Here is a 56,478-nt window from a genome sequence, read left to right as displayed (position 1 = left end):
TTCAAAATGATGACATGACCATAGAAAACAGTAAATACAGTACAATGCACACGTAGCTATAGATGAGACAGAAAAAATGGCTAATGTCCATAGAAATTAATCAATCAAAATGCCAAATCATTAAAAGTTAAATTTTGGCAAAACTGAGTAATTTGATCACCTATTACGAATGAACTCTTGTTAGCCAAAGATTTTTTTCTATGTTCAACTCTTCACATATCCTATCCTAGATAGTACCTTTAGTTTTTATCTTGAGATTCTCACTTTAGACATTTCCTAAATAACACCACAATATCACAACTTCTGTAACCCTAGCAAAAATGGACCACGCTTAACCTCCATCCAGTATTTTCCTATGAAATATTTAAAATACATCTTTATAGAGTCAAAGATGACTATATAGTCCTATTGAACAATGAAATTTAATTCCTATGAAACTTTCATAGTCTTTGATATTTTGAAAAGTATTCAAAGGATACAAAATATTAAGTGTTAGACAATAAATGTTTTCAGATCTTTTAAGATAAACTCCTTGAATAAAAAAAAAACAAAACCCTAAGTTCATTCATCTTTATATGCCCATAGACTAAATGTATAGTGTTTTTATATAAAAGTACTCAACAGGCATTGATAAATTGAAGGTATTAATTTGCAACAAATGATCAGGATTTTTAGAAGTTTTGAAAAACAAACAGAGCAGTTAAAATAAATTACTAATGCAAGAATGATACAGAGAATGTAAGTCTTTGTATAGAAAAATTTAAAACTCCCACAATACTGCAAGTTTCCAGAATCAAGTATGCAGTGCAATGATGAATATTGAATTTTATGTTGATGGTTACCTCTAGGCAGGGTATAGGGGTAATAGAATCATGGAGGTATATAAAAGTCCTCAAAACAGCTTATTGAAATCTAAAGCAAATGTTATAATGTTAATTTTGATAAAACAGGATGTATATGGGTGCTCATCATTTTGTTTTCTTGTCTGCATATTTACATTTTTTTAAAGAAATGAGAACACCAGAACTTTGCAGAATCAGCAGTGTGTATAAATGCATCAGCAGCATTTACCAGCTAATCATCTATTTTATAAAACATCATTCATTTGAAGATCTCTGATCTAAAGATCAGGGATCTCTGCATCTCATAATTTCAATATACAGTTGTGACACTTAGATTTACAATTGAGTACAATTTTTCCTCCACTGGTATTTAATTCCATGACTCACCACCCTATAGCCTGAAAGGAACCCAAATGGCAGTGTTAATCCAAAATTTTTCAAAGTATATTCTCATTTACAATTGTCATAGATTGTAAATTGTCATAGATTATAAATGAGAAACTTTGAAAAATTTTGGATTAAACTAACACATGCCATTGGGTTCCTTTCAGGCTAGAGGGTGGTGAGTCACAGAATGTAGTACATGGAAGATGTTGAATTGAGGCTAGTTTAAAGAATAAAATTAAGAATCCTTTCATCTTAAAATACATTATTTCAGTAATGACAACATAGTTAAAGTTTTTAAAGTTAACCTCCTCTCAAGTTTTCCAGTATGAAACTCAAACTATAAATCTAAATTTAATTGGAAGAATACAACATCTCTTTTCCTGCTGTGGAGTTACAATGTATGATGACTATAAATGAGAATGTACTCAGGTCAAGCAAGATAGAAAAAAATGTAATCTACTATAATGCCTCCTTTATTCATAACGCACAATAGAACATTAAAAGCCAGAGACATTCCATAGGATAACCCCATGTTTCCCAAGGTCACTTCAACCCAGGATCCTTTCTTTCTAACATTTATATCTTCTTTCTAGAATTTGTGTTCTGAGGAGAATATTTTATATATCATATCCATTCGGGAATAATTCAGTTTCTGAAAATCCCATGTTGAAATGGTCCTTTTTCATTTTTTCAGAGCACACATACTATATTTACAGCTCCCAATGTTTGTCAGCTTGTTTCTTTTACTTACTCATTAGTGCTACTTTTTTTTAACCTTAGAAGATCTATTCAAAAAGGTATTGGCAAGGTCACATAACCCAACAGTTAATATGATATCATTTTAAAGGTGTCCCTGGGTCATATTTTGCAAACCAAAAGCAACATGAGGTTTTCTTACTAATAGAGAAAGCATTAAAAATCTTTTTATCTTTTCTCTAAATTAGCATATGATAACTTCATTGGCTAAAAAACAAATGACTAAGCATTAACTAGAAAATATTTCGACTATGGGTGATAAAAAAGATCTTATTGCCATTTTTTTTAAGTCTCAAACTGATTTTTCCAATTTTATCAACTGAAGTTTGGCTTGAAAATATCCTAATCCAAGTCACATATGACAATCTGTACATAATCTGTACATAGACACATGGATATCCTTAACATGTATTGGTTTTCCTATGGTCTGTCTCCTCGAAAGCAAAGTACCGTGAAACTAGTAAGAGGAGACTCCAGTAGGGGATTTTGCTGCATGTCGTTTAATAAGAGTAACCACATATTTTTAAGAAAAATCTAAGATTTTCCTTTGAAATATATTACCTTTAAGGTGTATATGAATTAAAATAAAATGCATTAACAAATCCATTATTTGAGGAAATTTCTATTCAAAGAAAATTGCTTTAAATTGCCAGGTGACAATAGCAAAGACTTGGAACCAACCCAAATGTCCATCAATGATAGACTGGATTAAGAAAATGTGGCACATATACACCATGGAATACTATGCAGCCATAAAAAACGATGAGTTCATGTCCTTTGTAGGGACATGGATGAAGCTGGAAACCATCATTCTCAGCAAACTATCGCAAGAACAAAAAACCAAACACTGCATGTTTTCACTCATTGGTGGGAATTGAACAATGAGAACACTTGGACACAGGAAGGGGAACATCACACATTGGGGCCTGTCGTGGGGTAGGGGGAGGGAGGAGGAATAGCATTAGGAGATATACCTAATGTAAATGACAAGTTAATGGGTGCAGCACACCAACATGGTGCATGTATACATATGTAACAAAACTGCATGTTGTGCACATGTACCCTAGAACTTAAAAGTATAACAAAAATAAAAAATAAAAAAAAATTGCCAGGTGAGTCAAATCTGCTTCAATTTCCAAACTTTTACCATCAATTATTGATTGTATTTTGACATGGGGAAGAGAAAAGTCCTGGTAGTAAAGTCACAAGAATTTTCTTTATTATAGCAAATACTTTCACGGCATTTGACAGAACTCAGAACTATTTACAAAGAAAGAAAGAAAAATCAAACAACCAAAAGATACATTTCATATAATAGGAAAATATAAAAATCGAAGCCAAGTGACAGAATGAAAAAGTTAGCTAAGCAATGGATTTGAAAAACTTCGATTCTAACTATCTGATTTGTTGCTAATTGTCCAAACATATAATAATTTAAGATGGTCTTTTGAGACTTCCTAGAAGTAAAAAGGAATTATTGAAAAAATGTTCAAATATTTCATAAATAAATACCAAAAATATTTATTTTCATTGTACTTTCCGACTTGCTTCAGTGAAGGTGTCCTTTTACAACACTCTGTTTCTTGTTTCAAATTCTCATCTAGAGATATTACTTTCTTCCAGAGTGATACTCCCAGCTTACCACAATATTCCTGATTAAGAAAATGCTAGAGCTGTCCTACCTGAGGAAAAGAAGAGAGAACTGCAGAACAATCTGTAAAGTTCCTAGACAGTTCAATCAAGTTAAGGATGGTCCAACTGAGATATTTTGTTACTCCAGCACTTTTCAAGTGTTATTATGAAATCACAATTCTATCTCAGTGTGAGATTTCTTATATAAGTAGGAAGAATTTCATTTCTGTAAACATTTGCAGGGCCAGCTGTTTCTCTAAATAGATTTGTTTCTCCTTAAGAGAGCTGCTCCAGTGAAAAATCTTTTCTTACATTTCATGTCCAAACCCAGAGAGAAACCCAATGTTTTTCTGTGAAAAGACAGAAATACTCAAGTAATATAAAAGCTTCCTGTAATCAAGGAATTGCCTACCTATTACAAGCATGTAATCACTCCTTGCAGATTCCTAAAGAATTAAAAATGTTCTTCAGTTACTCATAGTTCATCAGATGTACTGTTAGCCCTTGCTAATTCACATTCTTCACTGGTTTGACAACTCTGAAGGATGTCCTTGTAGTGGTTCTTCAGATCTTCATAAAACGAAACAGTTTCTTGTGAGTAAGCCAAAGGTAACACCTTTTCATTTAATAACATCTGCACTCGGAATTGTTCTTTAGGAGTCTTAGCATTTTCACAGTGGTAAAGCACAAATATCAGGTTCGAGGCATAAGGTACAATGAGACCACTTCGGAACTTCCGATGCATTTGTTTTTTGTAATTGTACGCTGTTAGGGGTTCCTTGTCTTTGAAGTAGCCCATGAGAGAAAGCAGTGGAAGAAGAGTCTCTGCATGACCAAACTGGAGGATGACTGGAGAAGAAACTGGCTGAGACCTTCAAATAGAAATTAAGAGAAAATAAGGTATATATATTAATGTCATAGAACATAGTATTTACACTTAGGAGTAACTTTCACATCTTTTTTTAGTTTAAATAATCCCATCTATTTTTTTAAATCTTTATATACATTACACAAGCATACGGCTGAAATTCCGTGTGGCAGAGAACTAAACTTTTTATACTGAAAGTTAAGTTCCGAAACTCAGGATCACTGTACTGTTGTAAATCCATATAAGTGTGCATATATATTTTCCTTTAAGTTTAAAGAGAGAGAAGTGTCTTATAGATATGGGAACTTGAAACAGATGTGTATTTCAACACTGTATTGCCTTTCTGTGCATAAAACTGAGCAACCTGGCCCTTAGTAAATATTACTCCATGGAGCTCTTTTGAATAAAGTGTTATTATTTTATTTATATCTAGGGAATAAGAACAAGCAATATTCAGTACATGTCTTACCAAGTCTGAACAGGATTACATGGTAATTCATGTAATCCTTAATGGTTTACAAAACCCAAAAAAGGTTAGTGATGTAACCTATTGTGGCTGAAACAATGTGTCTCTGGTTGGGAGTGGGAGTATAAAGTGCCAGGAATACAAACCACTTTCAACACTGAGCTGAATCAATTCTTTTTCTTGAAGTTTTCTATGATTTTTTTTTTCTGGTAAAGAATTTTTATTAAGAAGCAGTGAATGACTGCTTAGCCTTTTCCCTACCTTTATAGAAAAAATACTATTTTTCTTAAATATAATTTGTAAACCTATTCAAACATGACTGTCTGACTTTTTGCCACCACTCATCAGGTTATCAATTTAGTGCATCTGGATTTTCTGGGAGGATAGAAGCAGCAGTTCTAGACCTTCCTGATTCCCTCTGCCCCCAACACACACAAACACAGCAAGCAGATAGCAAATCCAAAAACCCATGGGAAACATTTACAACATAACTAGGTGGAAAAGTATTCTCTATGAACCACTCCAAGTAGCATCCAACCTCAAGCACTAGATATTATCAGTATCTGTTGAAGAAAGCAGAGAGAAGCCACAGAGCATCTGAGCAATCTGAGAACAAGAGAATCCCAAACAGCCCACAGGTATTCACTGGAAGCGCTGTGTGTGAACTGGATATAGCAGCTGAAATTGGGAAGTATTTAGTCCTCTCCAGGACTTGGTGAGTGCAAGGCAGGCCTACAGTGAGGCCTGGGGCTAGAGAATCCTGGAGCTCCTGTGAACTCTCCAAACACAGGGCTCACACTAGAGAAACTGCTGGGAGTGGAATTTCAGCCAAGCAGGAGAGGGACAGAAGAGATAAAGGAAAAAGTAAGTCTAGATGAAAGTGGGGGGAGGGGAACAGAGCCAGGAAATCTCAGAAAACAACCCATCATACTTCTGAACAGTACACACACCAGAATGGGGGGGTTCTGTGAGATGAGACAAGCAATCTGACACAAACCTTTTTCTAAATGTTCAGGAAAACAATTCATATTAAAATAACTACGGAAAAGCGTGTAAGAAAAAATAAGGAGCAGAATAACTTCCATATGTAAGAGTACGCTAGAAATATATACTCAAAAAGTACACTGAAACTGTTAACAGTATTTCAAAACAAACTAAAAGACAATTATTCACTACTTTCAGATTAATATTCTCTAAAAGGTGTAAAACTTAAAAGCCATTCATCAACAGGAGCTTACCAAGCCTCTCTTCATAACTGGTATACTTTAATTAGGTCATCTAAAATACCTAAAACCTGTATTTATTTCCAAGAAGCAACCTCTTAGGTCTGAAGTTACCAAGCAGTAGCATTCAGAACACAGCCATATTTAGTTTGACCAGCATAAGTATTTTTAAATTTTACATTACTTATCAGTATTTAAAAATTGAGAGGTTTAAGATTCTTAAAAATCCAGATTTTTGCTCTTCTTAGAAATCTGAAAGATCTGGCAACACAAGTCCATATATACCCGTAAGACCATAATCAGCTGAACAGGAATAAGGTTACCCACCCTGTAGAGAGGGCATATACTTGTTGCACAGCACATGTATCATTCCACATTGTCTAACATAGGATGAATTCATTCCTTTGTTACTTGCCTGGCCCCTTTATACATCTGAGTATATTCAAGTCTAAGCTAACACTACTGTCACCATCTAAATAATGAAATTTAATAAGGATACAAGTTAAAAGAAAAACAAGTAGTATAAATATACTGGTTTACATTTTAAATCCTTTAGCCATTAGGTAGAAACCTCAAAGCCAGAAGCAATCCTAAATTCAACTTTCATTTATTGCTCTCCATGGAATCTATTAGCACACAAAACAGGTCAGGGAGGATAGCAGCAACAGCAGCAACACCTCCACTGTCTAACCAGAAGAATTTACTGTCAGTAACTCTCTCCTCTTTCCCCCACAGAAGAACTCTAATAAACTGGGGACAAGATATGACAATATATCCAAACTATTGTCATTTCAGCAAGTAATTTATACGCCATTAGTAAACTTTACATTCTTTTTTCTACCAAGTGTCTGAGATCCAGTGCATAATTTACACTATGGACAGCTTCACTCAGACCAGCCGCTTTTTAAGCACCAAACCACCACATGTTGCTGGTGGCTACTGTGTTGGAGAGCACAGGACAGACAGTGGTATGGACAGTCTTACATACTTAGATTCAAAAGTTAATCAAATAAATAGCAAATAGGAGAAAAGATACAAGACAAATAAAAACACACACATGAAAACTATAAATTGGGGGAAGGAAAGAGACCAAAAGAGCTATGCACAAATTATGAGTTCAAAGTTCTATTAATTGCATTCAAGCTACAGAAGAAATGAAATCTAGACTGTGACTCAAATTTAAGTTGTAAATTTCAAGGTTCCTTGGGTTTATACAAAAGGCAGTAAACACCTTCCCCCCTTTTTTTACTGCCTTACTGTCAGTGATATGTTAAAATCAGTGAATTCTTCAGAAGAAATTTGAGGAAAATTATACTTAAAAATGCTTACTGGAAGTTTTATGGGAAATCAAGGAAGTTTATATATTAGATTCTCACAGTAAACCATCCCATCAAAAATAAATTACTGTCTTCTACCATTTGATGAATCCAATTTGTTTTAAAATTGTATTTTAGAATTCCAGACAATTTTCAATAGGAAGGAAAAGTGCTAACTTTTTATAAAGTCCGTAAGTACTGATTATCTTCTTACATAGAGCAATGTCTATTATACAAATTTGAAACACACCAAAAAACCCCCAATATCTTAAAGGTCTAGTTAAATGCACTAGTAAAACATTAAAATAAGACAAGGGTAATAGTTTAAAAAAAGTAGAGCCATTAAAAGCAAAAACAAGATTTTGCTTAGAAATTGAAATGTGCCTATAGGGAATAATACACTTATAATTTTATTTTTATAATTTATATATTTTTACAATAACCAAGTATAAATATTTTAAGTTTGTGATAATGGAAAGTATTAAAAAAGAGCACAATTTCATTCATAATAATTTTTTTTTACTTTTACCCTTTGTGACTTAACATAGCTTGCTACTCAAGAAAAAGCCGCTAGCTGATGATGCTCATATTCATACAAAAGGCCCTGGGCAAATTAGCTGCACTCAGTTTTCCAAAACGTAATAAAGAAGAGACTTTTCAAAAGACCCATTTGGTTAATTTGTTAGAAGTGACAGGCCCTGTCATTTCATGCCAAGTGCCAGGCACCATGCTAGTTTCTTCTTGGAGGGGGAGGGGAGGGGAGAAGAATAGTGGGATAAAAGAACAAAAACACAAATGAAACATTTCTGGCTCTTTCAGATTCGCATGTGTCTGTTAGAGAAACCCAGAGAACAAATCCTTCTGACTAAGGAAGAAGTGAATGCGCTTTGCTGAGGAGGTGGTGTTTGAGCTGGGTCATGAATACACTCCTACTAAGTCTTAAAACAGAAATGCTGCTCTGTGTAGCCTTAGCAAAGTAATTGCTTACTCTATGATACAGGTTCTGTCATACCCTTTTAGAGAGGGAAAAACTAAGAAGCTTGAAAACTACAGGGCATAACTTGGTTATGAGCAAATTTTAGGGCAAATTACTCAATCTCTCTCAGGCTTCATTCCTGCCAAATGAAGATAAGCTACTTCCCTTGCAAAGCTGTTGGATTTGAGCTACAGAAAAATACTCACATATTTGCTATCACATATTGATCGATGGCTCTATGGTAGTGTTTGCCACAGAGCCATCGATCAATCTGTGATAGCAAACAGCCACAGTGGCAGCAAGAGCCACAGCAGTTCTAGCAGTGAAGTGACCCAGCACACAAATTAGTGGTGTGCTGAGTTTAGAATCCAGGAGATGAGTTCAAGTCAGTTCTCCTAAAATATTAGTACCTAACACTTTATTCTAAAGGTAAACAGGGTATCAAGTAACAAACTCATTTCATTGAATAGCATATTTTAAAATTCATCAGATATGCAAAGGTGCTAAAGATCCAAATGCAAAAGCAAAACCACAGGTATACCATAAATTAAATTGTATGGAAACAATTTATACAAAAAAATTTTAATTGGAAAAACCTTAATGCCTTTTATAAGAAAATACTTGTTTATGAGGAGTAGAGTAAATAATTTAGGAACTTAGTCACTTCTTAGTCACTTAAATTTACTTTCAAACCATTGCTGATTAAAATCATTTAAAATCAAGTAATCCCAGCACTTAGGGAGGCCATGGGCAGATCTCTTGAGGCCAAGAGTTTGAGAACAGGTGGGCCAACCTAGTAAAATCCCATCTCTATCAAATATACAAAAAAACTAGCTGGGTGTGGTGGCACATGACTGTAGTCCAAGCTACTCAGGAGCCCAAGGCAGAAGAATCACTTGACCCAGGGGGCAGTGGTCACAGTGAGCCGAGATCGCGTCACTGCACTCTAGCCCGGGTGACAGAGCGAGAATCTGTCTTGGAAAAAAAATAATAATAATTTAAAATCAAATCAGTTCTTATTTGTGGGAAGAAACATAGTATTTCAACATACTGACTGAGGAAGACTCTGTTGTCAGTGCTTAGTAATAGTCTTCAGCAACATGCAATTTGGCAAAAGCACATGTAAAATCCCGCAAAATTTTTAAAAAATGATATTTTTTTCCTTGTTTTTGTTTAAAGATACAGGAGCTCACTCTGTCACCCAGGCTGGAATACAGTGGTGTAATCATGGCTCACTGCAGCCTCGACCTCCTGGGCTCAAGCACTCTTCCCACGTAGGCCTCCCAAGTAACTAGGACCACAGGAGTGCACCACCATGCCCAACTCATTTTAAAGTTTTTTTTTGTAGAAACAGGGTCTTAGCTTGTTGCCCAAGCTGGTCTTGAACTCCTGGCCCCAAGTGATGCTCTCACCTCGGCCTCCCAAAGTGCTGGGATCATAGGTGTGAACCACCACACCTAGCTGATTGTTTCTTAAATAAGGCATCAATTCTTTTCCAACGCAAAGGCGAAGACCACATTTCTCAGGTTTTTCATCTGAAATGAACATGCAATAAGAAAAAAATATTCAGTGAAAAGCACAGTTCTATAAAAAGCTGATTGAGATAATTCGGCAGAACGTGTTTCTCAAGACACAGGTCACAAGGACCCTGCTGATAAAACAGGATGTGGTAAAGAAGCCAGCCACAACCAGCCAGAATCAAGAGGGCAAAGAGAGTGACCTCTGCTCATCCTCAATGATCCTCACTGCTCATTATGTGCTAACTAGAATACATTAGCATGCTAAAAGACACTCCCATCTGTGCCGTGACAGTTTACAGATGCCACGGCAACTCCTGGAAGTTACCCTATAAGGTCTAAAAAGGGAAGGAACTCTTGGTCCCGACAATTCCCTACCCTTTCCCAGAAAACTCATGAATAATCCACTCCTTGTTTAGCATACGATTAATTTATGCTATTATTTATTAATAACCATAAAAAATAGCCAACCAGCAGCCCTCAAGGCTACTCTGCCTATGTGGCAGCCTCCCTTTTATTCCTTTACTTTTTAATAAACTTGCTTTCACTCTAGTCTTTTGGCTCACTCTTGAATTCTTGCCTCCGTGAAGCCAAGAACCATGTGGCCTCTGGGGCTGAATCCCAATTTTGCCCCACGACATGATCACTAATGATGTAAGCCTCTAAGCAGATGAACAAAGACAAGGGTGTATGCATCTAAATTTTTACTCTTGCTTAGAAGAAAGAGAATATGTCAACAAATGACAACTTTTAGTCATAAAACCAGTATCTGGGCCAAATCTCCAATCAGTAATTAATAGCTATTTGGAACACTGCATTGAGAAGGATTCTGAGGTTGTATCCAGACTCGATGCGATCTATTTCATGCTTCTTACACATTCTACTCTCAATTCATGAACCTCCTCTCCTTGCCAATCAATCTCTCCATCTTTACCTTTGATTTCCTAGATATAACTAAAATGAGTTTGGTCATTTCTAAGACACTGGATTATAAGACATATTAAAAGAAGATATTTTAAGTTAGTATTATGTCCAGGTAAGGTTTCTTAAGAATAAATTTTTTAAAAAGAAAACAAAGTTAATTTTATGATGCTGCATTTTTTTTTGCTTGACAATATCACTACTGGTGAAGTATAACACAAACATGTATAAAACATATAATCACCTAAAACAAATTATCACTTCAAGACATATGTATAAATCACTCCTAAATGTATGTACACAAATCTTTACTGGATACAGGTAAGAATATACTTGGTTTGGTTTATGTCTTTTTAAAAAAAAAGTCAAGAAAGCTTGAATATTAAAAATCCCGCTTAAGAGAAATTTTATCTCAGAGAAAAACAACTTATAAAATAGAAAAAAACTGCCATAATATTTCATATAATATGCTATCAACATGAAAACCTAGGGAGGTTTCCTGAAACCTTAAGGAGGACATAGGGTTCATAAAACTGAAACCCTAAGGAGGACTTAAAATTACATTTTAGCAACTACATGTTTTATACAATTTTTAAAATCTGACTTTATTCTTGATTTTCCCATTTCAAAAACAGAATTCACTAAATGTCTAGGTTGAGGTTTCAAGGGTAAGAATTATGCACACTCTTAAATAAGCTGCAACAACTAAAAGAATGTTAAGTATTTTTTGCTTTATCTCAAAAGTATTTCCATTACATAACATCTCAGAATATAAATCACTAAAATCTCAAACATAAATGTTTTTCTTTGCTATTTTGTTTTTCTCAGCCTGAATTCAACTTAGTAACCTTTAATGGTTCAAGGGCAAACTAGAATAAAGATAATAAAGATTACTTTGTAAAGTATTACTATTCATAAATAAAGTAATCTTTATTATTATCTTTATTCCTCTAGGCTCCGTAAGAAAGGAGAGAGGCTTCTTTCTTAAGGTTCCAATGATATTGTGAAATATAATATATATTTGGTCTTTGTTCCTGTTTCCTGGTACAAAACTCCTAAAATCCTTGAAATCTCCAAAGTGCTGTCTTTTTGCATGCTCATGTTGATTGATAGCTTCAGGATGGGGCTGGTCAGCAAAAAGGCAAAGGCATGATTACAGGGTTAGCATTTTCAAGCCCATCCCTCAACCTCAGGGAAGAGGGAGAGGGGCTGAAGGTCAAGTTGATCACCAATGGCCCATAGTTTAATTAATCATGTCTAAGTAATGAGGCCTCCATAAGAACCCAAGAGGACAGGGTTTGGAGAGCTTATGGACAGCTGAAAATGTGGAGGTTCCTGGAGGGTGGTGTGGCCCTGGGAGGGCATGGAAGCTCCACATCCTTTCCCCCATACCTCATTTTATGTGTCACTTGTATCCTCTGTAATATCTTTTATACTAAACTGGTAAACATGTTTTCCTGAGCTCTGTGAGCCACTCCTGAAAATTAAGTGAAACCAAAGAGGGGACTGTGAAAACCCCAACTTGAAGCCAGTCAGTCAGGTGTTCCAGAGGCCCAGACTTATGACTGGTGTCTGAAAAGGGCAGGGGGCAATCTTGGGGACTGAGTCCTCAACTTGTGAGATCTGATGCTACATCCAGGCAGATAGTGTCAAAATCAGAGGATACCTAGCTGGTGTCTGCTGCTTATTGGTGGGGAACCCCCATCCCCCAACACTGGGTCACAGAAGTTGATATAGTTTGGATGTTTGTCTCCTCCAAATCTCATGCTGAAAAGTGATCCCCAATGTTGAAGGCAGGACCTAGTGGGAGGTACTGAATCATGGGGACGGATCCCTCTTGAATGGCTTAGTGCCATTCCCTTGGTGATGAGTGACTTCTCAGTTCATATGAAATCTGGTTGTTTAAGAGTCTGGGGACTCCCCCTTCTCTCATAAAACTAACTTTGTTTTCTTTTTAAAAAATTTATTTTTAAGAAACCTTACCTGGACATAATACTAACTTAAAACATCTTCTTTTAATATGTCTTATAATCCAGTGTCTTAGAAATGACCAAACTCATTTTAGTGATCATAGCTCACTGCAACCTTGACCCCTCAGACTCAAACAGTCCTCCCACCTCTGCCCCCGAGTAGCTGGGACTACAGGCATGCACCACCACACCCAGCTAATTATTTTATTTTTTGTAGAGATGAGGTCTCACTTTGTTGCCCAGGGTGGTTTTGAACTCCTGGGCCCAAGTGATCCTCCTTCCTTGACCTCCCAAAGTTCTGGAATTAACAAGCATGAGCTACTGTGCCCTGGCCATGATAACCTCTTTTTCAGGTGGTTGCTCCACAGCCTGCTAGGATTCTTCTCCTGAAAATACTTTTTCTTTCTCTACCACATGGCTTGACTGAAAATTTTCCAAACTTTTACACTCCGCTTCCCTTTTGTATATAAGTTCTAACTTTAAGTCATTTCTTTGCTCCCATATTAGATCATAGGCTGTTAGAAGCAGCCAGGCCACATCGTGAATGAGGAAAAACTGATGAGGGTATCCCTAGGGCACACAGTACAGCCAGGTTCTTTGCTAGGATGTGACAGGGGTAACATTTGCTCTAGTTCCCAATAACATCCTCACTTCCATCTGGAACCTCATCAGCCTAGACTTCACTGTTCATATCGCTATCAGCATTTTGTTCACAACCATTTAACCAGTCTCTCAGAAGTTCCTAATTTTTCTTCATCTTCCTGTCTTCTTTGCCCTCCAAACTCTTCCAGCCTTTGCCTTTTACCCAGTTCCAAAGCTACTTCCACATCTTCAGGTATCTTTATAGCAGTGCCCCATGCCTTGGTACCAATTTTGTGTTAGCCCTTTTCTGCAATGCTATAAAGAAATACCTGAGACTGGGTAATTTATAAAGAAAACAAGTGTATTTTGGCTTACGGTTCTGCAGGTTGTAGAGGAAGCGTGGTTCTAGCATCTGCTTCTGGGGAGGGCCTCAGGAGGCTTACAATCATGACAGAAGGCAAAGGGGAAGCAGGTTTCACATGGCAAGAAGGAAACTGTTTTGAAGCTTTAAGATTTAAAGACTGGCTTGGCACAATGGGTCACACCTGTAATCCTAGCACTTTGGGAGGCTGAGGTGGGCAGATCACTTGAGCTCAGGAGGTTAAGACCAACCTGGCCAACATGGCGGAATCCCGTCTCTACTAAAAATACAAAAATTAGCCAGGCATGGTGGTGCACTCCTGAGGTCCTAGCTACTTGGGAGGCTGAGGTGGGAGGATGGCTTGTGCCAGAGAGGTCAAGGCTGCAGTGAGCTGTGATCATGCAGCCTGGGCCAAGAAAGTGAGACTCTGTTTAAAAAAAAAGAGAGAGAGAGAGAGAGAAAGAAAAAGAAAAAAAGATTTAACAACTGCCCTGCTGGGTTTCAGATTTGCAAGGAGCCTACCGCCCCTTTCTTTTGGCTGATTTCTCCCTTTTGGAATAGGAGGTATACCAAATGTCTGTACTACCACTGTATCTTGGGGGTAAATAACTCATTTCTGATCTCACAGGATCACAGGTAGAAGAAACTCATCTCCAGATGAGACTCTGTAGACTTCAGACTTGGGACTTTTGAGTTAATGTTGGAATGAGTTAAGACTTGGGGAACTATTGTGAAGGCATGATTGTATTTTGAAATGTGGGGATATGAGATTTAGGGGGCCAGGGTTGGAATGATATGGTTTGGATGTTTGTCCCCTCCCAATCTCATGTTGAAACGTGATTCCCAACATTGGAGGTAGGGCCTGGTGGGAAGAGACTGGGACATGGGGGAGGATCCCTCTCAAATGGTTTAGCATCATCCCCTTGGTGACATGTCGGTTGTTGCTCAGTTAGTTCATATGAGATTTCGTTGTGTAAAGGAGCCTGGGACCTCTTCCTTCTCTCGCTTTCGCTCCTGCTCTCACCATGTGGTACACTGGCTCCCTTTCTCTTCCACCATGACTGTAAGCTTCCTGAGGCCCTCATCAGAAGCAGATGCTGGAGCCATGCTTTTACAACCTGCAGAACTGTGAGCCAATTAAGTGTCTCTTCCCCAGCCTCAGGTATTTCTTTATAGCAATGCAAGAATGGACTAACGCAGAAGTTGTGTTGACTATTGTCGTGTTGGTGTGAAGGCAGAGGAAAAACAGGGTTTTTTTCCAAACAACTCCCAAAGAAGGAATAAGTAAAACATCTAACTCATAATCATGAGGTATAAAATTCAAGAGGACTTAGCCAATAATTTTTCAGGCATTTTAAACCATATGGTTCAAATGAAGGTCCCATTCATAGTTAAGAATTTCAGAATGCTCTTCTTATAAACAAGAATGACTAAGCAATATATAAACAAATTTCTACTTCATTGTTTGAAACTCAACTGGCAAAATATCAAACTCAGGTATATAAAAAAACAACTGCCTCCAGGTAATTATCTATGACCAAAAGAGCTTCCAAAGAGCTAATATATAATCCTTCTTAAATAGCTGTGTTTGCCCATTTATAAGGATTACTCACATTTCTATTTTCTTTGACAAAGTTAAGTAGCATAGTGTCAAATGGAAAAACAAATTATGTTTCTATTGCAAATATATAGACACCAAAAATGGAGACTTGGATACCTTGAACTGGTGGAAGCTGAGACAGCTGTGGAGTTTGTGTGTGTGCACATACAGTAGGGTTTGTTTGTTTTTATAACTTTTAAACACCGAAAAACAAATTCACAAAAGTATTTATTTATGACCCAATTTTTACCAGAAGCCATTAAAGGTATATGCCAGGACTGTATAAAGTAAATCACTAATTTCTATGAAGAAGTGATTTGGTTCCAAGTCTATGAACATGCTGCTCTTTGCCCTGTGTCACAATTTAGAGTTAATCTTAAAAGAGTCCAATCTGGTTCTTAAACCATCTCCTAGGAACTCCAGTTAGTATATGCCCAATCACTATTTGAAGGAACCAAATCTCCAGTTTCTCCTTGAATACACCAAAATCACAAAGATGGTATGACAACTTTTCTGGTTTCACTTCCAATCTTCTCCAACAAACCAAAGCTGGTCTATGAACAAGCCCAAAATACTGGCAACAATAAATGGGTATGAGTATGTGTATATGTCTGAATGAGGGAGTAAGAAAGTGTGTGTGTGTGTGTGTGTGTGTCAGAGAGAGAGAGAGACAGAGACAGAGAGAGGAGAGAGACTGACAGAGAAGAGAAAGAGAGAGAAACATAGGCATGTAGGTATAGGAGGGCAAAAAAGACAACAAATGTGAAACGAATTCCTTCTCAGTTTATACTCATAATTATGCTCTTCTTATATAAAACCCCTTGCATATATTTTGTCATAAGATTGCTAAGAGCATAAAGATTGCTATATTTTATCTATGGTCTCATGTGGCTTTGTCACTACCATTCAATAAACAGAGTGGTGAGGTTCAGGATACCATGACAGAAAGGACCAAGTTTTTCCTTTAACAGAAGAATAAGCTGGGCATGGTGGCTCACGCCTGTAATCCCAGCACTTTGGGAGGCTCAGATGGGAGAACTGCTTGAGCCCAGGAGTTTGAGACTAGCCTGGGAAACATGGAGAGACCTTGTGTCTACGAAAACTCCCCACAAAATTAGCCAGGCGCTGTGGCGCATGCCTGTAGTCCCAGCTACTTGGGAGGCTGAGGTATGAGGATCAGTTGAGCCCAGGAAGTCGAGGGTGCAATAAGCCATGATCATGCCACTGCACTCCAGGGTGTCAGAGTAAGACCCTGTCTCAAAACAAACAAACAAGCAAAAAATAAAGGAAGAGGTAAATGTTTTTTAAAGGAGGGCTGCCAAAGCAATCACTCAATCCTCACTGCATCTGTGGTTCTTAACTTTCACAAAGGACATGAAACCATCTGAGAATCTAAGAAAATGGAACTTCGTACTAAAGAAAGGCATGTGGTGCATAAAAACTTAAATATAGTTTTGGGATTTCGGACTCTATACCCCAAGAATCCCTGTGCTATATATTACAATGTGACATCCTGAGGAATAATGTGTCTATAATTCTGTCCCATATTGGTTTATATCTCCAAAGTCATATATATTCCACAAATGTCTGATAATTTTGTCCTAATACTATATTTAAAATGTCTAAGTAGAATGAATATTTAACACCAAATTAAGAAAAATTCAGATGTTCTGCATTCTGATCCAACTAGTCATAGTTCTCAAATTAACTTACATCCCCCATTACATTGTAATGACTACAATAGTCATTGTAATGACTATTCTTTGAGACTCTTGGCAGAAGTATCCCAAAGAAAAGGAATTACACCTTTAACTCTGCTCTCTCCTTGATAAAAATGCATTAAACTTGGAATGTTGCATTTTCCAAAAAGTGACAAAACCACTTGAAAAGATACATATTTTGCTTGAAAATGTAAACTATTAATACAAATATATGAAAGCAAATGAGTAATCTATATAAATGTCTGGATAGAAATATACAGAATCATAATGTTTTAGGTTTGAGATCTGGTCAACCCTTCTTATTTTAGGAATAACAGCACGAAAATGGTTAAGAGGATTACTGCAGTTCTCCAAATTACACCCCTCCCTTTACTTACAGAAATTGGTGAGGAGATTTTATTATGTCTTCAACCAAAAACAAAGTTTAAGTCTAAAATCCTGTCTTTTAATGAGGGTTGATAACTATGTGTGTGTTCAAAGTAGATAAAGGATACAAAGCAACTACTTCAAGTTATTCAAAAAGCTCAACCAGAAAAACAACTAATAATTGCATGTCTTCCCCCCAATGTACTCAGCTAGATCTTTCTAAGCTCTTAATTCACGTTTCACACTCAATTGATGTTATGCAAAGTATGTTTTTAAACATGATCCAGGAATATCAAATACAGCTTTACACAACTCATATAATTCCCATATTTATGTAAGTATACAAATAAGCAACATGAACTGCCAGATGCTTTGGGAAGAAAATTACCAGAAAAAAATTTGTTGTTAAGTCTTCCACATCTAATTGAAACATCAGTTCCAGTGAGTATTTGGAGAAGCACCAATCCAACAGCTTAACATAAATCAAGAACTAAAATGACTCAAGTATGACATTTTTCTTCCTCAAGCAAAAATACACTGAAACAGTTTCCACTTCCAGTCAAGACGGAGTAATAGGGACCAGATTTACTGTCCTACCTTAAAGTACCAGAAAGCTGAACAAAACATACAAAGTTTCAGACACTCAACAACAGTTATAGTATAAGAAAAGGAAGGCAAAGGAGGTGACTTCAACAACTGCCCCAGCTTACTGCCGAGTTTCCAGACTATGGCACAGGGAGGGGATGCCCAAACAGCTCGGGAAGTCGCCCTGAGCAGCTGAGATGGGAGTGAGAATTTAGGGAGGCCACACTGGCTGAATTCACAGCAGGAGTACCTGAGAAGAGAGTGCTGCAGACCAGCAGGGGCTCCCTCAAATTTTCAGCTGGCACTGAACAGCATATGCATATGAGAAAACTATCCAAATCCCGGAGAAAAAACACTGAAAAGGAATAGGTAGAAAAAAAAAAAAATTAGCTGAGCTAATTACAGATTACTCCATCTATAATCCCAGTGACTCCAGAAGCAGAGGGGAAGGACTGCTTGAGCCCACCAGGAGACCAGCCTGGGCAACACAGTGAGAAAAAAATAAAAATAAATAAATAAATAAAAATAAGTTCCATGTATTAAAAATTTTTTAAGGATTAGCCAGGCATGGTGGTATATGCATGTAGTCACAGCCACTTGGGAGGCTGAGGTGGGAGGATTGCCTGAGCCTGGGAGGTTGAGGCTGTAGTGAGCTATGACCGCACCACTGTCCTTTGGCCTGGGTAACAGAGTGAGACCCCAACTAAAAAAAGAAAAAAAAATTCCCAAAGCTAACACAAAAAAAACAGAATAATTTTCACATAAGCCAGAGTGGGAAAACCTCAAAATACACAGGGTACATATAAATACTCAGGGTGAAATGCCTCAATAATGGGGCAAAATCAGTCCATTAATATATATATATTTTTTAAGAAAGGCAAACCATAGACTAAGAGAATATATTTCTAGAGCATAAATCTGACAAAGGACTTGTACCTAGACAACACACACACACACACACACACAGAACAATAATAAAGATAACCCAATTAAAAAGCAGACAAAATAAAGACTTCACCAAACTAGATATATAGATGTAAATAAGCACATGAAAAGATGCTCAGTATCACTAATCATTATGAAAATGCAAACTAAAACCACAACAAAGTACTACTACACACCCATTAGAATGGTTAAAATTAAAAAGACCTGCCATATGAAGCGTTGGCAGGATGTGGAACAACTGAAACTCTCATACATTGGTGGGAAAAGTTTGGCAGTTTCTTAAAAAGTGAAAAATACGGCCGGGCACGGTGGCTCATGCCTGTAATCCCAGCACTTTGGGAGGCTGAGGTGGGTGGATTATCTGAGGTCAGGAGTTCGAGACCAGTCTGGCCAACATGATGAAACCCCATCTCTACTAAAAATACAAAAATTATCTGGGCGTGGTGGCACATGCCTGTAATCCCAGCTTCTTGGGAAGCTGAGCCAGGAGAACTGCTTGAGCCCACGAGACAGAGGCTGAAGTGAGCCAAGATCGTGCCACTGCACTCTAGCCTGGCCAACAGAGTGAGACTCTGTCTCAAAAAAAAAAAAAAAAAAAAAAGTGAAAAATACACCTACTTAAGACTCAGCCATTCCACCTAATTAGGTAGGTTCCCAAGAAATCAAAACATAACATACAAAGATCACAAATATTCAGAAGCATTATTTGCAATAGCCTTAAAACTGTGAATAACCAAATGTTCATCAAAAGGTCAACAAATGGTGGTGGATCTACATAACAGAATACTACTTGGTCTTAAAAAGGAATGAACTATTAGATTCATCAGCAACACAGATGAATCTTACAATCACTATGCTGAGTGAAAGAAGCCCAACAAAAAAAAATTCACTATGATTCCATTATATAAAATCCTAGAAAATACAACTTAATGTATAGTGACAGAAAGTGTATCAGTGGTTACCTGAAAATGGGGGTAGAAAGTGAATTAGAAAGGGTCACAAAGAAACTTGGATGTGATGGATATTTTATCTTGAATATGGTGATGGTTTCATGGGTGTATATATATATGTAAAAACTGACCAAACTGTACACTTTAAATATGTACAGTTTACATGAATTATACCTCAATCAAGTTATTAAAAAACACATCAAAACAATTACTAAGAGCTGATATGCTGAGATTAGTGAAAGAAAAGTCTTTGGTAGCCTACTTCAAAGACTCCTCATAAAGCCTTTACCAAACCCCAAAGAGTTCAAATTAATTCTCTCTCAGTAATTTTGTTTTTATCTGTTTTAGTGGTATTATAAGTGTTCTCTAAACTTTGAGTTTGGAGACAATTTCAATGCATTCATCTTTGTATATACCCTCTGTTGCCAGCCAAATAACCTGAACATAGTGGGTTATCAAAGATAACCTGGAAAACGCTGTATATTTATTTCAATAGATTTGTCCAAATATTCTTGAAAAATAACAATAGACTTTACCTGTCTATGTTCTAATTAAGGAGAGAGATGTTTAAGTGTAAACCTCAGAATATGTGGAACTTATTTAAAATTAACACAAATAACTGAAGCAGAAATAGGAACAATCTTATTTTATTTATTTATTTATTTAGAGACAGGGTCTTGCTCTGTTGCCCAAGCTGGAGTACAGTGGCACGATCACGGCTCACCCTAGACTCGAGCTCCCACGCTCAGGTGATCTTCCCACCTCAGCCTCGTGAGTAGCTGGGACTACAGGCACATGCCACCATGCCTGGCTAATTTTTTTTTTCTTTTGTAGAGGTAGGGATTACCCCTGTTGCCCACGCTGGTCTCAAACTCCTGGGCTCAAGCGATCCTCCTGCCTTGGCCTCCCAAAGTGCTGGGATTACAGGTCTGAGCCACCACGCCCGGCCAGGAAAATTTTTAAATCAGCATCTAGATGACAGGTAAAGTATACTGTTTTTCTCTGGCATAGATAACACCCTATCTAACAGCTTATTTCCCAACACTGTCTAACTCATACCATCAAATTTAACTTGGGTATTTTACATTTTCATTCCCACATAGGCCTTTGCTCAATACTCTTCTTCCTTGATGTCTTCCTTATTCTTCTCTAGCCAAATTTTGCCTGGAATGATTGTCATGATGGTATTAATAACAATTAATAAAATACTTAATTGTGTAAAGCATAGTGGTAAAAGATAAATGTGTCTTTACATGTATTTGTGTGGTACACAGACATACATGAACACAGAACTCCACTCAACCTTCTCAACATCTTGAAACATGAGTATTACCTGAATTTTAAAGATGACAAAATTTTGGTTAGGAAACGCTGAACAAGGATTTGAATTTTAATAATCCTATGCCAATGCAAATTCCATTACACTACAGTGTCAATGATTAAGGCTCACCTTACATCTTACATCCACACAGAAGCCATTTCCAACTACCATGAACTGCAGAGATGACTTACTTTCCCAAGCATCCTTTTGCTTTTGACTAAATTACTTTCTTAAGACATCTTCCTTACTAGACTGAGAGCCCCTTGGATGTAGTGGGTATAACTTCTTATCCATGTTTATGTATTCCCAATGCCTAGCATTGTGACCACACATTGTATGTGCTCAAAAACTGCTTGCTGAATTGAAATGAACTGAGCCTTTAGTTATGGAGCCATGAAATAATTTCCTAACCTCTTAGGTGGTAGAAGCATTTCTTCCATAGAATCTCTGACACAGTTATCCAGATTCAACTAGCATATTTCTAAAATAGGAAACTTACTACTTCACAAAACAGCCTATTCTACTGATTTAACAGTTATTAAAAAGTTGTGGCGTTTTGTGTGTGTGAGGTTTCTTTTTTTAAAATAGTAACTGAAACAAGATTTGCCTCCCGGTTCTACTGTTGGGTCAGCACAGAGTAGGTATACTCTCCAACTATGACAAGAATAGATATGACAACAGATTTAAGAGTGATTCTTACAAAACTGGATACAATTCAACAAGAATAGTTTAAAAAAAAATGTACAAAGGTAAAATAATTGTGCAGAAATAATGAATAACTACTTAGTAGACCTACAATCTAGTGATAGTCAAAAAGTGTCTATTCAAAAGGCAGCTGGACATTTGAATATGAATTCAGAGTACAGCCAGGCTAGTTATATAAACTTTTACTTATTAGTATTTAGCCAGTATGTGGCCGGGCACTGTGGCTCGCCCCTGTAATCCTGTAATCCCAGCACTGTGGGAGGCCAAGGCAGGCAGACCACCTGAGGTTAGGAGTTCAAGACCAGCCTGGCCAACATGGCGAAACCCTGTCTCTCTACTAAAAATATAAAAATTAGCTGCGCATGGTGGCAGGCGCCTGTAATCCCAGCTACTTGGAAGGCTGAGGCATGAGAATCACTTGAACCTGGGAGGTAGAGGTTGCAGTGAGCCGAGACGATGTCACTGCACTCCAGCCTGGGGGATAGAGTGAGACTCTGTCTCCAAAAAAAAAAAAAAAGAAAGAAAGAAAATATTTAGCCAGTATCTTTCAACACTACAGAGATTGCTAGCACTGAAAAGATTCCTGATACCCCTGGCTAAACTCCATGGAACTGTGACTTCAAAAAGTTGGCAAAAAGACCTAGAATTGGCGTACATTTCTAAGAACTTTAAAGCAGCAAGTCTCCCCTGTTACAATGGGCTAATTGACCAAATAACTAAAATCACTTGGTGTCACTACACATTTATCTCAATGCTGCCATCTTACGTTAAAATATGGGACTACACAGCTTTAAAAAGCCATACCTTATAGACTATGAAATCTGAAAATATCAATGATTTGAAACCCAACAAAAAGGTAGAAAAAAAAAGTTAACACTGAGAGTTGAGGTATTTAGTAACAGTAAAAAATATTTTTATAGTAATTAACTTAAAATGGAAGCTCTCATGAGGCAAGTAATTGTAGACCCAAAATAAATCTTACTTTGAGAAAACATGAAGTAACTTGTTGAATTCCCTGAATCTAAAAAGATTATATTAACAGATATACGGGGAAGGAGACAGTAAAATAAAATCTGGAGATACTTCATTTCTTCAGTGAATTCAATCTGCTTTTCTAATCACAGCTGCTTAAATAGAAATATCTGCTTAAATAGAAATATCTGCTTAAATTTGCTGGTTTTAACTTTAACCCCATTACTATAGTGATGGTGCAAAAAGGAAAATAAAAATCAAGTTCCTAATAAAATGCAAGGAGCTGAATTTCAAGGGCTGGTTATATTTAACTGAAAATTTAACAATTTGCAATCTTCCATTTTTTCCATGAAGTAAAACCATGCTATTAAAATTATGTTGAAAAAAAATTCAGTGGCACTGAAGAATGTCCCTGATTTAATGTTAGTATTTAAAAAAACCCAATCTGTATACATATTAACATTCTAACAAGGGGTAGGGGTGGGATGGAGAAAGCAAAAATAGCCTGGGAACTTGGGAAAGTGAAAGTCATTTTGTCAGAAAATATGAATGTCAAAATACTCACTTATAAACTCTAGTTCCAAATTTAAAAAAAGGATTTTAAGTCATGTACAAAAAAAAAAAGGCTAATGTTTTGGTAGAAGAGATCAGGAAAAACACAAAGATAAACATTCTATTAAAAGCTTATTATTCTACCACACTGGTGCCTGACTGTCAATGTGTGGAGAAAAGCAGTAAATAGGAACTCTCTGTACTTTCTACTCAATTTTGCTGTGAACCTAAAATTACTTTTAAAAGTCCATTAATTAAAAACAAACAAACAAAAAACAACTTACTTGCTCCTTGCTGAGCATATATTGATTTTCTTTGGAAGTGCTTCTCACAGCACTAGTCAATCTGTTTTTAGGAGAGAAACCTGACAGAAGTCTCAAACCGTACTTTATTCTCCTTTCCTATTTTAAGGTTTAATCTTAATTCAGCAAAATAAGCATCTTTTAAAATCCTCATCAGTCTTTTAGTACAGAGATACCCAGTCCCAGGAAACCATCTGCCAGTTTCTTCATCATCGCTCACTGCTGAGCAGTGTTTGTTGATTCCCTCTTCAGTTAGAACAAGAGGCAGTGGCCAAAACGATTTCCTGTCTTAAAGGGTCAAACTCTCTCTTTCAACTTCTTACATTGTTTCACAATCTTACATAAACAGTTATATCATTATACATGGCTTTTATAAAATGTTTTTATTTTCTCTAGACTGTAAGAGCCACAGTGCAATGACTTTGCCTCAGTCATCACTGCCTGACATATAAACATGGTAGCTGCTTTGTTGAATGAATTTTCCTTTCAAGCCACAAGAAAAGGCATAATCATCCAAAAGAAGTAAAAATGTTTTCCATCTTGCAATGAAAAGGAAGTTAGTTTAATAAATGATGCCATAAAGTTTGAAAAGAATAAGTCTCACAAAGCACTTGTTTTCATTATTTGGACAATTGCCAAGGGGGGCAGGGGTGGTGGAGGGGAAGGGTGTGTGAATATCTGAAAAAGACATTAAGGACATGTTTGGGCCAGAGAACTATCACATATAATACCAATACCATGTCTGTATATCATATTATACTAAGTGCTTTAATAAGTATTATCTCACTTGATTATCACAATTCCATGAGTCAGGTGAGGTATAGGTTGAGTATTCCTTATCCAAAATGTTCGGGACCATAAATCTTTTGGATTTCAAATTTTTTCAGATTTTGAAATATTTTCATATATATAATCTTGGGGATGGGACCCAAGTCTAGACATGAAATTCATTTATGTTCCATATACACCTTACATACATAGCATGAAGGTAATTTTATACAATATTTTAAATAATTTTAAGTTTCAACTACAACCCATCACAGGAGGTCAGGTGTGGAATTTTCGACTTGCTGCATCACATCCACACTCAAAAAGTTTTGGAGTTTGGAGTATTTTGAATTTTCAAATTAGGGCTAGGCATTCTTCATTCCTCTTTTCCAAAGTGAGGAATCTGCAGCATCCATAAAGCAGGACCAGGAGTCAAACCAAATCCAAGCATCTGCCTACTATGTCATATTGCCTCTACACCACAGAACTGCACCTGCTACTACAAGCCATGCATGAAAATTCACCTCATTAGCTTCTCAGTTTATTAAAATACCATCAGCTACTAGCTACCAAAAATGGAGTGCTCAATTAGTTGCATCTTTCCCTCTGTAATTTATTTGTAGGTGAGATAAGCAAATTATAAGAAAATAAGCAAGATGATGAGGAGGAGGTTCCAAGAACAGCTCCAGTCTACAGCTCCCAGTGTGAGCCATGCAGAAGACAGGTGATTTCTGCATTTCCAACTGAGGTAGCGGGTTCATCCCACTAGGGCTTGTCAGACAGTGGGTGTAGCCCACGGAGCATGAGACGAAGCAGGACGGGGCATCGCCTCACCCGGGAAGCGCAAGGGGTCGGGAATTCCCTTTCTTAGCCAAAGGAAGCCATGACAGACAGTACCTGGAAAATCAGGACACTCCCATCCTAATACTGCACTTTTCCAATGGTCTTAGCAAACGGCACACCAGGAGATTATATCCTGCGCCTGGCTCGGAGGTTCCCATGCCCACAGAGCCTCGCTCACTGCTAGCACAGCAGCCTGAAATCGAACTGCAAGGCAGCAGCGAGGCTAGGGGAAGGGCGTCCGCCATTGCTGAGGCTTGGGTAGGTAAACAAAGCCACCAGGAAGCTCGAACTGCGAGGAGCCCCCTGCAACTCAAGGAGGCCTGCCTGCCTGCCTCTGTAGACTCCACCTCTGGGGGCAGGGCGTAACTGAACTAAATGCAGCAGAAACTTCTGCAGACTTAAACGTCCTTGTCTGACAGCTTTGAAGAGAGTAGTGGTTCTCCCAGCACAGAGTTTGAGATCTGAGAATGGACAGGCTGCCTCCTCAAGGGGGTCCCTGACCCCCAAGTAGCCTAACTGGGGGGGCACCTCCCAGTAGGGGCCGACTGACACCTCATATGGCTGGGTGCCCCTCTGAGACGAAGCTTCCAGAGGAAGGATCAGGCAGCAACATTTGCCATTCTGCAATATTTGCTGTTCTGCAGCCTCCACTGGTGATACCCAGGCAAACAGGGTCTGGAGTGGACCTCCAGCAAACTCCAACAGACCTGAAGCTGAGGGTCCTGACTGTTAGAAGGAAAACTAAGACACAGAAAGGACATCCACACCAAAACCCCATCTGTACGTCACTATCATCAAAGACCAAAGGTAGATAAAACCACAAAGATGGGGAGAAACCAGAGCAGAAAAGCTGAAAATTCTAAAAATCAGAGCACCTCTTCTCCTCCAAAGAAACGCAGATCCTCACCAGCAATGGAACAAAGCTGGACGGAGAATGACTTTGACGAGTTGAGAGAAGAAGGCTTCAGACGATCGGTAATAACAAACTTCTCTGAGCTAAAGGAGGATGTTCAAACCCATCACAAAGAAGCTAAAAACCTTGAAAAAAGATTAGACGAATGGCTAACTAGAATAAACAGCTTAGAGAAGACCTTAAATGACCTGATGGAGCTGAAAACCATGGCACAAGAACTACGTGATGCATGCACAAGCTTCAGTAGCCGATTCAATCAAGTGCAAGAAAGGGTATCAGTGATTGAAGATCAAATGAATGAAATGAACTGAGAAGAGAAGTTTAGAGAAAAAAAGAACAAAAAGAAATGAACAAAGCCTCCAAGAAATATGGGACTATGTGAAAAGACCAAATCTACGTCTGACTGGTGTACCTGAAAGTGATGGGGAGAATGGAACCAAGTTGGAAAACACTATTCAGGATGTTATCCAGGAGAACTTCCCCAGCCTAGCAAGGCAGGCCAACATTCAAATTCAGGAAATACAGAGAATGCCACAAAGATACTCCTTGAGAAGAGCAACTCCAAGACACATAATTGTCAGATTCACCAAAGTTGAAATGAAGGAAAAAATGTTAAGGGCAGCCAGAGAGAAAGGTCGGGTTACCCACAAAGGGAAGCCCATCAGACTAACAGCAGATCTCTCCGCTAAAACTCTACAAGCCAGAAGAGAGTGGGGGCCAATATTCTACCTTCTTAAAGAAAAGAATTTTCAACCCAGAATTTCATATCCAGCCAAACTAAGCTTCATAAGTGAAGGAGAAATAAAATCCTTTACAGACAAGCAAATGCTGAAAGATTTTGTCACCACCAGGCCTGCCTTACAAGAGCTCCTGAAGGAAGCACTAAACATGGAAAGGAACAACCGGTACCAGCCACTGCAAAAACAAGCCAAATTGTAAAGACCATCGAGGCTAGGAAGAAACTGTATCAACTAATGAGCAAAAAAACCAGCTAACATCATAATGACAGGATCAAATTCCACATAACAATATTAACCTTAAATGTAAATGGGCTAAATGCTCCAATTAAAAGACACAGACTGGCAAATTGGATAAAGAGTCAAGACCCATCAATGTGCTGTATTCAGGAGACACATCTCATGTGCAGAGACACACATAGGCTCAAAATAAAGGGATGGTGGAAGATCTACCAAGCAAATGGAAAACAAAAAAAAGCAGGGGTTGCAATCCTAGTCTCTGATAAAACAGACTTTAAACCAGCAAAGATCAAAAGAGACAAAGAAGGCCATTACATAACGGTAGAGGGATCAATTCAACAAGAAGAGCTAACTATCCCAAATATATATGCACCCAATACAGGAGCACCCAGATTCATAAAGCAAGTCCTTAGAGACCTACAAAGAGACTTAGACTCCCACACAATAATAATGGGAGACTTTAACACCCCACTGTCAACATCAGACAGATCAACGAGACAGAAAGTTAACAAGGATATCCAGAATTGAACTCAGCTCTGCACCAATCAGACCTAATAGACATCTACAGAACTCTCCACCCCAAATCAACAGAATATACATTCTTCTCAGCACATCACACTTATTCCAAAATTGACCACATAGTTGGAAGTAAAGCACTCCTCAGCAAATGTAAAAGAATAGAAATTATAACAAACTGTCTCTCAGACCACAGTGCAATCAAACTAGAACTCAGGATTAAGAAACTCACTCAAAACCGCTCAACTACATGGAAACTGAACAAACTGCTCCTGAATGACTACTGGGTACATAACGAAATGAAGGCAGAAATAAAGATGTTCTTTGAAACCAATGAGAACAAAGACACAACATACCAGAATCTCTGGGACACATTTAAAGCAGATGTACAGGGAAATTTATAGCACTAAATGCCCACAAAAGAAAGCAGGAAAGATCTAAAATTGACACCCTAACATCACAATTAAAAGAACTAGAGAAACAAGAGCAAACACATTCAAAAGCTAGCAGAAGGCAAGATATAGCTAAGACCAGAGCAGAACTGAAGGAGATAGAGACACAAAAAACCCTTCAAAAAAAATCAGTGAATCTAGGAGGTGGGTTTTTGAAAAGATCAACAAAATTGATAGACTGCTAGCAAGACTAATAAAGAAGAAAAGAAAGAAGAATTAATTAGACACAATAAAAAATGATAAAGGGGATATCACCACCAATCCCACAGAAATATAAACTATCATCAGAGAATAGTATAAACATCTCTACGCAAACAAACTAGAAAATCTAGAAGAAATGGACAAATTCCTGGACACATACACCCTCCCAAGACTAAACCAGGAAGAAGCTGAATCCCTGAACAGACCAATAACAGGCTCTGAAATTGAGGCAATAATTAATAGCCTACCAACCAAAAAAAGTCCAGGACCAGACGGATTCACAGCCAAATTCTACAAGAGGTACAAAGACGAGCTGGTACCATTCCTTCTGAAACTATTCCAGTTAAAAGAAAAAGAGGGAATCCTCCCTAACTCATTTTATGAGGCCAGCATCATCCTTATACCAAAGCCTGGCAGAGACACAACAAAAAAAAAAGAATTTTAGACCAATATCCCTGATGAGCTTATCCACCATGATCAGGTTGGCTTCATCCCTGGGATGCAAGGCTGGTTCAATATACGCAAATCAATAAATCAGTAATCCATCATATAAACAGAACCAAAGGAAAAAACCACATTATCTCAATAGATGCAGAAAAGGCCTTTGACAAAATTCAACAGCCCTTCATGCTAAAAACTCTCAATAAACTAGGTACTGATGGGACATATCTCAAAATAATAAAAGCTATTTATGACAAACCCACAACCAATATCATACTGAATGGGCAAAAACTGGAAGCATTCCCTTTGAAAACTGGCACAAGACAGGGATGCCTTCTCTCACCACTCCTACTCAACATAGAGCCAAATCATGAGTGAACTCCCATTCACAATTGTAGGGATGTGAAGGACCTCTTCAAGGAGAACTACAAACCACTGCTCAAGGAAATAAAAGAGAACACAAACAAATGGAAGAACATTCCATGCTCATGGATAGGAAGAATCAATATAGTGAAAATGATCATACTGCCCAAGGTAATTTATAGATTCAATGCCATCCCCATTAAGCTACCAATGACTTTTTTCACAGAATTGCAAAAAACTACTTTAAAGTTCGTATGGAACCAAAAAAGAGCCCACATTGCCAAGACAATCCTAAGCCAAAAGAACAAAACTGGAGGCATCATGCTACCTGACTTCAAACTACACTACAAGGCTACAGTAACCAAAACAGCATGGTACTGGTACCAAAACAAAGATATAGACCAATGGAACAGAACAGAGCCCTCAGAAATAATACCACACATCTACAACCATGTGATCTTTGACAAATCTGACAAAAACAGGAAATGGGGAAAGGATTCCCTATTTAATAAATGGTGCTGGGAAAACTGGCTAGCCATATGTAGAAAGCTGAAACTGGATCCCTTCCTCACACCTTATACAAAAATTAATTCAAGATGGGTTAAAGACTTAAAAGTTAGACTTAAAACCATAAAAACCCTCGAAGAAAACCTAGGCAGTACTATTCAGGACATAGGCATGGGCAAGGACTTCATGATTAAAACACCAAAAGCAATGGCAACAAAAGCCAAAATTGACAAATGGGATCTAATTAAACTAAAGAGCTTCTGCACAGCAAAAGAAACTACCATCAGAGTGAACAGGCAACCTACAGAATGGGAGAAAATTTTTACAATCTACCCATCTGACAAAGGGCTAATATCCAGAATCTACAAAGAACTTAAACAAATTTACAAGAAAAAATCAAACAACCCCATCAAAAAGTGGGTGGATATGAACAGACACTTCTCAAAACAAGACATTTATGCAGCCAACAGACACATGAAAAAATGCTCATCATCACTGGCCATCAGAGAAATGCAAATCAAAACCACAATGAGATACCATCTCACACCAGTTAGAATAGCAATCATTAAAAAGTCAGGAAACAACAGGTGCTGGAGAGGATGTGAGAACACTTTTACACTGTTGGTGGGACTGTAAACTAGTTCAACCATTGTGGAAGACAGTGTGGTGATTCCTCAAGGATCTAGAAACTAGAAATACCATTTCACCCAGCCATCCCATTACTGGGTATATACCCAAAGGATTATAAATCATGCTGCTATAAAGATACATGCACATGTATGTTTATTGTGGCACTATTCACAATAGCAAAGACTTGGAACCAACCCACATGTCCATCAATGATAGACTGGATTAAGAAAATGTGGCACATATACACCATGGAATACTATGCAGCCATAAAAAACGATGAGTTCATGTCCTTTGTAGGGACATGGATGAAGCTGGAAACCATCATTCTGAGCAAACTATCGCAAGGACAGAAAACCAAGCACTGCATGTTTTCACTCATAGGTGGGAACTGAACAATGAGAGTACTTGGACACAGCATGGGGGACATCACACACCTGTCATGGCATGGGCCTGTTGTGGGGTAGGGGGAGGGGGAAAGGATAGCATTAGGAGATATACCTAACGTAAATGACGAGTTAATGGGTGTAGCACACCAGCATGGCACATGTATACATATGTAACAAACCTGCACATTGTGCACATGTACCCTAGAACTTAAAGTATAATTTTAAAAAAGGCCAAAAAAAGAAAATAAGATGAACAAAAACATGGTATAGTAATACAAAGGAATATTATTCAGCCATGAAAAAGAATGATACATGCTACTGCTACATGTACAACATAGAAGAACCTTAAAAATATGATGCTAAATCATAAAAGCCTGTCACAAAGAACCACATATCATTCCATTTATATGAAATGTCCAGAATATGCCAATCCATGCAGACAGAAAATATATTAGTGGTTGCCAGGGGATGGCAGAGTGAGGGTGAATGGAGAGTGACTGCTAAGGCACAGCATATAGTGTTTCTTTTTGAGGCGATGAAAATGTTCTAAAGTTGCAGTAGTGATGGTTGTGCAACTCTGTGAATATACTAAAACACTGAATTGTGCACTTTAAGTAGGTAAATTGTATATGATACAGGTCCCTTACCTCATCTTGTGCTTTGATTTATTGTGCTTCGTAGATACTGCATTTTGCCACAAATGGAAGGTTTGTGGCAATCCTGAGTTAAGCAAGGCCATCTGTGTAATTTTTCCAACAGCATGTGCTCATTTTGTGTATCACATTTTAGTAATGTATCACATTTTAATAATACACAATATTTCAAAGTTTTTTTAATTATTACTATGATTATTATATCTGTTATGGTGATCTGTGATCAGTGATCTTTTATGTTACTTTTGTAATTGTTTTGGGGTGCCATGAACGCCACCCATATAAGATGGTAAATTTAACTGATAAATGTTGTATATGTTCTGACTGCTCCACCAACCAGCCATTCTCCATCCTCCTTCCTCTCCTCCAGTCTCCCTATTCCCTGAGATACAATACTGAAATTACGCCAATTAATAATCCTACAATGGCCTCTAAGTGTTCAAATGAAAGCAAGACTCACACATCTTTCACTTTAACTCAAAAGCTAGATATGATTAAGCTTAGTGAGGAAGGCATGTCCTAAGCTGAAACAGGCCAAAAGCTAGGTCTCTTGGGTCAGTTAGCCAAGCTATGAATGAAAAGGAAAAGTTCTTGGAGGAAATTAAAAGTGCTACTCCAGTGAACACATGGATGATAAGAAAGTGGAAGAATGTTATTGCTGATAGGAAGAAAGTTTCAGTGGTCTGGTAGAAGATCCAAACAGCTGCAACATTCCCCTTAGCCAAAGCCTAATCCACAGCAAGGCCCTAACTCTCCTCAATTCTAGAAAAGCTAAGAGGTAAGGAAGCTGCAAAAGAAAAGTTAGAAGCTGGCAGAGGTTAGCTCATGAGGTTTAAGGAAAAAAATCTCCATAACACAAAAATGTAAGTTGAAGCAGCAAGTCCTGATGTAGAAACTGCAAGTGATCCAGAAGATCTAGCTAAGATAACTGAAGGTCACTATACTAAGCAGATTTTCAATGTAGACAAAACAGCCTTCTTTTGGAAGAAGATACCATCTAGAATATCAATGTCTGGCTTCAAAGGATAGGATGACTCTCTTGTTAGCAGATAACGCAGCTCCTGACTGTAAGTTGAAGCCAATGCTCACTGGTCATTCCAAAAATTCTAGGGCCCGTAAGAATTATTCTAAATCTACTCTGCCTGTGCTCTATAAATAGAACAACAAAGCCTGGATGACAGCACATCTGTTTTTACATAGCATGGTTTACTGGCTCTTTGAAGCCTACTATTGAGACCTCCTGCTCAGAAAGAAAGATTCCTTTCAAAATATTACTGCTCATTGACAATACACTTGGTCATCCAAGAGCTCTGATGGAGATGTACAAGGAAATTAATGTTGTTTTCATGTCTGCTAAAACAAAATCTATTCTGCATCCCATAGATCAAGTAGTAATTTTGATTTCATTATAAATTTTAAGAAATTCATTAAGAAATGAATTTAAGAAATATTTAAGAAATAAATTATTTAAGAAATAAATTTCTTGGGAGGCCGAGGCAGGCGGATCACAAGGTCAGGAGATCGAGACCATCCTGGTTAACAAGGTGAAACCCCATCTCTACTAAAAATACAAAAAAAAAAAAAAAAATTAGCTGGGTGTGGTGGCAGGTGCCTGTAGTCCCAGCTACTTGGGAGGCTGAGGCAGGAGAATGGCGTGAACCCAGGAGGCGGAGCTTGCAATGAGCCGAGATCACGCCACTGCACTCCAGCCTGGGTGACAGAACGAGACTCTGTCTCAAAAAAAAACAGAAATTTCATATGAAAGAGAAATATTATTTATTTAAGAAATAAATGTCATAAGGCTATAGCTGTCATAGACAGTGATGCCTTTAATGGATCTGAGGAATGTAAACTGGAAACCTCCCAGAAAGGTTTCACCACTCTAGATGCCATTAAGAATATTTGTAATTCATGGGAGGAGGTCAAAATATCAACATTACCAAGAGTTTGGAAGAGGCTGATTCCAACCCTCATGGATGATAGGAAGTAGCTGCAGATGTGGTGGAAATAGCAAGAAATTACAAGTGGTGCCCAAAGATGTGACTGAATTACTGCAATATCATGATCAAACTTGAACACCTGAGGAGTTACTTCTTATGGATGAACAAAGTGGTTTCTTGAGATGAAATCTACGCCTGGTGAAGATACTATGAATACTGTTGAAATGACAACAAAGGATTGTGACAGTTGACAAAGCAGTGACAGGCTTTGAGAGGATTGACTCCAATTTTAAAATATGCTCTACTGTGGGTAAAATGTTATTAAACGGCATCATGTGTTACAGAGACATCTTTCATGAAAGAGTCAACTGATGCAGCAAACCTCATTGATATTTTCTTTTACAATAAATTGCCACAGCCACCCCAGCCTTCAGCAACCACTACTCTCATCAGTCAGCAGCCATCAACACCTGAGGCAAAACCCTTCACCTGCAAAAAGATTACAACTCTCTGAAGGCTCAGATGATCATGGGCATTTCCTAGTAATAAAGCATTTTTAAATTAAGGTATGTATGTATTGGTTTTTAAGACAAAATGCTATTGCACGCTTATTATAGTATAAACATAACTTTTATATGCACCGGGAAACCAAAAAAATTGTGTGACTCCCTTCATTGTGATATTCACTTTTTTGCAGTGGTCTGGAATTTAACTTGCACTATCTTTGAGACATGCCTATATATGAATTATTTCTCAAACTGTTTTAAAAAATAATGACCCTATGACACTGTAAAATCCTTAATTTAAAAAGTTCAATTATTTTCCAATATATTGCGCATCAACGCAGGGAAGTGATCTAATAATTTTAAAACATTTTCAGTAATTATGTCATAAGCATTTTGGTGTTGCCTTGTAAAAAAAAACTTTACTAATTCAGAAAAATGGAGTCTTCTTTAAAAAAAATTTTTCCACTTTTACCAAAAAATTATTTCATTCCGTTTTTTTTACACTCTTGTTAAATACTCAGATTAAGTTTTACTGAAGCATAACTACCATGAAATTCATCAGTTTTAATTAAAGAGTTAGATATCTTAACAAATGTATACAGCTGTGTGTGTAATCACCACAATCCAGTTTGGGAAAACTTCTACCACCTACAAAGTTCTCTGTGCTCAGCTGGGTGCAGTGGCTCATGCCTGTAATCCCAACACTTTGGGAGACCAACGGGAGAGGATTCCTTGAGCCCAGAAGTTTGAAACAAGCCTGGAATTGAGGTTCTATCAAAGGTTCAAGTCATGAAAAATTATTTTTAATAGAAGATTATAAATGTTAACAAAAGCTTTTTCTCTTTCAAAACAAAAACATTTTGCACATTCATAGCAGGAGCCACATAGAGTTCATAATTACACTATTTATAACAGCAAAAGATAGGAACTATCTAAATGCCCATTGACAAGAGTAGATGGTATATTCACATTATTGAATATTGTACTACAGTGAAAATGAACTATAGCTATATGCAATAATATGTTGAATATTAAAAACATAAAGTTGAGGGGGGAAACAAAGCAAGTCCCAAAAGACAATAAGCAGTATGATTCCAAGGAAAACTAAACATATTCTTTGGGCACCAATACATTCATAATATAAACTGTTTTGAAGAGGCAAAGGAATGACAAATACAAAATTCCAAAGAATAGTTTCTGGAGGAAAGGGAAGGGCAAGAGGAGGCAGAAAAATGGAATAGTTGAGGAACACATAAGTAAACAAATGCAAGTTATTATTAATATTCTAGTTCTTGGGTAGAGTGGAAGGTTCGTATGTTTTATAATTTACATATATGTTATTGAATTCTTTTGTATCACATTATATTAAAATATTTTTTAAAACACAAGCAAAAACTATTTTTTAAAATTACTCATTATAAAAAAATTTCCAGAAGTTTAATAGTAACTCAAAATGTACTTCAAATTTTTTAGAAAGTTCTTACCTTTGTTTCTGTTCAACTGCTTTGTCCAAGTGCTGAAAGATATCCTGAAACAAGGTGCAGCTGGATCGACTGTTAATAGTATACCCATATCCTCTTTTCCAATATTGTTTCAGATCATTTAAATATTCTAATACCTAAAAAATTCAAAAATAATTTCTAATATATTTTCAAAAATATAACAGATTCCATGATTTAATAATGATTCTCTAAGAAATGGTTACAGTGTTTAATTACCATTCTGCACAAAATATAGTATTTGTCCTTTCCAGCATTTAAGAGTTGGTCCCAAAGGTTCATACCACAGAGAGATTTATGCTGCATCACAAATTTGGATTGGGGGAATGTAGATGCTGGTGTGCAAGAGCAAGCCAGTAAGTGCTCACAGCCAATCATCCAAGGGCAGGACAGCTCAAGAGAGTGGAGTAAGGACATGTGCTCACCTCTCCTTTCTTCTAACATTATATTAAGATGATATTATATTAATATTCTTCTTTATTCTTTCTTCTAAATGTCAAGGATACATTTAGAAGAAAGAATAAAGAAGAAGAATATTCATTAAAGCACAGAAAGATACCACAGGTGGATGAGAAATGTTTAAGAATTTTGAGAAGGTAGAAGTCAAATAGAAAATGAGTTACTTTGGTTCATGTATCAGTTTGGTGAAAAAATAATAATAAAAGTGTACCAAGGATATGGGGAAATGGGTACTGTTGGAAGGAATGTATATTGGTATAGACATTCTAGAGGGCAAATTGGCAAAATCCATGAAAACACACATACCCTATGACCCATTTAATTCCATTTCTTATAAAGTGATATTCACAGAGGAACACCAGGGAGAATGTACAAGAATGACTTATAGTAGCACTGCTTATAGAAGCCAAAAAATCCCCAGAAACAACTAAATTCAATAGTAGGTAGATGGTTAAATAAACTATGGTATACACATACTTCAGAATACTTTGCAGTTATCAAAAAGTTCTATATTATAGATTTCCATGTACTGACATGGAAAAATCTCCAAGACACAATGTTGAATAAGAACCCATTAAAAATAATACATACCCTATAATACCATTTATTACCAACACACACACACACACACACACATTATACCTTTTATATTTCTAAGAATGATACAGATTATAAAAGTATAGAAAACGGTTTGAAACCTACCTATCACTGATTACAGTTATTAACCTCTGCTGAAAGGTCTGGAACCAGGAGCTGGTAATTAAGTAGCCTTTATCTGAGGGTTAAATTTTCCACTTACATATCATTTGATCATTTGCTCATGTAGAAGTGGAGAACTAAAATCTCTATCTAGAACTAAAACCTATAGCTAAAACCACAACTAGGGGACTAAAATATGTAACCCAAAAGAGGTTCAAGATGACTGCAATAGTCACCAACCTTTCTTCCCAAAAGAGCTCCTAGAGAAACTAAGTGCATGTCATAGTAAGTTTTAAGAGCAGGGGTGGGTCAGTGCCATATATAAAAACAAAACAAAAAATACATGAAAGGGGTGAGGAGGAGCTACTTGCTACACTAGCATTGCTGCCTACAATCTAGACTAGCACAGCACAATGGCAACTTGTGTCCCTTCCAAAGGTAGAAGTGTAGATATTTATTAATGAAGAAAAGGAGAATAGCTGAGGGTAAAAGGATGAATAAACGGGTTATAAACTGAAGGAAATGACATATTACATGAACGCCTTGAACGAGGCTCAGAGCAAAAGGTGACGCTGTCTCTTAGCTCAAGTATGACAGATGCATGAAAGGGTGAAGCTATAAATTTGCCAAGACCACTCCTGGTTTTGGAACCTGACAGGATTGAAAGGAAGCTGGCAAACCTGAGTGGCCTTGCCCTGGAAGACATTCATACAAGATGATGGACTGGATTAATTATTAATGATTGTATATATTCTTTTGATGTAAGGTATCCCTCTGCGAAAACCAGGGGCTGACCTGTGGTATTATGATATGGATATATTGGCTTTCGTCCACACTTCCTGGTTTGTAACTCCCATATCCCTTGTTGTAGTCTTTTGGTATAATGCTGGGTGTGTTAGGCCTCCAGGGCAGGCCTCAGGAAACAGAATCTCTCTCCTGCCTCCCTTTCACCTGTGCGGAGGCAGAACTCTAATCTTCCTGCCTTTCTGGGGGTCTTAAGATCCTGCCCTGAAAGGGTCCTGCCTCATATCCTGGGGGGAAGGAATACTTCCATAAAAACCCAAGAGGACTGGGTTTAGAGAGCTTACAGATAGCTGAACATGTGGAGCTTCCTGGAGGGTGGCATGCCCAGGGAGGACATGGAAGCTCCACGCCCCTTCCCCCATATCTCACCCTACTCATCTCTTCATCTGTATCCTTTGTAACATCCTTTATAATAAACCAGCAAAAGTGTTTCCTTGAGTTCTGTGAGCTGCTACAGCAAATTAACTGAACCCAAAGAAGAGGTCATGGGAACGCCAACTTGAAGCCAGTTGAACAGAAGAGTACCGATGGGGCACCTGGGGACTGAGCCCTCAACCTGTGGGATCTAATACTACCTCCAGGTAGACAATGTCAGAACTGAACTGGAGGACACCCAGCTGGTGTTTCCTGCTTGGCGTGCAGGGGAAAGGCTCCCACACATTTGGTCACAGAAGTCTTCTGTGTTGATGATTGTGGTGCTGGTGTGAGAGCAGAGGAAAAACACGGCTTGAGAGAGTTTGTCCTTACACAAAGGCAATGAAATCAAGAAGTTAACAAAGAGACGTAAACACTAAGAAATTTAAAAAGGAATTAGATAATAGTCTGTTCAATCTATTCAAATAATAAAATCTACTATTAGAAATAAAAAGGAGGCAACTGGAGATTTAAAAAATTCTCACGTGCTTACCACTAAAACTTTATATTTAAAAAAAAAAGGGCCGGGTGCGGTGGCTCACGCCTGTAATCCCAGCACTTTGGGAGGCCGAGACAGGCGGATCGCAAGGTCAGGAGATCGAGACCATCCTGGCTAACAGGGTGAAACCCCGTCTCTACTAAAAATACAAAAAGTTAGCCGGGTGTGGTGGCGGGTGCCTGTAGTCCCAGCTGCTCGGGAGGCTGAGGCAGCAGAATGGCTTGAACCCGGGAGGTGGAGCTTGCAGTGAGCCGAGATCACGCCTCTGTACTCCAGCCTGGGTGACAGAGCGAGACTCTGTCTCAAAAAAAAAAAAAAAAAAAAAAAAAAAAAAAGGCCAGGTGGCTCACACCTGTAATCCCAACAGTTTGGGAGGCTGAGGCAAGTGGCTCCCTTGAGGTCAAGAGTTCAAGACCAGCCTGGCCAACATGGCAAAACCCCATCTCTACTAAAAATACAAAAATTAGCCAGGTGTGGTGGCAGATGCCTGTGGTCCCAGCTACTCAGGAGGCTGAAGCATGAGAATCGACAATTCTACCAGACATACACCTTCAGAAACAGGTATACCTGTACCCCAATAAACATATACAATAATGTTCATAGCAACAAGGTTCATAATAGCCCCAAACTAAAAACAATGTCTACCGAAAAGATAATGAATAAACTGTAAAATATTCATATAATGGAATATTATACAGTAATGAAAATTAAAAATTGTAGCTATATGCAACCTCATAAATTTTTTTTCATTTTTAAAACTTTATTAAATTGTAATTTACATACACATGATTTAAATATACAGGTTGATGACTTTTGACAAATATAAACAACTGTATAACCTGCCCCCACCATGATAATACAATGACTTAATCGCCCCCAAGAAGTTACCGCTTGCCCCTTTGCTTCAATCTCCTCTAAAACTCTGCTACAGGTACATGTTTTACGGAATCCTGAGAAATGTCTGTGACCTCATAATTCCCAATCCATTTGAGAAGAGGTATATTTTCCTGAAATTTGTAAACCTTTTCACAACACAACAGGTCAAGATCATTTTAAATTCCTCCCAGTTCAAATCCCTGCCTTCTAAGTAGCAATCTATAAATGGGAAGCTTTTTTTTTAACTTGTGTCGTGGGAGTTTGTTGTATGGATTACTTCATTACCCAGTTATTAATCCTAGTGCCCATTAGTTATTTTTCCTGATCCTCTCCCTCTTCCCATCCTCTGCCCTCTGAAAGGCCCCAGTGTATGTTGTTCCCCTCTATCTGTCCATGTGTTCTCACCATTTAGCTCCCAAATAAATCTTAGAAACTTAATGTTGAACAAGAGCTAGATACCAAAAGAAAAAAAATACACGCTGAGTAATTCCATCATTATAAAGTTCAAAAACAGATAAAGCTAAACTGTTTCTTAGGGAAAAAAATAAATTAGTAAACAATAAACTACTGTAATAAAGAAAAAATTGAAAGCAAAAATACACAAGTAATTACGGAGAAATCATTTCAGAGAAGGAAAACACTTTTTAAAATCAAAAGATATATTTGCTTAATTCAGCAAATAATGGATAACATAAATGACTTTTATAGCTATATTAAATACCAAAACTAATCCCAGGAGAGAGAAAATCTAGATATACTTATTAAAGCAGACACAAATTGCAAAAAAGCTATCCTACAAATTAACTTTCTCCTTTGTGCCCCACTACACCTTTCACGGGCAGTCTGCAACTTATGATGGTTTGACTTAAAATTGTTCAACTTTACAATGGTTCAAAAGCAATACACTTTCAGTGCGCTCCTTGACTTACAACGAGGCTATGTCTGTATAAATCCATTGTAAATCGTAAATGTACTTCCAACTTAAGATATTCAATCTACCATGGGTTTATCTGGATGCAACCCCACCATAACTTAAGGAGCATCTGCGTATACTTCTATCACTTTATAGACATCCTATTGTCTTGCAATGGTTTAGTTACATGTCTTTCATTCCTTATGGCATTCTTTGAGGACAATATCTATCTTATGTTAGTGTCTTTAGTTCCAAGCAAGTGCTTGTCACAGAATGGAAACTCAAAAAATGCTTGCTGAAGGTACACAAAGTCCAGGATATCTAATTATCTCAGAATTTCATAAATGTCTATTAATTTTTCATTGTAAAAAACATTCTTGGCCAGGTGCAGTGGCTCACACCTGTAAACCCAGCACTTTGGGAGGGTGAAGCGGGCGGATCACTTGAGTTCAGGAGTTCGAGACCAGCCTGGCCAACATGGTGAAACCCCGTCTCTACTAAAAATACAAACATTAGCCGGGCATGATGGCACATGCTGTAATCCCAGCTACTGGGGAGGCTGAGGCAGGAGGACTGCTTGAACGCAAGAGGCAGAGGTTGCAGTGAGCTGAGGTTGGGCCACTGCACTCCAGCCTGGGCGACAGAAAAAAAAAAAAAAAAAAATTCTTAACGAAGAACTTTAAACACATAAAAAATATAAAACAGTAGTATAACGAACCTCTGTGTACTCATCCAACTTCAACAATAATCAACATTCAACCAATCCCATTTCAGCTTTGCTCCTACCACCACCACTGTATTATTTTGAAGCAAATCCCAGGTATCATTTTATTTCACCTGTAAATACTTCAGTATATAAACCTATTTCACAGTGAAAGTCCTAAGCAGGGATAAATTATTTTCTATCAAATTGCTGAAGTAAATAATAGAAAATACCTCAATCAAAAGACAACCTTATATTTTTAAAAGAAGAATTTAATTTCTTTTCACATGTAAAAAGAAACTCTTATTCAATTAATTTAATAAACATGTATTTAAATTTTTCAAGTCACAGTCATTTAAATTAGAAGTTCTTTTTTTTCCTTTTTTCCTTTTTTTTCTGAGACAGAGTCTTGCTTTGTCGCCCAGGCTGGAATGCAGTGGCACAATCTTGGCTCACTGCAACCTCCACCTCCTGGGTTCAAGCGATTCTCCTGCTTCAGCCTCCCGAGTAGCTGGGATCACAGGTGTGCACCACCACGCTTGGCTAATTTTTTAATTTTTAGTATGGACGGGGTTTCACCGTGTCGGCCAGGCTGGTCTCAAACTCCTAACCTCAGGTGATCCACCCGCCTTGGCCGCCCAAAGTGCTGGGATTACAGGCATGAACCACCACGCCCAGCCAAGAAGTTCTTTATTTACAAGGAAAAAAAGTACCTCTACAATAAAGAAATCAGGCAGGCACCATTGTAATCTAATGATCAAACATCACTGGCCAGGAGTGGTGGCTGATGCCTGTAATACCAGCACTTTGGGGGGCCCAGGCGGGCAGATCACCTAAGGTCAGGAGTTCAAGATCAGCCTGGCTAACATGGTGAAACCCCATCTCTACTAAAAATACAAAAATTACCTGGGCATGGTGGCACACGCCTGTAATCCCCGCTACTGGAGAGGCTGAGGCAGGACAATCACTTGAATCCGGGAGGCAGAGGTTTCAGTTAGCTGAGATTGCACCACTGCACTCCAGCCTGGGCAACAGAGAGAGACACTGTCTCAAAAAAATAGTAATAATAATCAATGACATGACAAGCGGACATCAGTCCTTCTGATATGATGCACTGAGAAGGATATATCACTTACGTAGTGCTCTTGTCAAAAATGTTTAATCTGAATCTAATCCTGAGTAAAACATATCAGACACATCCAAAAACATTCTGCAAAAAACCTGGCCTAGACTCTTCCAAAACACCAATGTACAAAGGAAAAAGAAAGGCTGTAGCACTCTTTCAGGTTAAATGAGACTAAAAGAAATGCAACCAAATCCAATAAATGATCCCTTATTAGATCCTGAGTCTTATAAAACAAAGCAAACAAAAAACAGCTATAAAAGACTTAAGATGTGAAAATTTGAAAGTTGACTGTATATTAGAAAATATTGTGATATATATGATATACATAAATATGAACTATAGTATTCTGTATTGTGGTTATACAAAAGAATGTTCTTGTCCTAGATGCATGCCCAAGTATTTAAGGGTGAAGCATCCTGATGGTGGGGCAGGGAAAAAAAGGTTACATACACACGGTGGACAGAAAAAACAGCTCCCATATGTCCACATTCTAATCCCTGACATCCTATGAATATGTTACCTTACCTGATAAAAGGGAATCTGCCAGTGTGATTAACTTATGAATCTCGAGATGGAGAGATAAATCCTGGACTATCTAGGTGGGCCCAGTGTAATCAACAAGTATCCTTACGAGAGGCAGGCAGGAAGGACAGTTAGAGCTGGAGATGTACTCGTCAGAAGTCTGAGTGATAGGAAATGCAAGCAGCCTCTGGAGATCAGAAAAAGCAGGGTACAGATGTTCTCCTAAAGCCCCCTGAAAGAATACGGCTCTACTGAATACGGCTCTATTGATACCTTGATTTCAGCCCTGTAAGATTCAATTTGAACTTCTGACCTCCAGAACCATAAGATAATAAACTCATATTGTTTTAAGCCAGTAAGTTTGTGGTAACTTGTTAGAGCAGCAATAGGAAACTAATATAGTAGAGAGAGTGATAAAGGAAATGTGGCAAAAAAGGTTAACTGGTAAATATAGGCGAAGGACATACGAGTGTTCACTGTAAAACACAGAACACAATTTCCCATGAAAACTGTTATAAAATAGTTGCTAGGACTTTGGAAACCCATTTATTCTCTCTGAGCTTTGGCTTCCCATAAGAAGAATCTGGGATTATATCAGCTCTATAATCCCTTCCAAGCAGTAAAATTTGATGATGGGTTAAAAGTAGGTCTGTAAATGGGATGATTTAGAAATCAAATCATCATGGAAAAAATGTTTCCAGAGTTTTTTGAACCTTAACTATTTACAAGTAGGTGGGACCAATTTGAACCTTTAATCTCTCTTTATTTAAGGAAAATTAGGAGTTAGTCACAAAACAGTTTATGTTCCCTAACTACTCATTTTCTGAAAAGCTGCTTCAAGTAACCAAATGCAAACAAGCAAGCCAAAAATAATTTTTTTAAAAAGCAAAGAAACTGCAAAAATAATACTTACCTTTGCATCATCTATGTCAAAAACATCACACCAAGGAGATTTAACACCTTTAATTGCCAGGTCAAATGAACAGGTGAAAAAGGCTACTTGAATTAAATCTGGGGGGAAAAAAGGTAAAATTTTGTGGGTCATTATTTTCTGCAATTTTTCAAAGGCTAAATATCTGTAGAATGCCATGTGTGGTACAGCTCAATAAAATGGACATCTTCAGTTTGGGGAAGAAATAATTTAGTTTCTTCCTGGCTATCAAAGAATTAAGAGACTTGCTCTGTGTAATTTAAGGGTGCAGAACTGAACTATCAGGAAGAAACCATGAGGAAGTATAAATTTCAGTCCAATAAAACTAAGAAATTTTCTGTAATTGGTAACTTTTTTCTGCCTTTTTTTTTTTTTTTGGACAGGGTCTTGCTCTGTTGTCCAGGCTAGAGTGCAGTGGTGATCACAGCTCACTGCAAACTCAGATTCCTGGGCTCAAGCAATCCTCCTGCCTCAGGCAATTACTTGTTAAGAGCATATTTGCCTAGCAATATCAACAAAAAGTATAACCCAAGGACTTGCTATATAAAACTTAACATGATTTTGTTAATTTTAGAGGGTTCAAGGAGGGGGGGCTAAGGTTATAAAGGTTTTAGTACCCGACTTGAAAATTACAAATAACAAAGTACATTTATTAAACAGTTTAAATTCTACAATTCATTTTATAACTAAGAAGCAGCAGTAAGTACAGAAAAGTATAAAAGGAGAGAGAAGACTACAGAGATGGAGAGGGAAGGAAGTGCAAGGTAAGTGAGGGGGAAGGAGAAAGGAGAGACAGCCAAGGAGGAGAAGCACAAAAAGGGAAAAATCACACACTAAAGAGAGAAATGTTGGTACCAACATGAGTTTTTCAAACTTAGCTGCTCAAATGATTTCGGAAGTGGATTTCAGAATAAGTTATCCAGCATTTTTACACTGCTAATTTGTTGATTACATTACTTTGAGATACATATGGGTATTGAAGAGAAGTGATAAGGGAATGAATGCTTGGGCTATAAAAAGTAGCCTTTGTTAGTAAATAAAAACACTGCTGCTCTCTAGTCAATGAGAAGTGGGTGATATTTAATGCTAGAGAGAAAAAAAAGTCAACTGCAGTGGTTGCCTCCATTGCTTTGATTTTTCTTTAATTTTACTGCCTTTCCTGTTTTCCTAAAGGAAAATGGGACCAAAAATCAACTGGCGTTACATGCATTTTGCACTAGTTCTGAGTTTAAAGAATTCCTGAGGCAGTATATAATACAAAAAAAATGTACTTCATTGGGAATATACAGAAAAGCCATTCAAAACTTTGCTTATGTAAAGAAAAGGTTTTATAATCTCAATACCTGATACAATATAGTGGCTTGTAAGTACCAGGTACATTTGATGAAAGGACCTGGCTTATTTACACTCGAAGCTCTAATTCTGAAACTATGAAGTCAGTCCACATGGTATATTCTTTAACCGGAAGAGAGTTTACCAGAAAAAAAAAATTCACCAAAAAACTCTTCAGAGTACAGGGAGAAAAAGCATCAGATGAAGACAGGCTGAGACCTGACTTTACCACTAATTATCCTGGGTAAGCTCTCTTTAGTGTCAATTTCCCCACTTACAAAGTAAAGAGGTTAGATACACTATCTTATTTAAGTCATAGCTTTGACTTATCTGTTATGACCCTTCTGATTTCGTGGTCAATCTTTCAGAACCTCAAAAATATTTCAGGTGGATAAGAAATTTAAATATTTAAAAAATGAAATAGACCCTTTCCCTCCACTCCCCTGAGAAAAAAATAAAACAACAAAAAAGGAAGACAATAGGAAAATATAATAATCTTGGGGTGGGAGGATTCCTAGACAAAATACAAAATTCAGAAACCATAATGAAGAGACAGATATGGCTATATAAAAGATGTAAACTTCTGTGCAATCAAAGGCACCATCAACAAACCTAAGAGATAAGCAAGAAATTAAAATATTAGCAACATACAACAAGCAAAGGGCGAATCCTTTGTCAGGCAGAATTAAAAGATATAATTAATATATCCATAACACATAAAAGGTATTTGTGATTCAAAAGAAAACAAAAATAACCCAATAGAAAATGAACAAAATTATGAAGGGGTAATTTTTAGAAGAAATGCAAATGGCTACTAAACATGAAAATATGTTCACTTTCAGAAGTAATCAAAGAACTGCAAATTAAAGCTAGATACTATTTTTCATTAATCAAATTGGCGAAAATTAAAATGACTAATAATATCTACTGTTGGAAGATATGGGAAAATGAACATTCTCATATACTGTGGATATAAATTTTTACTACACCTTCAGAGAACAATTTAAAAATACATGTCAAGATGTAAAATATTCATGTGTGTTAACCCAGCAATTTCACCTATTGATCTTTAAAAAACATTTTTAGAAATCTATTTATTTATTTGGAGACCAAGTTATAAGACTAGCTAACTTTTGTATCTTTGATAGAGGCAGGGTTTCACCATGTTGCCAAGGCTGGTCTTGAACTCCTGGGCTCCAGTGATCCACCCACCTTGGCCTCCCAAAGTGCTGGGATTATAGGTTATGCCACGGCACCCGGCCTCACCTATTTTATCTTACAAATAAACTCTCAAGTGTAAAAAACAGACTACAAGAATGTTCACTGTAGCATTACCTGAAAGAGTTAAAAACTAAGAAAAACTTCAGTAGGAAAATGGTTTCTATAAAAAGAATTTGGACTGCATTAGCAACAGCCTCTTACAGCAGTAAAATTTGATGATGGGTTAAACAATTTAACTAGCATTGACTTACAAATCGAGTCATTCATATGTCCCATGAAATAACACAGGATTTAAAAGAATGAGACAGTTCTATATCTGTCTAGAGACAAATATATTGTTAAGTAAAAAAAGTAAGTTACTGAAAATACATATAGCATCACCCCTCTATGTAAACAAAAGGGTATTTAAATAGCAAAAGTATTTATTGCGCAATTACTGCGCCAGGTACTAAATGCTTTGTATGAATTAATCTTATATAATCTTTGCAATAATCCTACAAGACAAGAATAATTCCCATGTTCATTTTACAGAAAAGGAAACTGTGGCATAAAGACATTAATAAACTTGTCAAAAATCATAGTTTTTCAATAGGATAGTAGAGTCAAGATTCAAATGCAAATAGTCCAATTCCAGAATCCATTATTTTAACCACTATACTTAATACTGCTTCCAAAAAGAAGTTGCTGTCAGTTACTTCATCAGTAAAATACATAATTCTTGCCCATTCAGAGACTAAACATAGTTTTAAAAAATCTTTTTCAACAACCTAACTGCCTACTAACAGAATAATGGCTAGATATTGGTATAGATGTAGAATGAAATACATACATTTAAAATGTAGGACTAGAATTGCAAACATTACATCAAAAACAAAAAGTTGCATAAAAATAGAATTTTGGACTGGTATAAACTTTGATACCACTCTTAAAAGTTTTAAAATCTGCAAAACAATATCCCATTTATGTATAAAACTGGCATGGGATAATATAAATGCTCAATTCATGACAACAATTACCACTGGTGAGAAAGGAAGAAGAATGGGATCCAGGAAAGGGACCAGTAGACCTCAATTTATTTAAGGCAAGTAACTGAAGCACAAAGTTAAAATTTAGTAAAACCAAGTTGTGGGTATAGGGATGTTCACTACATTAGCCTTTTTTGTTATCTTCGTGTTTGAATTATTTCCCAATAAAGTAAATAATTTTTAAAGCTCCACAGGCGATGCCAATGTACTGCCAGTTTGGAGAGAGAGAAAAAATTCAATTTCAAATGCTAGGCTAGGCATCTTCTTTTTGATCCTTATAAAGCATTCGGGCCCTGTGACTGATAAATTCTAATCTATTTTTTTCCCAACATCTACTTCCAGTCTTTTGGAAATTAATTCAGAGTATAATGTAATCTATAATCTTTGCATGTATCTTTGTCAACATCTACCCTATGGAATATAAATTCCTAGAAAACAGAAAAAAATCTTATTTTCTTAATCTCCCATTGCTAGGTGACCATGTGCCCTGGTTTCCCACCTGCTTTCCTGGCAAAATTATTAATAGTGTTCCCTTTCACTTTCGAAAGTGTCCCACCAGTTTGGATGGTAAGTTGCATAGTCAGCCCATCCACTGCAATAACTTATGATAGACATGACTGCTCATCTTCTCAGCATGGCTACATATAACTCAAAAAACATCATAGTACTTTGCTTTTCACTTTCTAAAACTTACCCCTCTTACACATTAACAGGTACTTTTGAACTGCTTCAAAAGCTAAAGAATTTGTATGATTTTTCCATTTGTATCACTTTATCAGGGGGAAATTCAGAAAAGATAATTTGTTTTAAAAATAATGCCTACAGTTGAGGCTTTATATTACTCTGCCCTCAAAAAAACTCCAGAATATAACTAGAATCTTGTACATTAATTTAAATAACACTCAAAGAAGAATATGAATCTAAAAATGGTAAATAGTAAGCACAAAGTATACAATTTTTTTGACCCAGAACATATTATTTTCTTAATGTAAATCAATTATGGGCCTTTAAAAAAGATTGTTTCCTTATGTTTTCATTTTCACAGTTCAAAATTATTTAAACTGTAAGTTCAAATAAAAGACAACAGACATATTACCTGCATTTAAATCATTTACTGGCACTTGCAAAGTAGCTGCAACTTTTTTTAAAATGTTCTGCATTTCTGGTCCAGTTTTGAAGGCTTCCACATGATAAAGAGCTGTAGTATTTTTTTCTACTTCAGTTAAAAACTTCTTACAGTGATCAAAAAATCTCATTAGTTTATCATTAACTGTTGGAGGTCCAAACTCCATATCTGAAAGAGAAAAAAATTTATATACATTTGTAAATCACTGACATAAATGACAGTTTCAAATTATTGAAAATGTTAAGTGTGAAAAAGGAACACTAACATCTTACTAATCCGCACAGCTGAAATAAGCACATATTGATCAGGAAACTCTTGGGGTAAAATTATTCCCCATTTATAATGGCTGTAACGCATGAGAATAGCTAGAAAAGGCTAAAGAAATAGAGATTGAAGATTAAATGTGTTGTAGAGATGCTACGCAATGAAACTGCATCATACATGAATAAGTACTGTTTCTGTCAGGCACGGAAAACTTTAGAAAGCAAACTAAAAATCAGCAAAGTTTCTACTTACAAGGTGAGAGAGAATTCAACATATGGAATCTATTTTTTCACTCTAAGCCAAAGTCTAAACAGAGTATTTTATTTTCTCAATTAACCTTCCCAACACTGTATTACTTTACAAAGATTCTGCTTTGGACAAAAACTACTGACAGCAGCACAAAACGCACTGATGTTTTGGGTCTCCTGTGCTTCACTGTGCTGGGCCTGTGAATTGGTTTATCTTTTAACTGAAGCCCCAGATAACTTTCTATTTAAAATTTAATAAATTACATTATGCCCCCAATTGGGCAACAAATATGTATTGGAGAAGCATTCATAATCATGCTTCAACTACTGGTGTGCCCTTTACGTTTTTTTCAGTCATATTCAAAACACACATTTTTCAATCATTTCTCCAACAATTTACCATGAAAAGAACACCAAGCATATCAGTTTTGTACATAAAATATGAGAAAATTGAATATAGTTTTATCTGGGCTTTGGATGTGTATGCAAAAAAAAATCAGTATGTATGTTTCTCTTGAAATGGATAATTCTGCCCACTTTGTCAACTGGATTGCAATTCTTAACAAAATATCTTGACGAGGAAAATAAGCGAACTTTGTCACCTTTTTTCTGTGTACGCTAAAATGTAATTTCCCAAGTGCATCTGGGTATTTTATCCTTGTTACTATCTAATTATTGCTAGTCTTTAAACAAAAACAAAGGCATTGTTCTGTTTCTACAAAACTACAAATCTAATTCAGCAGACTCCCTCAAAAGACCAGATGTACATAATAGGCAAAACTATTGTCTATAGAGAATAATAAAGTGGCTAGGCAAAGGGTTTGCTATCTGACACTGAAAACGGTCAGGAGTGGGCTTATTCTGAACTGTAGTATTTTCATCCCTGGCTCTGTACTGAGAGTCAAATGCCAGTCTTCGCAATGCCATCTGAGAACAAAAATTCACTTGTTCCAGGAAGTCGCTATAGATATTGTGTTATATTAAAATATGTTCTGCTTTCACCATTGTTAATTTAACAGATTTATGAGGAATTTTCACTCATGCTAATGGAAAAAGTATATATTTTTAAAAAAACACAGTTCAACAAGTAATTAGACACAAGTCGGCTAACTGAATTACCCACAATAACATGACACAGAATCAGTGGAGAAATCCCTTACAGATGGTTTCACTGTTCAACAGCTACAGAAGAAATTACAAACCAGCCTACTTCTAATTTTTCACTTGGGCTTTGAAGCTAAACAATAATCCTCACTTCAATTCTGGCCTTAAAAGTGATCAAGAAACTATTAATGCTTGCTCATCTCTGTGGTACAAAAATGTTACATGTTTTTATTCTTATTAGGTATGTTATTGGACAAATGGAGGCAGTATAGCATAATGGCTAAGAAAGCAAGCTCTGAATCAGATTTCCTGGGTCCACAGCTAGCTGTATGAAAATGGGCAAATTATTTAATGTGTTCGTGTATCAATTTCCTCATCTTTGAGATAAGGGGAAAATACTATCAACTCCAGATTGTGGTTGTAAGGATTTTGTAAAATAAATGTGAGGCATACCTGGCATACAATAGGCATGAGGTGTATGCTATCATTATTATTTGTAACTATTACAACATTTTCTAAGAGAAAAAGAACCATTCTAGGAAAACAGAAGACTTGGATACTAGACCTTAGAGAAAGACAATTAAGAAGGCATACTCTTGGGCTCGGGTTCTTCACCTGTGAAATAACGGGGCCTTTACTAGATGATTTCTCAAATTTCGAAAAAGTGTAATTAATGGAATAAATGAGTTGTTACTGCTTGTGACCACGGACCACAGCTACAATGATGGGAACGCTACACTAAAAACATGAACAAAACAGAAGAAAAAAGGAGGACACAAAGGCTTGAGATCAGGTTCCTAAAACAGGGTGTAGGTCTAAAACTGTCATCTGAAAAAGATGATGAGTTTAAAAAAAAAAAAAGAAATAAGGAAAAACTAGTATCGGAAGCAAAGCCCGAGGAAGAAAATTCTAGATTGTTTTTTAAAACGTGCGCCCAATTGTGAAACTAGACGCCAGGGAAGGGGGAAGGGATGAGTTGGCGCTCGAAGGGGCAATTCAGTTTGGGAACGGGAGCGCAAAAATTGCGGGAGACCTCGTCTGTCCCCTTTCCTGTTGGATCCCCAACTCTACTAAAGCAGGCAGCGAGTACAAGGTGCTGAATTTACACCTGATGAATTAATAAATGAACATACGTGTAAGGGGAAAAAGAGATAGCCAAGTCTGTAATATCCCTCGACAGGGAGGACGTAGCCCGAGGGATGATGGCTTGGGAAAAGAGGAAAGAGAACTGGGGGCATCGGAAAAGCCCAGGGTCTGGGGGAGGCGGGAGAGCATCCAGGGCGGGTGGGAGGACCGGGACAGCACACGGGCCGCCCGGGGGGTCACCTGCGACGTCGGGCGGCGGCAAGCCAGGGTGGTAGTGCTGCCACAGCCCCTGCAGGAAGGCGGCGCTGCTATCCATGCAGCGGTGCTTGGAACTGGTGATGAGCCGCAGGCGGCCGTAGTTCTCACGGCTGAAAAGGGCCGGGAAGAGCGAGGCCAGACGCAGCGCCAGCTGTCGCATATCCTGCCGTCCCTTCTCTACTAGCTGCCCGTCCATCCAGTCCGCGTACCACAAAGGCCAGTCGGCCAGCGCTGCACCCAGGTCGCGGCTGCCGGTACTACTAGCCCCGCCATCCCTGGACCCGCGGGCCTGCAGCAACCCGTGCAGCTGCCTCAGCTTGCGGATCTGTTTGGCCGTGGGGTAGCGGGTGCCGTGGCGAATGAGGGCGACCAGCTGCACCGGGGTGCAGGTCCCCTCCAGCAGCTCAGGGTCCCGCCACGGAGCCTCGGGACCCGACAATAGCACGGGGTTGACATCCTCGTAGCGAGTCTTGGTGCCGAAATAGGGGCTGAGCGACGAGGCCACCGGGTCCCTCGGCTCTAGAACAGAGCAGCGCGCAAGCGACGAGAGCAGCGCCGCAGCCAGGGCCGCGGCAGGCGCTACGGAGGTCCGGAGGAGGCAGCCGGGCGCACGGCGCATCGTCGGGACGGTCAGTGGAGTGCGCCGAGCCGGCTGCAGATGCCCAGCTTCCGGCTCCGGAGGGCAGGGGGCGGGTCTGGAGGGCGCTTCCGGCCGGCGGCCCTCGGGATGCGCTTCGCTGTTCTCTAGGAGGTACCAACCCCTGGCGGTGGGTCTTGCGTCCCGGCGGAAAGCTCCGAGGAGTCCTGTAGACTTGTGGCTCGGGTGGAGCCGGCGGAAAACCCCGAGAAGCTTGAGACAGCCGTGGCTGAGGTGGAGCCGGCGTCGCTGCCCTGGAGCGTGGGCGAGTTTCCTCTTAGCCGGAGCTTCAGGGATTGACTCAAAGACTCCTCCGCTTTTTTAGTTGTTTTGGGTGTGAATACAGCCCGGACTAAACCTTAGTCGCCCAGACTAAACCTTAGCCTCCCAGGCTGCCAAAACAGCACAGCTTTTACAGATGACTCTTACATCACCATCCCTACTCAGTGATACTGTGTTTTTCAAAGTTTAGTGCCTGAACGTTCAGTGATACTGTGTTTTTCAAAGTTTAGTGCCTGAACCATCAGCATGAAATCTGCCTGAGACGATTGTTGAAAATTCACATCGCTGGGCCTTGCGGCAGGATGCCTCTTGAAGCCCAAGGTTTTTGTTTCGTTTTTTTCCATTTGAGTTTGAAAATAAACAGGATACAGTAAAGCAGAGAACTTGGAAAGGGGCTTACATTCTGCAGGAATTTAAGTCCTGAATCTTTGGTATAATCTTGACCTGGTCTACCAGAGCTAACGCGGACATCAGTGAGACAGCACCCTGAAAGTTCTGTGCTTGTTGTTCCCGAAGGCTTAGCGAGTAGAGACATAGCAATCTAGAGAATTTGGGTGCATTGAGTCATGGCCCAACAGATTTACTCTATTATTAAGTATGAGCTAATCTGCTTTGCGAAGCAAACATGCTCTGTATTTACCACCACTCCAGATCCATACGTTCCTCCCATGTACTTACATACTCAAATCAAAAGCTGGGTTTTTAAATAGGTTATTGCTCAGAATCTTTGACCCCAAAAATCATAAATCTGAACAATACCTTGTTTTTTCCCACTTGAACTCCAGTTTATTTGCCAGCTGGGGAAATAATAAGTATTACAGAAGTCGTACGGTGATCCAGATTTAAGGAAATTGGGACCACGTTTTCGTTAAGTTAGCTTTTGCTTCAAAGACACTATTACATTGCTCTTTGTAAGCCCATCACCATCTTTACTCCTTTTCTCTTTAAGTGTCTCCTTGGTTTAGAGAGGTGTACCTCTAAGTTTAGGCGTGCCTCTAAATGTTAACCAAGAAGAAACGGGGCCAGCCTATGAATGCTGAAAATTTGGAGACGTTCTGTGCAGGAAACCATCCTTAGGGCAACAGATGTTCTTTTCGATATGCTATTTTGTAGCCTGTCAATGCCTGAATATTCATGGTCAGTGATATTTCTGTAGAACTTTGCTCAAATTAGCATTTAGTAAATATCCGCTCCTTCTTAAAATAGACATTCTAACCCGTATGCTCTATAGGCTGAGTCGCCTGATAATATTTCTAAGTGCATTCAGCGAGCATTTGTTCCAGGTTCATCTCACTGTATTTTGCCTAATACATATGCTTATTAATAACTTCTCACACCCAATCTTTTGAGTCCTAGGGGTTACCAAGTGTTCCCAAAGTCATTATTCACTTCTTCCTTATGAAGCAATCTTTAGAGACTCCACTTACAAAATGTATGGCACAGTACACATTTTTATACATGAAATTTGCCCCTAGTTTGATTTTATTTTCCTTATCTAATTCCTCATCAATTAATTTTATCCTGTTTTATACACTTAGGTATATCAGCTCCTAATTATTTTGATGTTATGCCAAGATAACAATGATAAAGTAAAAGTAAGCAATGCCTCCATGTTTTTGGCTAGGAAAAAGCCAAATATAAAGAAGACGAAGAGTGCTTAAGCTTTGGACCCAGACTCTAATTAGCGCTGCCGCTTATTAATTGAGTGACCCAAGTTCTCTGGGCCTTAGTTTTTTTTTTTTATCTGAAAATTGGTAATATTAGAACCTATATCATGGGATTATCATGACAGAGATGATGTATTTAAAATCCATATGATAGGCCGCTATAAATGATATTTTTATCATTACTAATGTTCAGTGTGATTATTCCTGTGCTAAGATGCCTAGCTTTCTAGCAATTACATGGATTACACTTACTCCCACTGAACATTAAAGTGAATGACTTTCACAGGCAACACATGCATCAAAGATCATTTCATAACTTTTCTAATAATAAAAATCCACTCATTTCACTTAAAATGGATATCTTGTTCTTAGAGCACTAAGCAGCCTTTGAAAAAATTTAAAAAGTCACAGGCCGTGCTCCTCATTTCATGCCAGACCATGTCTGAATTATCTGGGCACTCTGTAAATTGGATGCCCTTTGACATAGGTGCCCACTTGGTCCAATCAGGTAGTACAGAGAAGTTTGCATAGTGCGAAACATGGCTATTCCTTTGCAGAGATCATGGGACCATCACCTCCCCTCATAAGAAATTGTGGGTATGGGAGCAATATATTTGGCAAATCTAACACAATACAAGAGGCAGAAAGGAAAATTAATGGTTCAAGGTCCTTGCAGAGATGGGAGAGGACAGAACCAAAAACACAGGTAGAGAATTTGATTTGGGCCAGAAGGAGATGAGACCTTATCTTCTAAGAGAATGTTAGAAGGATGGGTGAACATGGGGATAAATTTGTAGATCTGGCAGGAGGGAGTTCATAGAATTCAAGCCTGATGGCCTCAGTTTCCACAGTAACATAGGAGACAAGTTTGAAAGATGGGGGAATAGGAATTAAGTCTTGAAATGTGAAAATGGTTTGGATTTGCAACTGAGAGAAATGGGAAAGTAATGGGAAAGGATTGACAACTAAGAGGAATGGGAGAAACAAGTAGAAGTTTGTATGGTCAGCTCTGGAGATCCAACTGAGAATGAATTGCTAGTGGTTCTGCAATTTTATTTAGAAGCAAACATTATCTGTTGTATTTTTTCAGAGTGGAAAAGAAAAAAAGTTTAACTTGATGGTCCTACATTAATGGGTCTCGAGTAGAACTTCATTTCTAATCAATCCACTATACGAAAGGATAAGCTCAATTATTTTTGCCAGATTATCCATAGGATTTCAAAAATAGTCATTCAGCTTTTAAGATTGCATGGTGTCAGCCAGGCACAGTGGCTCATGCCTGTAATCTCAGCACTTCGGGAAGCTGAGGTGCGTGGATCACCTGAGGTCAGGAGTTCGAGACCAGCCTGGCCAACATGTTGAAACCCCATCTCTACTAAAAGTACAAAAAAATTAGCTGGGTGTGGTGGTGGACGCCTGTAATACCAGCTACTTGGGAGGCTGAGGCAGGAGAATTGCTTGAACTTGGGAGGTGGAGGTTGCAGTAAGCCGAGATCACGCCATTGCACTCCAGCCTGGGCAACAAGAGTAAAACTCCATCTCAAAAAGAAAAAAAAAGATTACGTGGTGTCATATATCGTATTTTAAGTTAACAGCCATCTACTTTACTTTTAAAGAGGTTACTAAGATAGTTTTCTGGGGATGAAACAATAAAGGAAAGGAAACAGCTAAATTCTGTAGGGAAACAGCAAGGCTCTCTATGTAAGCATATACAATACTAAGAACATGGTCTCAGAAGTTAGACTTTCTGGTTTTCAGATTCCAGCTTCATCTCTTATTACCTGTGAAATATTTAAAAAATTAAAATTATTTTGCCACCATTCTTTTTCATTGTAAAGTGGGGATAATAACACCTAGCCATGAGACTGTTGAGAGGATTAAACGAAACAGCTTATATAAAGACTTTATATAGTTTCTGCCCCCAAATAAATATCAGTTGCTTTTATTAAGCAGAATTAAAGGGTTTCTTATTATCACGTCTCTCTTAAATAAACTGACAAATAGTTTTTCATAGATATTTATTATCTCATAACTACATTAAGCAACGAACTTTGTGCCTATGCCAAGAAAGTTTGAGCTTTCTTATCTTTCTGCCCTGCTGTTGCATCATTCCTCTTTTAACAGTTGCCAGATGTTGATTTAGTGTTTATTGGCTTTTTGTTGCAGTGGAAGCCAACAGAAGAGGGGTCCATGTGTACAGATAGGGCTGGAGTGATCCATGTTCCAACAGCAGTCCCTTTAACCTCACTTGAATGTGGAGGCTGCACAGGTCACAAGTCTGAAGACTACAAGCTACCTTTGCTTAAAAGGAACCACACCACTGCTGATAGCTAACTGCTAGATTGTTCTCCAGCATATCAGAGCTACATTGAATTGCTTGAGTTGTGCTTCAATTAATGTAGAGATCTTCACTGAATCGCACATAACCATTGAAGTAACCTGCTGTTTACAGTCTCTATCATGCTCTGCCAAGAGAGTTATTTTACAGTGACAAAACTTCTCTTCTGGTGCCCTGACACATCCTAGGACTTTGATGTTGGTAATTCTTTCCCCTCAGCAAATGTTGGTTCTAAATCCACAGAACTACTTGAGAAACTAGATGCAAAACTGTAGTAGGTTTAAACTATCAATACTCTTTTTTTTTTTTTTTTTTTTTTTTTTTTGAGACAGAGTCTCTCGCTCTGTCACCCAGGCTGGAGTGCAGTGGCGCGATCTCGGCTCACTGCAAGCTCCGCCTCCCGGATTCACGCCATTTGCCTGCCTCAGCCTGCCAAGTAGCTGGGACTACAGGCGCCCACCACCATGCCTGGCTAATTTTTTGTATTTTTTAGTAGAGACGGGGTTTCACCGT

General features: G+C 37.9%; 1 protein-coding gene across 4 annotated transcripts; it reads right to left on the bottom strand.

Moving 5' to 3' along the window:
- Positions 1-3,182: 3,182 nt before the first annotated feature.
- MINPP1 (multiple inositol-polyphosphate phosphatase 1) lies at positions 3,183-55,567 on the bottom strand. Of its 4 annotated transcripts, none has more exons than XM_063780849.1 (6): positions 51,024-51,113; positions 48,347-48,456; positions 48,052-48,249; positions 43,360-43,457; positions 35,417-35,550; positions 3,183-4,489 (listed from the first exon to the last, which is right to left on the bottom strand). In XM_063780849.1, exons 2-6 carry the CDS (start codon positions 48,378-48,380, stop codon positions 4,093-4,095), a joined length of 861 nt encoding a protein of 286 aa, XP_063636919.1. In that variant the 5' UTR covers positions 48,381-48,456; positions 51,024-51,113; the 3' UTR covers positions 3,183-4,092. The 4 variants fall into 4 exon arrangements, with proteins under 4 accessions (XP_063636919.1, XP_063636920.1, XP_009457181.3 ...); XM_063780850.1 differs by lacking the exon at positions 51,024-51,113 and adding an exon at positions 50,263-50,778; XM_009458906.5 differs by lacking the exon at positions 48,347-48,456 and having other exon boundaries at positions 51,024-55,567.
- Between the last annotated feature and the right edge of the window lie 911 nt (positions 55,568-56,478).

This window comes from Pan troglodytes, chromosome 8 (genome assembly GCF_028858775.2).
Source record: "Pan troglodytes isolate AG18354 chromosome 8, NHGRI_mPanTro3-v2.0_pri, whole genome shotgun sequence".
Taxonomy (NCBI): domain Eukaryota; kingdom Metazoa; phylum Chordata; class Mammalia; order Primates; family Hominidae; genus Pan; species Pan troglodytes.
This window is presented reverse-complemented; position numbering and strand designations above follow the sequence as displayed.

Excerpts from the sequence above, each read along its gene's own strand:
- MINPP1 (XM_009458906.5), bottom strand. The coding sequence starts at position 51,660 with ATGCGCCGTGCGCCCGGCTGCCTCCTCCGGACCTCCGTAGCGCCTGCC. Across the intron at positions 48,250-51,023 it reads GCCGCCGCCCGACGTCGCAG|ATATGGAGTTTGGACCTCCA; the intron begins GTGACCCCCCGG and ends TTTCTCTTTCAG. Across the intron at positions 4,490-35,416 it reads GCAGTTGAACAGAAACAAAG|GTCTCAGCCAGTTTCTTCTC; the intron begins GTAAGAACTTTC and ends TTCTATTTGAAG.